General features: G+C 36.7%; 1 pseudogene; it reads right to left on the bottom strand.

Moving 5' to 3' along the window:
* Nucleotides 1-42,201: 42,201 nt before the first annotated feature.
* LOC129024195 (keratin, type I cytoskeletal 18-like) lies at nucleotides 42,202-63,748 on the bottom strand (annotated as a pseudogene).
* Nucleotides 63,749-72,089: the final 8,341 nt, after the last annotated feature.

Genomic DNA, 72,089 nt, shown 5'->3' with positions numbered 1-72,089 from the left:
TATGTTATTATGCAGATAGAGAAATTGAAGCCCAAATTAGAGAAATTCTATTAAGCTAGGTAAATATCTATTGAATCCCTACTCTGTGCTGGGCACTATTAAAGACACTTGATGTACATTAGTGAATAAAACAGATTAAAAAATGTTATACTAATTATACTAACAATTATACTGACATTATACTAATGTTAGCAATTGATAGTGCCACAGAAAAAGACAAACAAAAGGATAGTGGATTAAAGGAAAGTAAGGAGTGTGGAATAAGTAGAGGAGTTGAATTTAAATAGGCTGATAAGAGTAGGTTTCACTGAGAAGTCAAGCTTTGAGAAAAGACTTGAAGAAAGTGAGGGTGAACCTTGGAGACAACTGGGGGTAGACCTTTCTAGGCAGAAGAAAATGTTTATGTGAAGGCCTGAGGCAGATACATTCCAAGAACAGCAAGAAGGCCAGTTTGTTTGGAGTAAAGTGAGTGACAAGAAGGGCAGTAGTAGATGAAGGAAGAAAGGTAATGGGGGTACCAGATATAATAGGACTTCTAAAGCCATTGGGAAGGCTATGAATGAAATGGGGAGCCACTGTAGATTTTGAGCAGAGGAGTGACATGATCTGAGAGATTTTTTAAAGGATATTTATAGCTCTACTTTTTTTTTTTTTTTTTTTTTTTTTTTTTTTTTTTTTTTTTTTGAGACAGAGTCTCTCTCTGTCGCCCAGGCTGGAGTGCAGTGGTGAGATCTAGGCTCACTGCAAGCTCCGCCACCTGGGTTCATGCCATTCTCCTGCCTCAGCCTCCTGAGTAGCTGGGACTACAGGCGCCCACCACCACGCCCAGGTAATTTCTTTGTATTTTTATTAGAGACGGAGTTTCACCGTGTTAGCCAGGATGGTCTTGATCTCCTGACCTCGTGATCCACCTGCCTCGGCCTCCCAAAGTGCTGGGATTACAGGTGTGAGCCACCTCATCTGGCCAGCTCTACTATTAAAAATAGACTGTTAGGGGGATGAGGGTGAAAGCAGGGGACCAGTTAGGAAGCTATGCTAGTAATCTAGCCTAACAATGATGTTGACTTTGACCATCTTGGTAGCAGTGGAAGAGGTGAGAAGTGATCAAATTCCAGATTTACTTTGAAGGTACAACTAACAGGATTTGTTGAAGACTTGGATATTGGGTATAAGAGAAAATGGGGAATCCAGGCTTTTAGCCTGAGTAACTGAAAAGATGGAGTTGTCAAAGTCATACAGGAAGTTGGTGGAAGAGCAAGGTCTTGAAACCAGGCTCCCCTAATTCCCAATCTAGTGTTCTTTCCACTAATATGACTGGGCTTCCTGGGGATGCTGATATGACTCTTAGACAATGGAAGCTGGCCTAAAGCATGTGCAGCAGTAGCAGTATACAAATGATAAACGCCATCTCAGAGCTATGGCTTTTACAGAGTATCACTATTTTCAGGTTTATTTCCAGGTTTATCTCTCTGAGTGCAGGGAAGGAAAAATTTCCTTAATATTTAGCTGGAGCTCATTAAAAAGTCTCCCCTTGACCAGCTTTGATAAAGAGAAGAAAACAAACATAATGGCCCTGCTTGAATCTCATAAGATAATAAATATTCCTAGTGAACATAATTGTTTTTAACCTTTATGCCAGGTACAATAAATGTCAAAGGGAAAGATAACCCAGCACTCTCCTGAAATGGCTTAAATAATAGGCCCCAGTTTGCTTTAATGGGAATTTACCCAGTAGACACACTCATATAACAAATGAGAAATCCCTAATGAGAGTTGTATTATTTCTGTTGGCTTTTATGCCATCCTTAATTGATTGCCATCATGCACAGCTAATTAAGAGCCTGATAATCTGAATGAGGTATTTTCAGCCAGTGCAGTGGTGCCTGCTTTAAAACAATGACTTCTGGAAGCCCATGTCAAGGTGGCTGGCAGGTTACTCTATAGCTGGGGACTACCCCATTAGAAAGCACTAGTGTGCACTGACTCATCTAGTCTGGCACCATCCTGGGGAATGATTGCTCTAACTGTGGATGGGAGCATTGAGAGCATCCCTCAATGATGCCAAAACCCCCCCTCCAAGGAATGGCCTTCTTGGCCTGAGCACTCCCACCTAACTTCCTGCACCTAAGGGCCCATTCCTATATCTCTGTGCCTCCATATCAGGGATTCTTATCCTGAATTTCTTTCACAGACCTCTTTTCAGAGTGTTGGGGAGGTGCACTGAAAAGAGGACAAATTTGCATTATTATTCTCAGCTCAAGGACAAACTGGCTATATGACCTAGAATATATCACTTCTGCTCTGTAATCTTCTAGTTTCTCCACTAGAAAGTGAAGGATTGAGAGAGGTGAATTTCAAGGTTGCTTTTAGTTTTGCCTTTTGGTTATTTTGTGACCCCAGCATTGTCAAAAGTCAATGGTGTTATTGAGGAAGGTTTGCTAAATGCAGACTTTCCATGGTCTCTTCTGTGTTTGGGATAAGAAAATTTGTCTAGCCACCTTCAAGCACTCCTTTTTGCAAGAATCTAAATGAATGTAAAAATATCTTAAAATTTTTGAGTGCAGAACTATGGTCAGTGTCATTTTTCTGTAATAAATTTCATCAAGCCCTTGTTCAGCAAACACAGAATTTATTCCTTCCCACTTGTGGGTGTTTGTGAAGAATGCCCCAAGGAGTTTCTCAGGGACCTTAAAGTTTTGTGCCTCTGAGATTATACATGTTTTATTGAGGTGCTAAGTTAGCTTCTTTGGAAATGAATTTGCAACATGGAAATGCAAATTAAGACCACAAGGAGATATCATTTTGCAAAAATCAAATGGGGAAGAAAGTAAAAATCTGTTAATACCAAGTGTTAGTGAGGATATAGTGTAATGGGAATACTTATCTACTGCTGTTGGGAGTGTGGATTGGTATACTCTCTATACCAAGTAAAGACAAACATGTGCATGTACTTGAATGTTCATGGCAGGATTGTTTTTAAGGGGAAAAACTACAAATAACATGAATTTATACATATAAAATATGTATAAGTATATTGGGGAATATCGTGCAATGAATGAAAATGAAGAAACCATAACTATACACATCAACATAGGTAAATTTAAAAATAAAAACATGACATTTACCCAAAAATATCATGTCATAGATAAATACAAATAATATGATTTCAGTTTTACAAAGTTTTAAAAAAGTAGATAAAACCAAACAATACATTGTTTAGTGATATGGGTATAGGTGGAACAGCTACTTTCAAAAAGCTAGAGACAGTGGCTCATGCCTGTAATCCCAGCACTTTGGGAAGCTGAGGTGAGAGGATCACCTGAGGTCAAGAGTTTGAGACCAGCCTGGCTAACATGGCAGAACCACGTCTCTACTTAAAAAAAAAAATACAAAAATTAGCCAGACATGGTGGTGGGCACCTGTAATCCCAGCTACTTGGGAGGCTGAGGCAGGAGAATCCTTGAACCTGGGAGGTAGAGGTTGCAATGAGCTAAAATCATGCCACTGCACTCCAGCCTAGGCGACAGAGTGAAACTCCATCTCAATAATAATAATAATAATAATAAATAAAATAATAAAAGCTAGAGAATGGTTAATAAAATTTTAAGGATAGTGAATATCTTTGATGAAAGAATAGGGAGGCGATTCAGAAGGTAGGGACATAAAGGGTGCTTCAGATATTGTCAGTGTGCTCTTTCGTTTTGGAAATTTAAAAACTCACATTAAAGAAATATATGCCTATCAAAAACACTTAAATAATATATAATAATATAAGATTAAAATGTCAACTTTCCCTTTTCCTCTGGTCTACAATTTTACTTGAGAAGAAAAGAACACTGTCACAATAACTTGGGGTAAATCCTTCTATAACAGTTGTTCTAAAAGTCTGTTCCTTGGGCCGGTACCATGGACATCACCTGGGAACTTGTTAGAAAAGCAAATTATCTAGCCCTACCCCAGACCTACTGATTTAGAAACTCTGGAGATGAGGCTGTGCAATCTGTGTTTTAACAAGCCCTCTGGGTGGTTATCAACCCTAGTCAAATAACAATGGAATCACCAGTGGAACTCTGAAAAAATACGAGAGCACAGGTCCTACCTCCAGAGATAAAGCTCCTCCAGCAATTATAATATGTAGCCAAGCTGAGTGAGAGACACTGGTCTAGGCTTTCTAATATATATACACATAATATTATATACATGTAATATATATTATTAGTGAAAAGTACAAGATGTAGAAGATATAGACTTTTGTCTCAGATATATATGAAAGAATCTTCTGTATCTTGCAAATTTCACTTATAATATGTTGACAAACATACGTCTATTTTATTTTTAGAGCAGTGGTTCTCAATCAGGGGTAATTTTGCCCCACAGGAGACATTTGGCAATATTTGAAGCCTTTTTGGTTGTCATAACTGGGAAAGATGCTACTAGCAATTATTGGATAGAGGTCAGGGATGCTGTTACATATCCTACAATGTATAGGACAGTTTCTTTAACAATGAATTATCTGGCCCCAAATGACAATAGCACTGAGGTTAAGAAACCCTAATGAAGGACACAGAGTGTTACATTCTAAGACAGTATTACATCTTATCAAATCTATTCAATGTGCTTTGATAATTTCAGTTAATATCCATGAGTTACGAAAGGCTTGAAAACACATGGTTTATATGGGTATGTCTTATTTCTCTACATTTTTTTCTAAAACTCAGTTAAGTAAGAGGTATGATTTTTGCTTCTTTTGTGTTCCTACTGTAATCAACACATTCGACAAGCCTGTCGAACTGAATCATCCCCAATCCCTACAATATAGTGGGATTCTATTGTATTTGTCTCTGGTTTCTGGTAAACCCTAGAAATGAGGACTGGTTGAAATTATTTCTGTCAATAACAAATGGAATTAACCGTAGAGTCTCGGGTGTATTGCAGAGTGAATGATTAAAAACCATTGGCAAATAGTAAGCTGTCAGCTGTGACCTTTCAGCACTTGGTATTTTGACTGACGGTCCCCTCTTTACAGTTTAGTGAAGATGTAAACAGAAAGATATGAAACCCATTGATGGGCCAGGCAGTCAAATACCAAATATGAAAAGGTCAGCACCAAACTCTGCTTGCTGATATGACTCAGGCTGACTTAGACTGGGTGGGCCTGTGACATTGTGGTTTTGAGCTGTTGACTTAAATGGAAGATGACAAATGGTTTCTTAGCAAATAGAATGGGAAAATCTTTAGTCAGAATCCTATTGGAGTACTGAAACCCAGCTTTGGCTAAAACTTGTGTCTGGCTAAGGCTATCAATATTTCAAGTGGATAATGCCTTGGGGCTGGCTGCTTTGAAGGTTTTGTCTAGGTTGTTTTTCCTCTTTTCTTCTATCTTCTTCCAAGAAGATTTTTAGTATTTTGCTGCTACTTAACCTCTCTCTCTTTTTCTCTCTCTTTCTCTCTCCCTTCTCTCTCTCTCTCACTCTCCCCTCATCCCTTCCTTCCTTCCTTCCTTCTCTCTCTCTCTCTCTCTCTCAATAGGGATCTCCATACCATGCTATTATATGTAGACCCACTCTGACAGGTATGTAATGATATCTCATTGTGGTTTTAATTTGCATTTCCTTAGTGGCTAAGAACACTGAATATATTTTCATTTTCTTATTGGCCTCCTGTATCTCCTCTTCAGTGAAATGTCTCCTCATGGCTTTTGCCCATTTTCTAATTTGATTTTTTTTTTGGTTTTTACTGTTCAGTTTTGGGATTTCTTCACATGTCTGTATATATTTTCTCTTTATTTGATATGTGGTTTGCAAATATCTTTTCCCAATCTGTAGCTTAACCTTTCATCCTGTTAACAGAGTCTTACACATAGCAAAAGTTTTGGTTCTTGATACACACCTATCAGAATGACTAGAATAAAAACAACCAAGTGTTAGTGAGGATGTGGAGAAATAAGATCATTCGTACATTGCAGTGGGAATGTAAAATGACACATCCACTCAAAAACAGTTTGGCATTTTCTTATAAAACTAAAAATGAAACGGACATATTCCTCAGCAGTTGCATTCTTGGCATTTATCTCAGAGAAATTAAAGTTATGCTCATGCAAAATCCTGTACACAAATGTTCATAGCACATTTACTTGTAATAGCCAAAAACTAGAAACAACCTAGATATCCTTCAGTGGGTGAATTCTTAAACAAATTGTTCTATATCCACACCATGTAATATTACTTAGAAATTAAAAAACAACAACAAACTATTGATATATCCAATAACTAAACTAATATATCAGTCTTTGGGGAGGTATGCTAAGTGAAGAAAGCCAATACCAAAAGAATACATACTGCATGATTCTATTCATATCACTTTCCTTTCTTGCTTGTCCTTCCTTCCTTCCCTCCTTCCTTCCTTCCTTCCTTCCTCCCTTCCTTTTTTGGTAAAGGGATTTGTATTTATTACCCCAGATAGTGAATTTCTGTCAGTACAAAGAGTGTCTTTTCATATCAGTGTAGGAGGAAATTCATTGCCCATTAATTTCTTTTTTAAAAAATTTTACTTTAAGTTCTGGGATACATGTGTAGAACGTGCAGGTTTGTTACACAGGTATACATGTGCCATGGTGGTTTGCTGCACCTATCAACTCATCATCTAGGTTTTAAGCCCTGCATGCATTAAGTATTTGTCCTAATGCTCTCCCTCCGCTTGCCCCCAACCCACTGACAGGCCCTGGTATGTGTTGTTCCCCTCCCCGTGTCCATGTGTTCTCATTGTTCAACTCCCACTTATGACTGAGAGCATGCGGTGTTTGGTTTTCTGTTCTGGTGTTAGTTTGCTGAGAATGATGGTTTCCAGCTTCATCCACATCACTGCAAAGGACATGAACTCATTCTTTTTTATGGCTGCATAGTATTCCATGGTGTATATGTGCCACATTTTCTTTATTCAGTCTACCATTGATGGGCATTTGGGTTGGTTCCAAATCTTTGCTATTGTAAATAGTGCTGCAGTAAACATACATGTGCATGTGTCTTTATAGTAGAATGATTTATAATCCTTTGCGTATATACCCAGTAATGGGATTGCTGAGTCAAATGGTATTTCTAGTTCTAGATCCTTAAGGAATGGCCATACTGTCTTCCACAATGGTTGAACTAATTTACACTCCCACCAACAGTGTAAAAGCATTCCTGTTTCTCCACAGTCTCGCCAGCATCTGTTGTTATATACATCTGTTATGTGTGTGTGTGTGTATATATATATATATATATAAAACAGATTATATATATATAAAACAGATTATATATATAAAACAGATTATATATATAAAACAGATTATATATATATATAACAGATTAGATAGATAGATAAATAGATATTCTTTGGAGAGATAATCTTTGGAGAGAAAGGAAATCAGTATATCAAAGTCATATGTGCACTCCCATGTTTATTTCAGCAGTATTCACAATAGCCAAAATTTGTAAGCAACCTGAGTGTCCATCAGCATATGACTGGCTAAAGAAAATGTGGTTCATATACACAATGGAGTAGTATTAAGCCATAAAAAAGAATGAGATCCTGTCATTTGCAACCACATGGTTAGAACTGGAGGTCATTATTTTAAATGAAATAAGCCAGGCACAGAAAGACACACTTCCCATGTTCTCACTTATTTGTGGGAGTCAAAAATTAAAGCAATTGAACTCATGGAGATGGAGAATAGAATGATGGTTACCAGAGGCTGGGAAGGGTAGTGGGGGTGCAGCAGGGAAAGTGGGGATGATTAATGGGTACATAAAATAGAAAGAATATATAAGACCTATTTGATGGCACAAAAGGATGACGACAGTCAATAATAATTTAATTATACATTTAAAAATAACTAAAAAAGTATAATTGGATTGTTTGTAACACAAAGAAGTAATGCTTGAAGGGATGGATACCTCATTTACCCTGATGTGTTTATTACAAATTCTATGTCTGTAAAAAACAAAATAAAAGAAAATAACTAAAAGAGTATAATGGACTTGTTTGTAACACAAAGAAAAAATAAATGCCTGAGGTGATGGACATCCCATTTACCCTAATGTGATTATTATGAATTGTCTGTCTGTATTAAAATATCTCATGCAACTCATATATATATATATACACACACACTATATATATACCTTATATATATACACACACCTATATATATATACACACACACCGATATATAGGTGTGTATATATACATGCACTTACCAATATATAGAGATATATATACACAAACCATATATATACCTACTAAATACATACAAAAATTAAAAATTAAATAATAACAAATAAAATGAGATTGAAAAAAGAATATATGGTGGCTCACGCCTGTAATCCTAGCACTTTGGGAGGCCAAAGTGGGCGGATCACCTGAGGTCAGGAGTTCGAGACCAGCCTGGCCAACATGGTGAAACCCCGTCTCTACTAAAAATACAAAAATTAGCCGGGCGTGGTGGCGGGCGCCTATAGTCCCAGCTACTCAGGAGACTGAGGCAGGAGAATGGTGTGAACCCGGGAGGCAGAGGTTGCAGTGAGCCAAGTCGTGCCACTGCACTCCAGCCTGGGCGACAGAGCGAGACTCCGTCTCAAAAACAAAAAAAAAACAACAAAAAAAAGTTAGCCGGGCGTGGTGGCAAGTATCTGTAATCCCAGCTACTCGGGAGGCTGAGGCAGGAGAATTGCTTGAACCCGGGAGGCGGAGGTTGCAGTGAGCCGAGATCATGCCATTGCACTCCAGCCTGGGGGCCAAGAGCGAGACTTTGTCTCAAAAAAAAAAAAAAAGTAGCATCTCTATTATTTCTTATGATTGCTCGTGGATCTATAATTACCTCAAAATAAAAAATATAATTAAAAAATACAAATTAATAAAATTAGATCCTTCATCTTTTTCGGACCTAGCTCTCTGCTTTCTCCTTCACATATTTCTTATTTTTAATTTTTGTGTCTACTATTTCTTCTCTTCTTCCTATATCCTTAAGATGCTCTTGCTCCATAAAATACTTAAATTCTTTCCTTTCTCCAGCCTTGAGGTGTAGTAAGTCTCTCACAACAGGAGGTATTTAAGCATTTATTTTTTTGTTCATCAAACATTGAGTGCCTAATATTTGTCAGGCCCTGTGTAAGTCTGCACAGTGCAGTGTCTGGTTTCTGCTGTCTGAATATATTGAGTATAATCTAATTATATTGAGTATAACCAGAGAAATGCAACTGCTTTATTAAACACTGTTAATTCAGTGGGGTTACAAACATGAATTACTTTTACTTGTTCCTAACCATTACCTTCAAATATGTGCTATTCAATTCCCATTCTTGTTCTCTTATTACATCTTAGATATATCCCACATCTTTCTGATTATGTTCCATCTGTTAAAGTACAGTCCACTTATTAGGATGGCTAAAGGAAAAAACTTGATAATTGCAGGTGTTGGTGAGAATGTGAAATAACTGAAATGCACCTACATTGGTAGCATGAGGGTACATTAGGACAACTATTTTGGAAAACCTTTTGCAGTTTTTACCAATTTGAACATATGTATATCCTATGACCCAGCAATTCCACTCCTAGGTGTATCCACAACAGAAATGGGAACATGTTTATCAAAATATACATACTAGAATGTTCACAGCAGCACTATGGATAATAAGCAAAGGCTGGAAACTTCCCAAATATACATCAACAGTACGATGGATAAATACATTGCAGTATATTCACAAAATAAAATACTATACAATGAAAATGAAATAACTACATGAAAAAACATGGATACTTTCACAAGGTTTTGTAATATTAATTATTATAGTATATTTTAAAAATATTCTGGGAGCACAGCATGGAGAATAGATTTGAGGTAAATAAGTAATCATGGGTAATTTCCTGGAAAAAGTTACACTTGACTATTTAAAGAGGAGATAACTATAAAAATAGTTAAGTATGTAGAACACTGGAATAACTGACAGAGGGGATTGCCCGGTGGTATAAAACAGCATAAAACATTTAGGAAACATCATGAGGTAGGTGTTGGAAATATACATGTTTTAAGCTAGAGGGAGCAAGCCTCAGAGAGATTAAACATCTTTCCCTAAGTCACACATGTAGTAAATTCTGGAGATAGAATTTGGGTCCAGCTTTGCTTATCTTCAAAACTGATATTTTTAACTTCTAAGTTATACTACTTTTTTTGAAAGAATTGGTAATAGACATAAGCATGAAGTTTATATTAATGTATGTAAGGTGACAATCATTTACTTGTAGAAGAGGAAGATCAGCTGAATCAGGACAATCACTTTCAGAAAGAGGAGATTACATTTGAGTTAGTTGGGCATTCAGGTAGAGGCAATGGCCAGGCAAAAAAAAAAAGGCAAAGACATGGATATTTAAGGGCATAAATCCCCGTTTTGTGAAACCTTATTGTATCACCAATAATTTCCAAGATATATATACAATGTTTAACAACTTCTCCCAGTTTGAGCAGCCTCACAAAAGTAAACAGTTGTTGCAATTTCCACAAATTGGAAAAATCAATAATGGACCCTTCTCTTGGCTTTTTTTCACACACACTTATTGACAGTCTTAACTTTCACAAATTGAATTGTTGGCAACATTCCAACTTAAACATACATTAAGTGGCACTGTTCTCAAAGGCAGCATGCTGTTTTGTTGCCCTTTGAATATATGCAAACACGCTGCCTCATTCTTTGAATTCCCAATTGAAGTTCAGTAGCCCTTTTGACTCCTGGTGAAACCCAAGTTTAGCTTTGTTCCCAGCAGCCTTTATGGAATGCTTTTCCACTGAGCAATATTACATAGTTACCACAGTATGGGTAACTTGTCTCAGTATCATATCACTATTATTTTGATTCTTAGCTGAAATCTTAGCTTCCATTTTAAAATATGGAATGGTTAGAAAATCATGAGGATTAATTACAAAATGTATAATCTGTAATAGAAACACTTTCTTTTTCCAAAATAGGCACATAGGGCATGTTGCTTGGTTGCTATCAGTGCTTTTCTCTTCGTAGTATTATATTAAAGCTGTGAAGTAGAGTCTTGGTAGTGTTCCTTCTGTTGTTTTCTGGTTTTAACTTTCACCCCACACTGAGAGAGGTAAACAAAATAGAACTAGTATCATCTTTTTCTTTCTGTGGAGATAAATTATGCCTAATATTGTTAGTCAATATTTTAACTGTCAATGATATTTCAGTTTTTCGTGTGCTTGTTTTGTTTTACTATCAGGATAGGAATGTAAAGCATTCTTGGCATACGAGTTATTCCATAAAGGTGAATCTTCCAGGCAATTGCAATTTACCCCGAGAGATTTTGTTGACAGCAGGTGAAATTCTGGCTAATGACAATTGAGGACTAGTATCTCTATAGATACCAGCTGAGCTTATCTTTTTTCCCCAACCTAATTGCATGTTTATTGAAGCAATAAACACCATGAGGGCTCTGCTTTTTAGTCAGGGATGTTAATATATTACTAAATGACCGATAAATTGTAACTCTGCTGCTTTTGTTCCCAAGTCTAAGATTTAACACTGTTTTAGAAACAGAAAACTGTACATCATCATAATGTTCTGACTTTGTATTTCTGATGGGAGTTTAGCTGTATGTACACATTATAAAAAGTAGTCCAATGGACTGATAAAGCTAAAGTTCTTTATAAAGTACATAATATAAACATTTTTTTATTTTCATATGGGATGCAATTTCATTATGTGTAAAATCAGCTGGATTCATATCAATTACATATGCCATCTTGAAGAGTTACACCTTTTAGAAAGTTATGTTAACTAGTTTTGATTATCAGATTAACAAATATATTATCCCTAGCAAACAACACAGGAACACAAAACTAAATACTGCGTGTTTTCACTTATAAATGAGAGCTAAATGGTAAGATCTTATGAACACACAACAGGAAACAACAGACACTGGGATCTACTTGAGGAGGGAGGGTGGGAGGAGGGAGAGGAACAGAAAATATAACTATTGAGTACTGGGCTTAATACCTGGGTGATGAGATAATATGTACAACAACCCCCTATGAAATGTGTTTATGTATGTAACAAACCTTCATATGTATCCCCAAACCTAAAATAAAAGTTTTAAAAAGATTGGCAAATAATATCCTGAAGTTAGTATATTAAAGGCAATAGTCTCCATATTGGGTGTTCCTCTCCCACCCTTTTCTACTGACAATCTATTTTTCACATGGCAGCTTGAGTAATGCATTTTAAAAATACAAAACTGATCTTATACCCCTTCTTATAACATCTTAATGGTTTCCCATTGTAACTTACATAATAAACCTATGTATCTATGGCATAAATGACTGCATGATCTGACTTATAACCAGCTCTCTATTCTCCTCTAGTCCCACTCTTCCCTTTGCTCACCACATCCATTCACATTGGCCATCTTTTTTTTTTTTATTTGGTTCTCTGTAATTCTCCAAGTTTCTTCTTACCTCTGGAAGAGGTTATCTTTATTGTTGCTGTTTTTTATGGTTGCCTTTTTCTCTGCCAGGAACAACCTTTGTTCTTCCTCCAAAATTTTAAAATGGCTGGTTCTTCCTTACCATTCTGATGTCAGCCAAATGTTATCTTTTTAGAGAAGTTTTTTCTGATACCCCACCCTCAATGTAGAGTAGCCCCCAGTCACTCCCCACCAATTACAGCATTTTACCTCCTTCACAGCATAGCATTATCTGTCTCCCATTACTAGAATGTAACCTTTATGAGGGCAGGGTCTTTGTCCTATCACACTATCCCCAGAATGTAACACAATGTCTGGCACTTATATTGTGGTCATTAAATATTTGTTGAATAACATGAATTAATAAAGAGTAAGAGCTGGAAGGACTTGTGACATCAGAGGTTATCAAGTTCAACTTTCATTTAGAGGTGAAGAATCTGGAGACAGAGGTGACATGTTTTAGCCAACAGAGTACAGTAATTTAATGGTGGAAATGGGACAAGAACCAGATCTTGCTACTACTAGTTTGGGGATTTTTATGCTAAGAAGTTAGAATTTATAAGCTATTATAAGAAATCCTTTATGGAGAGAGCTATGCTTAACCCAAATTCATGTCATGTTAATAACAGAATTTTAGTCTTCTTGTACCTGCATGAAAAAGTTTCTCCAGATACCTTTAAATCATAATCCCACCTGTATCAAACAATTAAGTCAATCCTATGGCTCTACTTGTCTTTGGTGTTATATCACATTGGTTATTAACATAAACATTGGAACCAGACATATATGGCTTTGAATACTAGCTTTGTTACTTAAAACCTATGTGGTCTTACTTTAGTGTTTTGTTGATTTTGCTTTTAGTAAATTGTAGGCTCTATCCAATATACCTGTTAAACAGCTACATTGAGATATATTATAATTCACATTCCATAAATCTAGCTATTTAAAATGTAAATTCAATAGCTTTTAGTAATTCACAGAGCTGTGCAACTACACCATAACATCATAATCTAGTTTCAGAACACTTTCATCAACTATAAAAGATACTCCATACAAATTAACAGTTACTCTTCATTTTACTCCACTCTTCTCCCTAGCCTTTGGCAACCACTAATCTATTTTCTGTCGGCATACATTTGCTATTCTGAACATTTCACATAAATGGAATTATAAATTATGTGGTCCTTTGTGGTTGGCTTCTTTAACTTAGAATAATGTTCTTGAAGTGCATCCTTGTGGTAGCATGCAACAGTACTTCATTTCTTTTAATTCCTTTTAATTGCTGATTAATATTCCATTGTATATATATACCACAATTTGGCTATCCATTAATCAGCTGATAAACATTTGGGTTGTTTTCACTTTTTGGCTGTTATGAATAATGCTGCTATGAACATTCACGTACAAGGTTTTGTGTAGATATACGCTTTTAATTCTCTTCGGTGTATACCTCGGAGTGGAATTGCTGGGTCATATGGTAAATGCATGTTTAATTTCTCAGGAACTTGGATACATTTTTCAAAGCAGTTCATAATTTTTCATTCCCAATAGCAGTGTATGAAGTTTCCAATTTCTTCACACCAACACTTGTTATTATCTGTCCTTTTTAATAATGTTATGTTATTGTGATTTTGTTTTGCATTTCTCTAATTGCTAATGATGTTGAGCATCTTTTCATGTGTGTATTGGTCACTTCCATTTCTTCTTACAAGAAATGTCTATTCAGATTATCTGCCCATTTTATTTTTTTGGTCTTTTTATTGAGTTTTAAGCATTCTTTACAGATTCTAGGTACAAATCCCTTATCAGACACATGATTTGCCAATATTTTGTGCAATTCTGTGAATTATCTTTTTATGTTCTTAATGATATGCTTTGAAACACGAATGACTTTTAATTTTTATGAAGTTCATTTATTCGCCCTCTGGTCATTTGTGCTTCTGGTGTCATATCTAAGAAGACTTTTACTAATGCGAATTCAGAAAGATTTACTCCTTTATTTCTTTTCAAAGGATTTTATAGTTTTAGCTCTTATATTTAGGCCTCTGATGCATTTTGAGTTACTGTTTTCTTATGGTGTGAAATAAGATTTCAAATTCATTTTTTTTTGCATGTGTATATTCAGTTGTACCAGCACCATTTGTTGAAGAAACTATTATTTTCTTCATTGAATTATCCTGCCCCTCTTGTCAAAAACAAATTGACCATAAATGTAGGAGTTTATTTCTGGACTCTCAATACTACAACATGGAAACTCTGGGAATTAGATTTCCCCTCATCCCAAGGTTTATTATTGTTGATGATTGTTGCTTATTTAGTTACGTTTCTGAGCTGAAAGTCTGTTTTCTTTGTTCTGTGTGGCTGCTGAAGTGTCTGCTCAGTTAGCTTACTGGTCAGCTAATGATTAGACACAGATTTCCTTATATGCCTGGAACCAATAAGACTCCCAGTCTTTGCTAAGTGGCCTTGTATGCTTGCTGGGGTGCATCTTTAATATATAAACAGCCAGGCAGTTTATAACTCTGACTAGTGTCCGCTTTTTGCTTATGTAGAGCCTCATGGTCAGCAAGAGGTGATGACTTAGGACCTTCTCAGGCCTTTCCTGAGCATGTGTGCAATCTGGAGCATGTACACAGGCTTACGCATGATCATGGCCTCATAGATTTCTGGAACTATGTAGGAGCTTTTCAAAGTCTCCATGGATATCTAATTCCCTAGCTTTTACTTTTAAACTTTTTGGCTAGCCTACCATTCACCCAACTGTTAACCACTGCACCAGGAAGCTTCAGTGTTAAACAATGCTAATGAAGTTTTTAACAAATCTCCTTCATGAAAAGGCATTTACTGAGTGATCACTGAGTCGGGTCAATTAAAGATAAGAGTTGCAAGTGAGATATTCCAGGAAATCACTGAACTGGTCAAATAATGATTTTTCCCTGGGAATGGGGCTTTGAAGGAGGTCCAGCCCCATTCTGTCCTCTCTAGTGACTGTTAAGCTGCTGGTTCTCATTATGATTGCATACAATTGGGTTTCAAGGGTGCTGTGGAGCTGGGAAAAGAGGATGGAAATAAGTCAACTTAAAATGCCACAGTCATTATACGAGAAAGATGCTTGCATGCGCATATTTATAGCAGCACAATTTGCAATTGCAAAAATGTGGAACCACCCAAATGCCCATCAATCAACAAGTGGATAAAGAAACTGTGATATATATAATATATGAATATATATATGAATATATATAATATATATGAATATATTATATATTCATATATATAATATATATATATGATAGAACACCATTCAGCCATAAAAAGGAATGAATTAATGGCATTTGCAGCGACCTGGATGAGATTAGAGACTATTACTCTAGGTGAAATAACTCAGGAATGGAAAACCAAACATTGTATGTTCTCACTCATAACGGGGAGCTAAGCTATGAAGGTGCAAAGGCATAAGAATGACACAATGTACTTTGGGGACTCAGGGGGAAAGGGTGGGAAAGCATTGAGGGATAAAAGACTACAAATAAGGTGCAACGTATACTGCTTGGGTGATGGGTGCACCAAAATCTCACAAATCACCACTGAAGAACTTACTCATGTAACCAAACACCACCTGTTCCCCAAAAACCTGTGGAAATTCTAAAAAAAAGTCACAAAGCTTGCTGCTCTTACCAATATTTAACTACTTTTCTTAAGTAAATGCTCAGCAGATGGTTACTGTCATTATTAATTTACAGACTTCTGAAAGAAAGTTTATTCTTACAATTTTTGCCAATGCTCTCATTACTTTTGTGGAAGAAAGGATGTTTAAAGTTATTTATTTTGCAGTTCCTGCTGATGTCATCTGTTTGTTTTGTCATTCCACTTATCTGGTCCAGTCTATATATAGTTTCTAGTTTATGTAGCATGGTTACTGCTCAAAATATTTTTTAAAATACATGACTGAAAACATTGATTGCAAGTAAAAGTTGCTTGTGGAAGAGGGTCAGGACATAAGATATGATACGTAAATGTACAATCATGAAAGCACAAGACTCACAGAATAAATCTGCCTAAAATTTTTTTCTCAAAAATAGAAGTCAAGGACATCAAGGCAAATGAGTAAAAGATAAGGAAGAAAAAATATTGAGAAGAAAAGTAGCTACCTCCAAAACAGCTCACATCATCCAAATATATAGTTTCTCAGAACTGTAAAAAAGCCAGAGATCAGTCAAGGCAGAAGTTAGAACATTACAGGATGAAATGCAAAAGATGGTCAAAGAGGATGGTAAAATTATTGAAGTATTAAATGAATTTCTTAATGGATTTACATGGAAGTATACTAGGCAAATGCCAGCTTTCATTTGCTATTTACATATCATTATATTGGACTTCAAAGTCAGCATTTCAGGGGGGCTTAAGCAAGCCGTGGAAATTCAAAACCAACAATCTCCCCAACCAGATGGTGTTAATCTTAGGTACCTGGCTCTGACCAGAGTCACCTTTTTCAGTGACCATGGGAAATACTGGGAGGAAAAAGCCTGCCAGCCTAAGCTGCTGCTGAGACAGTTGAATTAATGTGGTACTCCTCTCTATGCCTTGTCTTGAGACTGTCTTCTGGAAAGAGCTGCCCAATTTGATGGACTTTTAAAACAATGGATACAAGTCACTCTTCATTGAAGTAGAGCCATTTGTGTGATAGATTTAGAACCTTGTCAGAGGGTGAAGCAATGATTCCCAGTATTTTTGAAATGGATGTCCTAACATAACTCATAATTTAAAAATTAAAAAATTATAACCAGATTCAATCTCCTCCTAAAGTAACTTACATGATTTTTCCCTTCTATTTGTTTCTTTCCTTTTCCATTTAAATCTCTTTTTATTGTGAAGTAGAACTCATACAGAGAAAGGCACAAAACATGAATGTACAACTCAATAAATTATCAAACACCCAGGTAACCATTACCCAAGTCAAACATAGAACATTGACAACACCCCAGAAGCCCTCCTTCATTTTTCCTTTTAAAGAGTCCATTGAAATTAATTTCTTTTAGTGATTTTGTGACAATTCTAGAAATAAAAAAAAATTGTTGAGAAAGGGGGATGTTTCTAAACAAGATTTAGAAAATAGCGTATTATAGAAGTAGGTTTCAGGGACTTAACTTGGAAACTTAAATCTGGTGGCAGAGGAAACTTTCGTATATTATTGAATGCTGAACTTTCTCCTTCTCCCTCACCCCCCAGTACAATGACAAAGGCTCAGTTGCACACTGTAAAAAGCTCAGTAGAAATGTGACAGACCAACAGAAAGTAACACTTTCTTAGCTCAGAGACATAAGCTAATTAGATTTTACTGATATATGCCGAAGTACAAGACATGTGCTTGGCCTTCACAAACTCACATCAAATATCTCTAACAATGCTATGTCTATCTGGTCCTCACATGTGATCTCAGTTTCAAACAATTCACCAATCATAATCATAATTAATGCTTATGGCATTTGCTATGTGCCAGGCACTGTTTGAAGCATTTTGCACATATTAACTATTGTATTATTTAATCATCATAACCCTTTAAGAAAAGTGGGGAAACTAAATCACAAAGTAACTCTGGTAGGAGGTGGCAAAGCTGGAAATCAAGCTCAGACGTGCTGGTAGTAGAACCCAACTACTAAGCTCTTCTGCCTCTACTTAAGGAATTTAAAATGGTTGTTCCTTGGTTGGACTTTTTTTGTCATTATCTATAGGATGTATACATGTTAATAACTTACTTATGAGGAATAATTCTGTTATCATCATTGTGACTATTAATTGTTCTTTGATGTACATGTCAATATAGAGAAGATTGTATCTGAGATTACTGTTGTGACATGAAAGATGCATGAAAATGAAACATTCTTGACAAACTCAGAAACATTTTTTATGGGCATACACAGTTTGAATGAAGATAAATGTATATTTTGAAAAGAAAAGTGTATTGATGAACTTGTATAGGTATTATTTATTATTAGCATTATAGACAACTCATACTCAATATAGTACAAATATAGTTTTGTGCCACTCCCATAATTCATGCTAAAGGGCCAGTAGTTTTGCCACTATTGGTTTTGCACAATAAGTAAAAAATGTCAGCACAGAGAAAAAGACAAGGACTGTCTTAGTATTATTATGAAGATAGTCTTGATTTTGGAGACTCCATAAAAGGATCTCAGGTACCACCAGTTGTCATGGACCACACTTTGAAAACTGCTGAAAACAAAAATTAACAATTACACTTTTCTAAAATCTCAGCTCTCACCTATGTCCCAGATCATGATTGATCTGTTGCCACCTGACTCCCTTACTTACAAATTTACAAATTTGGTTCACTAGGATACCATTTGCATTTGCCCACACCCAGATACCATTTGCATTTCCCAAAACAAAACAAAACAACAACAACAACAACAACAACAAAACAGAGTCGTCAAAGTCCCCAAGATATGCTGATATGCTCTTTCTGATTCAAGGTTAAGTTTGTCCCTTGATTTCTTACAATGTGGATTCCTTCTTATGACCTCTGATGACCTCTGTATTCCTGACTCAGCCTGGTGGGGCTTGTAGTTATCTGCTTATAAAACTATTTTCTTCACTTAAAGTTTGCCAAGCAAATTAGGTGAATGGTCAGGGATTGCTAGGAGGAAGAAATAAGAATGAAGTTTAATAAAATAGAAGATAATAAGGATACCTTCTTGATCACTTATAAGGAAGAAAATTCTCCAGTCAGGCTGCTGTCCCATTCTTGTATAAAGGGGAATGGAATCATTCCTAAATACTTGACAATCAATAGTAATCTCCTATGACTTTCAGATGCTGGGAGTATTTAGTCATTCTTAGTAGCTCATACAAATAATGGAACAAAAAAAAAAACAAATGAAAGAGAGAGGCTGGTCTTTCCTCCTTCCTCTGGCAAGCTTTGTAGTAGATAGCTTACTATGACACAAAAATTCAAAGCTGACATTTCTGTTCCATTTCTTATGGCTCCTTGCTCTGGCTATTCAAGTTCCTTAGGAGAAGTTTCCTGTTAAGTAATACTGAGGTACTAGATTTTGTAGGGAATCCAACCCAGTTAATTCTGACAGGAAAGAGAGTATGCTAGAATCTTAAGTTACAGCAAGCAAAGGGTCTAGGTGGAAAGGAAATCTGTATCTGGAAAGATAAGAGAAGATCTTTAGCCATCATCCATGTCATTCTTTCATGATCATCATAAGAATATCCTCTCTGAAGCATTTAAATTTATTTTTAAAAACATGTTGTCTTCTTCTTCCTCCTTATAAAAAATGGCACTGATTTGAAAACTGACAAAATTTGAATTTTGGATTACAGGAACTCCCAACTCCTCCAAACATGTTCAAATTACAGCAAAGGCATTTACAGTGCTTTTACCTGATTCTTATTTACTATAGTGACAAAACATTTTTATTTAAAAAAATATTAATTAAGTACTTCCTAGGTGCAAAAATCTGTTGGGAAGGTAAGAAGTTGAAGAAATAGTTAATATGTGCTGTCTTGGTTCATTTTGTGTTGCTATAACAGAATCCTACAGACTGAGTAATTTATAAACAATAGAAGTTTATTTGGCTCATGGTTTGGAGACTAGGAAGTCCAAGGTCGAGGGGCTGCAACTGGTGAGGGCCTTCATGCTCATTATCCCAAGGCAAAAGGCAGAAGGGCAAGAGAATGTGAGAGAGCCAAACTTGCTTTAATAACAAAGCCACACTTTTGATAACTAATCCACTCCTGTAATAAGGACATTAGTTGATTTATGATGGCAGAACCTTCATGACCTAGTCTCCGTTTATGAGGCCCAGCCTTCCAACACTGCTGCATTGGAAGTCAAGTTTACAACACATAAACTTTTGGGGACACATTCAAATTATAACATATGTCCTCTCTCCAAAAAAAAAAAAAATCTTTAACTGGGGCGAGTGGTAGGAAATAGAGAGACAGACATTAATTATTATTATTATTTTTTTTGAGATGGAGTCTTGCTCTTTCGCCCAGGCTGGAGTTCAGTGGCACTATCTCAGCTCACTGCAAGCTCCGCCTCCCGGGTTCACGCCATTCTCCTGCCTCAGCCTCCCGAGTAGCTGGGACTACAGGCACCCGCCACCACGCCTGGCTAATTTTTTGTATTTTTAGTAGAGATGGGGTTTCACCATGTTAGCCAGGATGGTCTCGATCTCCTGACCTCGTGATCCGCCCACTTCAGCCTCCCAAAATGCTGGAATTACAGGCGTGAGCCACCGTGCCTGGCCATTAATTATTTATAATATAAGTGAGTTAATTATTTATAAGTGAGTGAATGAAGGAGGTAGGATATAGACCCACCATTGTACCAGTCTACCCCAGGGTTTTAACTATAATGTTGGTGGCAGACAGGAACCTGTACCAGGTGCATAATATTATCCTAATGAGTCCTCACTAGGCATTCAGGAACAAGGGCTGGTGGTTGGTGGGGAGCCTACTTTTCAAGCACTGCCTCAGGTTGAGGGTGGCCATTGTCAATGACTATCATTTAGACTCTGGATGTAGGCATGGTCAATTTATGGAGACCATTTTTATTGTTCCTCCAGCTGCCATCCCCAGCAATGCACTGCTCTTGGAAGTCTTGAGTCCCATCTGGGATGGAGCTACTTATCTTTTCTTGGGCAACACCACTGAAACATCATTGCAAAAGGACTGGTTAACATTTGCTAGTTTTTAAGGAAAGGTCCCCAAATCTCATAGTAATCAAGCTGTGATCATTAATACCAAGCAATTTGCTCAAAAATTTATTTTTGACTTTTTTCCATTTGGGTAATTAATATCATAAAATGAGATAGGGATCAAAGAGTCTGGAGTGTCTCTTCCCTGTAGGAGATAAGAGGCAAGGTCAAAAAAATCAAACAGAAATTCATCTTCTATTCCACTCAGCTTTGATTTGGAAAGGAGGTAGTTAAGTTACAACATGAAGAAAGTGGCAGTTATAAAGCTTGCCTTCTATTGCATGCTTTTGCAGCAGCAATTACTTCAGCTACAAATCTCATTTACAGAACTCTTTGAAAGTGCTATCTGGGCGATGGCAGAATACACTGGAAATCAATGGAGGGTGATTTCATTCCCAAATTGAAGTTACCATTTAATCGTCAGGGAAAAAATACACAAGCATACCCCAGCCTCCTTCCTACTCATTAATAGATTCCTCAGTAGCAATTATGAGGCTCAACTTTCACAAATTCAATTACTACTCAAAAAATATGAATTATAAACACTCTTTACCAATTGAAATGCAATAGCATCCCAGCTTTCAGAAGGGAAATAGACAGGAACTTTTGGGAATGTTCCTAATCATGATGCTAATAAGTAACGGCCCAGTACGCATAGGCTGCAAAACAGCTTACCACCTGCCTTTCTGCAACTACCATTATGTGATATTTAATTTCTTGATTTACATATAGCATCCTAGCAACCACCAAGCATGTTAGTGCTAATGGATCTAAAAATGATTGCACTGGGAAATCTGTTCCGAAAGGCCTCATGCTCCAGGGAGGGATACTTTCTCCTTGGAGGAGAAATTTGTCAATAGCCAAATAGATATGTGGGGATTGGAGTTACTTTCTTTTCCCTGAGATTTTATTGCCCTTCCTGATCCTGTATATTCAGAGGGCCTGTAATCCAGGTTTAATCTAAACAGATGGCAGTGCTGCCAACAGATCCTAATTCCACATTAATATTCAATAGCACAACAGAGGAGCCTGGGGATGTTGCCTACTGGAGATGACCTTCAACCTAGCAAAACTGGACACTGACAATAGCCCTAAATTTCATGTTATTTACTATTCATTGATTTAAGACAGAAAGGGCACTGTCAAAATGTTCATGCAACCCAGGATTAGTGAGGCTTTAAGCCGTTCTCTGCCACTCTCATTTTACTGTTAATTAGATTAGTTATCAGCCCAGTTAGGCCTTGTAATAAAGGTTGGTTCCTTTTTCATGTAGAAAAAGACAGATTTAGAACCAAGCATAGGGCCCAAGAGCTGGAGAAAAGCCAGATTAAAAAAAAAAAAAAAAAAAAAAAAAAAAAAAAAAAAAAAGCTAGAGAGACCCTCTCTTCTTAATTCTAGCCTGGGTTCTCCAAAATCAGCTATCAAATGCTATCAGGGACTTTTCCAGATAGGCCCTGTATGATGCAGTAGATTAGGAGAAGGTATAGGAAATCCATTGTAACGCTGAATGGCCCATTAGTTTCATAATGTTGTCAGGTAAGACTTTAGCAAAGGAAGACAATGCTAAGTAATTAAAGATTATTTCCATTTTGTTCCTGAATTCATTTCCCAAACTCCATATTCCCTTCATCTCAACCATAATGTACCTTGATCCATGATACTAAATTCTGATCCTCCTCTTTAACCATTGTCTCCCTACCCCTTACCTTCCACTGAATGTTCTCTTTTTGGTCCCATCATCACCTCCAAACTCTTAATTAGTCCCAATTTTCTAGCCCACTACCTCCCACTGTGGTTTGCCTCCATACTCTCTGGGCTCTATGGGCAGCCATTTTGATTATATGCTCACTAATACCCTGGGATTCTTTAGCCCCTTGAAAACTCTGTCAAAATTTTTGCCTTGCCAATGCAAGCCCTGCGTAACTTCTTCTAACAAATCCGTTTGCTTATCAGGTGCTAAGTGTTTCTAAGGAAAACTATAAAACTATGATGATTTGATTCCTTATAGCCATGATAGCTAATTTCAGCTGGGCCTTTTAGGATGTTCATTTACATGTCTTTTCATCACTTGTTGGCTTTCTTTGCCATTCATTCATTCTTTTGACAAAATTTTATTTGCCAATTATTACAATTATTATACAATGAGTACAATTATTATACAACGAGTACAATTATTATACATCCCAACTATGGCCAAAGCACTGAGCATAAAGTGGTGATGAAGATTGACAAGGTCTCTTCCCTCATGGACTGTATCACTTAGCGAAGGAAGGTGGAAAACAAACATGTTTTTAAAAAGGCAGTTTCATACTGAGATAAGTTCCATGCCAAAGAGTGAATGCAAATGTTCTGAGATAAGAATAATCTCAAGGGTTTCAAGGGATAGAATGAAGGTCAGTTTAGGTGAGCCAGAAAGGGAGAGAAAGACTGATAAGATGTAAGGTCACAGAGATAGGCAAACGATCATGAAAAAGCTGTAGGATATTATTCCACTACTCATGGAAAGCATTTTGAAAGTTTTAAGCAGGGTACTCACAATATCTAATTTATGCTTTGAAATGATCACTGTAGCTGCTGTGCAATGGATATAAGAGACAAAAATGGAAACAAAGAAACCAGTCAGTAAACTGATGAAAGATCCAGATGAGGGATGATCTGGCTTGGACTAGGTTTGTAGCAGTAGAGATGGTGAAAAGTGCTTGAGTTCCAGTGAGAAAGCTGAAGGCTAAATAATGAAGTGCTGTGCCCAAGGTCTAATGAAATGGCAACGGTTACCTTTAGAAGTCATATTTGAATTGTTATTTTGCTTCATCTGAAGGAGAGAAAGTATGTTTTATCTTCTGCCCACCCCTCTACCCCACTTCGACTTTAGCTCTGGTGCAATTGTTTAATAAAAAAGCCATCAGTATCTCTTTTCTCCTTAAGTACCCTCTGCCTGTCCCTTTCTTGGGCTTGTTCTTACTAAAGCCTTGCATACGTTTTTCTTCTTCTTCCTATCATTCAAACTCCCTATGTCTTGCCTCCTCTGTCCAGAGAGGTGACTCCAAGGTGAGAATGTCAGTGACCTTGCAAAATTGTAAAGGCAGGCTGTAGAGCAGGGTTAGGGGCTAAGAGTATCTCTGGAATCCCTCACAATAACCATGTGGGAGCCACTTTGCTACTAAACATAGGAATAATCTCAGTGGCTACTACTGAGCTAGGTTTCTGAGAATGTCTGTTTTAACTATCCTTTTATGGTCAGACATATAAATGCCAGACTTCTTGAAAAAGGTTTTCAAAGTAACTAGCAGACTCCATCATGTTACTTCATATTTGCAGAGCACTGGAAATGTTTGGAAGGAAATAGAAAATTGATCCTGATATGTGCATTTACTCTGGACTTATGCCATCTCTTATTTAACAAGCTGAAAGCAGTGCCACTGTTAATGTTTTATTACCTTATTAATCTCAACATCACAGCTGTGAGGCCAAATCAGTAGTCAGATTTGTCATTTTCTAGATCAAGCAATCATCATAGATGTTTTCCAAAGCATGTACTACTTTGAGCAGCCACCTCCTAAGTTTTGGCCTAAATGTAATTCATGATTCCTGTATCAGGGACACAAACTGAATGTAGAAGAAACAATTCAGACAAGAGCAGCAATTAATCACATGACAACCTGGATAATATATACTCTAATTTTAGCATGAATTCTAAGATGGAAGCATTAATTTTTATATAATGTTGACCTGTAGACTTTTAGACCTGGGAAGGAACTTAGAGTCTTATCTACTCATTTCATAAATATCTAATATCTGATACCCATAGAGATAAAGTAAACTGGCCACAGTCACAGAACAGTCAGTGGTAGAGTCAGGACAGGGACCCAGGTTGTCTCTGACTTTTATCCCAGTGTTGTTTATGTTATAAAAAACTTCCCCATCAGTCACATTCTCAGTGTGCTTCTGTGTTGCTGCATTTTATTGACCATTTGACTATGATGCTATTAATGCAAGAGGAACATCTGCAGTTTCTTTAGCCATTTAAGCACCTCAGGAATGTTTTATTACGGATATTCTAAATGTAGGGGCCAACGTTGTGTGAAACAGTTCTGTGAGATAAATATTCAGCTGCTCTTAGCATCTATTAGTAATCTCCAGGCTCTGCTCTATGCTCACGTAATTAATCAATAAGGAATTGACAGTCAGCAACATTTGTGGGTAAGACTTGGAGCTGGGTTGGAGAAAACTTTGTCTTGGTTTGCCAGGAAAGCTCTGTCTAATGGGGAAGATATACATGTTACTCATGACATGAGTCTTACTATAATAGCAATATAATACTTGATCTCAAAAAGTTTCTAGCTTGATTTAAGAAAAAGGAAAACCAGAAAACATAAGCATATATTAAAAAAACACACACAGAGACACATATATCACAGTTACATACACATATATGAAATTGTCACATATATACAGCAAAGAACTGCAATGAGTAAATCCATGAATTGGGGTTTTATATTGCTATTTTTAAAAGTATTTCATGAACACATAAACCCTGGTTAAATGAGGAAGCTAGATGCACTTGAGTTTCTCTTACATAATGCAGTCTGTACTGGACTTCATATATTATTATTATCTGATGTGAACTTTGATAATTTTGATGACGACAGATTACGTCACTTACAACAAATGTTCAGTTCACAGTAGTGGTGCAAATTGAATCTTATTCTTGAATTTCCTCCGTATGGTATTATTATTTATTGTTTAACATTGGCACAAGGAGAAGACTAGGGGCAAGAGGTAAAGAAACTGGTCTTTATTGAGTCCCTACTGTATACCATACACTTTGTAGAAATTATCCTTTAAACAATCTTGTGAGATGTGTATTATGTCAATATTAACAATGAGATAACTGAGGCTGATACAGGATTGGAAATGAGATTTGACTCAGAATCCCATGCTTCTAACATATCACAGTATGCAGCAACATTGAAATATTTAGGTTCTGACCATTGAGAGTGGGGTGTGACCACTGGAGCTTTCGAAACACATTGGGCAAAAAAAAAATGGCTCAATTATTTTAAAAACTATTTTGATATATGACAAGTATTACAAACAATGAGTAAAGTTTGAGGAGAGCAATGTATTTAAGCTAAGTGAGGATTTGCTTTGAATGAACTTCTCCTACCTAGGTCTTTGGTTATTTCTGATTAAAGAGTTAAATTTTTGCAGTGAAATTTTTGCTTGATTAGTATTCATCAGAGAGCGGGTTTTTGTTGTTGTTGTTGTTTGTTTGTTTGTTTTTGCTGGATTTAAACCTCATTGGTTGAGTACATGTAATTACTGGACCTTTACTCAAACCAAAAGTTTGGATTAAGGTAAGAGTAAAGGAGGGGGGCACAAAAAGTATATATGAACTGTGAACTAAGACTTAGAGAATTTCTGATTAGTTTCAAGAAATTAGAGTTCCAGACAGAGAGTTAAAATTTAGGTGTGTGAGGAGGGGGTACATTTTAGCTTTTATGAAAAGCAGCTATAGAATGTTGACATATTCATCACAAATTCTCTTTTGGTAATGCAGTCTCTAGTAATGTGAGAGACATCAAATCTCCATGAACATTTGCATTATAGCATTTTAAATCTTTTCCTAATAGATGTATTTTCAGTAAATCCTCACTTATCTGCCTTATTCTAGTAAAATAAAGTACAAAATTACCCTTTCAGAAAGTTCTGATGTTAAGGGAGTGATGAGACTAATCAAAGAGCAATGTTACTCTACTCCCCTCCTTACAAGTGTCTAATGGGGACATTGGCTTCTGATAGGACTTCTTTTTAACCATATTTTTCTTAGTAAGTAAATAATATTACCAGTTGAAATTCAAATATGTTACATTAATAGTAACTTAACTAAGCTATATTCTAGTAAAGTCCCAATTACATTAATTAACTTGGACTCTTAGTTATACTGAATTACGGCTTGTTGTTATTGCTTGTCTCTTCCTGAAGAAAAAATAAGTAAAAATGATGTCATATCAGGTATTTAGTAAAACAAAAATATCTCCATAGGACCCCCTCAATTCAGTTGCAACTATATCTCTTGGAATTATCTTCATAAGGTCCTGGGCAGTAAATAATTAAGAACGGTGTTCCTTTAAGAGCCTGAGGCAACAAGAAATTATTCAGTTTTATCATTTAGATTCTAGTTTCTAAAGCAGAGATGTATACTGAAATATTATGTAAAGATTTTTTAACTAAAATAAAAGATGAAATTATAAAGGATTTTCACTTGTATGACAGAATCTTAGAAGGCTAGAACAATGGACTGAAACTAACAAGATAATATAATAAGTACAATAATAAGTATAAAAATAATATAATATGCATAATAAGGACTAATGAAAAGTTCTGTACTCAACTCCTCCCTGCCCCCACATCAAAAGGCCCAGGTGAGGAAGCCAAGGTTTAAATTATTGCTTCTGAAAAACCCCAAGGGTTTTAGTTGACTATAATGGCAAAACTAGTCAACACTATGTTGCAATCAAAAAAGTAATGTAATCTCAGAGTAAATTGTATATTTTCTAGAAGGTTATAGTCCCACTATTCTCTGTGCTGAACAGTCACTTACATAACATGGTGGGGTTTTTTTTGAGGGGGAGGGAGCATTGGAGAATATTGACAAATGGCTGTGTTAAGTAAAGATGACCAGAAGTTTTTAGTTTCTATAAGCGATGTTTAAAGGAACTGAAGGTATGAAAGCTCAGTTGAGGGTAGAGGGTTTAACAGCTGTTATATAACTTACAATGTGTTGACATGTAGAAGACAACAGATTTATTTTGTGTAGCTTCGGAGGCTCTCACTATAATTGATAGACTTTAAAAGATAGAAACATGTATGTGTTCTATGAGCTGATTCCTGCACTTTGTAGGGAGTTGTATTAAATGACCTTGATCCCTTTAAGTTACAACAATCAACCTTCTGAAATGTATCCAGCTGATTGTTAATCCTTTCATCATCTTCAGGCTCACTATACAAAATTCATTTGGCTGGAAGAGAACAAAAATCACACCAAGTTAGCTTGATCTGTATTCCTTCACACAAAATATAGACATTTCTGCATTTTTCAGGTAACTGTGTTGCTTTGTCTTCATCTGTTTGATTTTTCTCTATATTTTCGTCTGCCGCTCTTTCCTTCTCCCATGATTTTTAAATCATTTTTTGAAGATGCTATTATTCAAACTCAGCGAGTCTTAAATTACAGTACGGTTATTTAGTATTAAGACCATCTCTAGTGTTGTGGGCTATGAAAATATGTTTTTTTGAACTGTGGATTTTAAAATGTCTACTCCCCTTTCTTCTTGACTGAAAACTAAAGTTTAAAGTCTTGGAAGGAGGAATGGTAACTTTTAGGTAGATTTTTAAGAAATTTAAAAATAGAACAATTCTGAGTCCTGAGAAAGGAATGGCTTATGAAAAAAGACCATTATTTGGCAGTTTTTAAAGGCACTTGTAGCAGCAACAGTAGCAGCAAATAGAGTTCTTCCCTGGGGTAAACATAGTAACCATGGCAAGAGGTTGCTTGACAGAAGGGCATTAGGCCATCCCATAATTCCTGTTAGCTCTGCCCTGCCCATTCCAAAAGCACTTCAGGCTAATAGTGTCTCAGCTTAATTGGTGGAAGAAATGTGTAGTCTACCACTATAAAAATAGATCAACCTTACTAAGCACATGAAAAAGATGTTCACTGTCACTAGTCATCAGTTAAATGCAAATAAAAACCATAGTGAGATACCACTACACACCCACCAGAATGGCTAAAATTAAATAAACCGACAAGACCAAGTATTTTTGAGTATGTCAAGCAAGTGAGATTCTTGTACATTGTTGGCAAAAATATAAAATATTGCAACTGCTTTGGAAAACTGTTAGGTGTTTCCTTCTGATTAAACATACACCTACCCTGTGGCCCAGCATTTGACTCCCAGTAAATCTTCCCAGGAGAAATGAAAACATATGTGCACAAAAAATACTTGTACAAGAATGTTTAAAGCCACTTTATTTATAATACCCACAAGATGGAAACAACTCAAATATCCCTCAACAGGAGAATGAAAAAGGTATGCTATGTTCTCAGCAAAAAGAATGAATTTCTGATACATGCTACAGCAAACATCAATTTTATACATACATTGTTGAGTAAAAGAAATCAGACACAAAATAGTGCATACTGTATAACTTCATTTAAATACATCTGAAGAATAGACAAAACAATCAAAATGGTGGTTGTCTGGGCCAAGGGTTGTGATGAGAGGTTGACTAAGGAGGAATACCAGGGGGACTTTCTTCTGAGATGACAGAAATATATCTCAATTTGAGTGTTGGTTACAGGGATGTGCACATTTGTCAAAAGTCATTACATTGTACCCTTAATCATGTGCATTTCTCTATGGATAAATTTTATCTTGATAGAAACAAAATTTTAAAAAATAGACCAATCATTAACAAATAAAACCTTTAATGTATAATCAAAGCAACAACCATGTGCTCAGCTTTATATGGAGATGCAGCTTCAAGATAGTTTTCCTAGGTAAGTTCTCAACCGGATCACCTAACCTCCTTCACCACACGGAAACACTGGAGTTTCCACTGGCTTGATTCCAATGGAAATTAGCAGGAGAACATGCTCTTCAGAGGCCAAGAGATCCCTGCATAGTCTGGATACTTGGCTATTGAAATATGCACCTATCTAAAAGAGATTCTAAGGAATAGAAGAAAGTCTCAAATGAAAATTTAATGGGTAGGGAGAGATCAAAGCCTTCCATGTGGATTTTCATGGAAGCCATTAGTTAGTAAGAAAAGATTATGGCTTTGGAACCAGACAGGTCCTCATTATAATTCATGCCTCTTCAGGTACTTAGTCCTTCATCTGTGAAATGGAGCTCATACAAGCTCCAATAAGGAATTGAAGTGAGGATTATTGATAATAGAAATAAATCATTCAGTTCTGTGGGAAACAACCAGTTCAGTGACTTGTATGTGAGTAAACTGGAGCTAATACTAACATTCCATCACACTCGGCTATTGCCAGCAGAACAGCCCCTACACTTACATATTTCTGTCCCTGCTCATACTATCAATCCTCATGCAGTGAAAACTCTCCTTTTCCGTTCAGTATTCCAATATATACATATCCTTCAGGCTTTGATTCCTTTGAACTTAACAGAGAATTACTCTTCCCTGTTAAGCCTAGCAGATTCCCTGCAAAGACCTCTCCCTCTCTCTGCTTAGGGCTAAAGATATCTGCCTTGTCTTATAGATAGAAAGTAGTGCAAATTAGATATACTTTGAAATTGAACAGACGTTGATTCAAATCCAGGTTCTTCCACTTAATAACTATGATTTTTGGAAGGTAATAGGCTCACTGAGATTCAGTTTTCTCATCTATAAAGTGAAGAGAATAATAGTACCTACCTCACAAGAATAAATTATATAACATATATATATAAAAGGCTTAGTATGGTGTCTGGCTCATAGTAGATATCCACTAGGTGGCACTTGGTATTATTAGGATGAAAGATATTAATCTGGTCTACCTGTAGGTGGACCCATTTATTTGCCTTGTTCTCCTTTTAAAGGGATTATCCATCTTCCTATTTTACTTTATTTTTTGTTGCCTTGTGCCCAATTTGAACTAATCACTCCATATACACCTCACACTATGCTACGCCTGAGCCCTTGACTTGTCCCAGCTTAGATATCATAGCTGATCTGTTCCTTCTTGTTTAAATTCACAGCTGGTAGAATGATATATGCTTTTTTCTCTTGGTCAACCTATAGTCTCTTGACCTTGCCTCCTGGCCCTCAGGCTGTAACCTTGTATCTATGTGCCATAAACCTAACATGAACCATCTGAAACTTGGCTCAGTGCCCTGATTTCTCTTGGCTTGCCTTGTCCTAGTTTCACCCTCAATTCAACACCAACATTTAAATATTATTTACTTCCCTTATGTCTTATATTTCTGATTATGTCCTATTAGGAAGTAAAGGTCATGCTCTTATGTATTTGTTGTTCTTCTTAGTGGCAAGTAGATAGATGTTCACTCAACATCCATTTTCTGATCATACAGAAAAGACACTGCCAATATACTGCACTGTACAATATAATAGTCACTGCCATATCTGGCTACTAAAATTAAAATTAATTAAAATTAAATAATGTTATAGATTTGGTTGCTCAGTTACCCTACCCATATTTTAAGAGCTCAGTAGCCACATGTGGCTTAGTGGCTGCTACATAGGATAGCTCAAATATGGGGTCTAGACTAGGACATTATAAGATCTCTTTAATTATAGCAACTGAAGTTTGCTGAGGAGAGAATGTGGAATGGCAGATAAATTTTATCTTTGGCCTTATAGTCCAAAGGGTACACGTACAAAAAGTGGTTAAGGACATGAACTTGAAAGCCAGGTAACCTGGGTTAAAATCACACCTCTGACATTTACTAGCTACATGACTTAGGGTAAGTTGCTTTTTTGTGTGTGCCTGTTTCTCTATAAGTAAAGTTTGGGTGATAGGAGTGCTTGACTTATAGGTAAATCTCATTAGAGGATTAGATGAGATTGCATATATAATTTAAGACAGTGCCTGGTACATAGTAAGTCCTATATATCTGTTTGTTGTCGTTGTTATGAAATAGGGAGATAGTATTTTAGAAACTGGATTTTAGGGCAATTGTCCACCGGCAATGCAGTTTTTATAAATTATGAGTAGCAGAAACAGTGGTTTAAGAGACACTGATTTGATGATAATTCGAATACCTGTGATATGTTAGAGAAAAGAACCAAAAATCAGATTGCATGTCTTACACTTGGGACTGTGTCTAGTTTTCCTGCAGAGAGGGAAAAAAATGGTATGTTTTATTTCCATGCTGAGTTTCAAATCCTGGGGAGATGTCCTAAGTGAGTGTGGAGCAAAACAAGAGAGTCAGGAATGGTCAGAGGGGAGTATTAGGCTGGAAAATTAGATTGAAAAGTAATCTCTGTGAAGACAACAGTTGCAGCAGGTGGGGAAGACTCATTGAAGGATATATTGAAGAAACAAGCTGAGTTGTAGTAAACGGGATGAACTTGAGATAGTGTTAGGTAATGAGGAGCTTAAAGAAACACATGAAAAGTACCTACAAAGAGGCATTTGAATCCCTTCCTTTTCTCCCTCTTAGATTCATTGGTAGAACACTACTCATAAAGACAAGGGGCCCACCTCATGTTGTAATGAAGGTCAAAAATTTTGAGCCTCAAAATCTTTCTCTTGCTGACATAACTATGGATTTGGATTCTTCACCATAGAATAATTTATTTGGATTAAAGTATTCAGTAAGTGTACTACAAAAATATTTAAGTATCTCAAGCCCAATTTAGACTAGTGTTTTTTTTTTTAAATTTTTAAATTTTTTAATTTTTTTTTAGCTGGGCTGGACGACCTCCTGGGCAGACATGTTGCCCTTGGTTCCCTTCCTCACCTCAACCCTATCTATTCTTCCATTCCCTACCCCAACAAAAACGCATCTGACTAATTTAGTCATTTTCTAGTAGCTCTAAGTGGTGATGGGCCAGACTGATAAAAATACAGATGAACTGTGCTCAGAAAGAAAATCAAATAATATATCTGGATACCCTGGTGTGGCCACAAGTAGTATAGAGTCACTTACTGTAAAATTAATTTCATCGAATATTTGAAAATACTCAGTTACAGCAAACAGTCTCTGTAAAGATATGGAGAAAAGCAAGAGAGCAGTATGTATTTAGTGAAATGTAATTAAATTGTTATGATTCAGGCTTAGAAAGTGGCAAGAAGGTTAGATATTGTCAAAAGTGATAAAATGACACTACAGGGGAAGCCAAGGGCTGAAACGTGAAAAGCAAAGCATGTTGTACCATATTTAGAACAGAGTTGGAAACACAATAAATGTTGGGTAAATAAATGAGAATTGGGTGGTTGTGATAAGGATTTTGGATTTCATATTGTTGGTAGCAAATGATTAGTGGTGAGTCGGAGAGAAAGATAACATTTTAAGAGATAACTAGGAGGGAATGTTGATAAGATTTGCTTGTGTTGAAGGGATGAGAAAAAAGGAGGAATTAAGAATGACTCCCACATTTCTGACATAAACAATTGTATAGACAGTGGTGCCATTCACTGGGAGCACTGGAGGAGGAGTATATTTGAAGTGATGGTAGATGATAAGTCTAGTTTTGGAAATGTTAACTATGAGTTACCTGTGCGTCATCTAAGTGGAAATTTTCAGTAGAAAGCCAGATAATGAATCTAGAGCTCAGGAAACATAGTGGGGCAAAAGATATCAACTTGGAAAATGACTAGCAAAAGGCAGAAGAGTAGATGATATTTTCCAGGATGATTTTAAGAAAAAGCACCAAAGAATAAACCTAGAATATATGAATATTTAAGTGATGGATGAGATAAAATGAGCCAGTGAAGGACAATGAAGAGAAACAATATTACAAATGTGATGAGAGCCAAGAAAAAAATGATGTTACAAACATTACTAGAAGAATTACAAACACTTTGTAGTCAGTGGAAATATAGTCAATGGCACACAGAAATCAAAGATTTTGCATTTAGAGGTAATTGCTGAGTTTAGTGAGATAATTTCAATAGCAAGAATATTTCAGTAGCTAGATTATACTGAGTTAAGATAGGAAAAGTAGAGCCAGTGAATGTAGATTACTCATTGAAGATGCTAATCTATAAAGAGGTGAAGAAAGAGGATAATAGCTAGAGGGAGATAGAAAATTGAGAGTGTGGTACCTTTTTTTTTTTTTTGACTTAAAAAATGTATATGTATAAGACTTGAACATGTTTGGCCGAGGGAAGGACTCTGTTGCTTGGGAGAAGTTTAGAAAATGAGGTTGTGACATCCCTTTCCTTATAGAAAGGACATAGAAATGAAATTTTGACTGAGGTCACAAAAGCTACAGCACTATTGGAGTGAGCCGTACCTGAAAATCTCATCTGGTGCATGAGTGATCATTAATTACCTCATGTATTGAGCATTAATGAGAAGGCGGTGGTGATCATTAATTAGGAGATGTTTGCAAGATGAGAAAAAAGTGTTCACTCTTGAAAAATTCAATGGATGACATTAAAGGACAGTGACTCCTAACAGAATTAAAGAGGGGGGATTAATGACATGAAAACTTGCATTAAAAGATGTCACGAAATGGCAGCCAGGCAGGTAGAAGAGATCAGAAAACTCCCATTTTGAAGTGGCCACTAAATCTGTGTCTAAACAAGCAAAGGGGAATGGAGAGTTGACGTAATTGTTTTAACATCTCAAGGTCTCCAACCCCATTATGGATAAAGATAAACGTGTAAGAACAGTTACGACTTCCCAAAGGTATACGAGGCTCAAGGTTCATTTCTGGAGTTTGTGAAGCCTAGGAAGAATCACAGCACTATCTATCTCTCATATATTACTGATCTCCCTCTCCCAATTTATACAAAAGGAACCAGATTGTAAACAGCATTAAATAAAACTTAAAAGGAAAACAAAATGAAATCTTTATAAAAGGCCATTCCTGTGGGTGTAGCTCCAGGGAGTTGGAGCAGTCCCTTCACTTTACTTGGATGATGAGTTTTTGTTGTTGTTGTTGTTGTTGTTGTTGTTGTTGAGACGGAGTCTCAGAGTCTCGCTCTGTCATCCGGGCTGGAGTGCAGTGATGCGATCTTGGCTCATTGCAACCTCCGCCTCCCAGGTTCAAGCGATTCTTCTACCTTAGCCTCCTGAATAGCTGGGACCACAGGCGCCCGCCACAAAGCCCCGCTAATTTTTTGTATTTTTTTAGTAGAGATGGGGTTTCACCATTTTAGCCAGGATGGTCTTGATCTCCTGACCTCGTGATCTGCCCGCCTTGGCCTCCCAAAGTGCTGGGATTACAGACATGAGCCACCGTGCCCAGCCGGATGATGAGCTTTAAAAGCCTATTTTATGTCTGTGAGCTTCTGACTTGGTTTTCTTTATTTTAGCATAAGGTGGAATCTATCTTCTCCCCTAAGCTATATCATTAAGATATATCTCCCCTAAGGTGTACCCTTTTTTCCTTGGAGCGTGCCTTGCCTGATATTTTGAATATTGAGGGAACATAATTAAAGATCATATACTGCCCATTTAGAATCAGACAGGTGAGTCTTCAAGGCTTGCCTTTTCAGCAGTTCCTTCTAGAACTGGAGGAGGTCAATTCATATTTTTAGTTTATTCATTTGTTCAGTAAATATTTATTAAGAAGTAGCTATGTTCCAGTTCCAGGCACTATGTTAGGCATAAGGGATACAGTAGTGAACCAGACTGGCAAAAACTTTTAGGAGGCCATATACTGTTGGAAATTTTGGCTTCAGAAGTTTCTTATGTCTTCACCCCTTAGCCCAGCATCTGATGTTGCCACACCCTATGTTGGACAAAGAACCTGACCACTTTGCCCTGCCCTGTGACTTTCCTTCATACTGACCCACTCAGCCTGTTTGGTCACTGGCTTGCCTCATCCTGGCATTTAAGCCTCCTGGGTCCCAGACATGGGCCTTGAGACATGGGCCACTTTGCTACTGCTGCTTTGCAGACCTGCAGGAGGCACTAGTACAAGAAAGTTATTTTGCATCAATCTTGGTTGTGCAGACTGCATTGCCAAATTTGGGAAAGAAAACAAAGAATTAGGAAATTCAAGAAAATACAGGTCGACGTGCTAGCTGTTGGCTCCATTGCCCTTGGTAAAATTTGAGACACTGGACAAGTGAATGCAGTCTATCCCTTGCAACTTCATTTGCACAATAAAGGAGTTGAACTAGAGAAGTGGTTCTCATTATATTCAATTATGAAGAACCCTTATTATTATCAAAGAGTTTTACAGCTATGATAATGTATGCTTAATGTATCTGTGAGTTGAATACCTACTTAAAAATAGTAAGACTATAAAATTAATATATTTAATAATTACATCATCTGCATGGTTTGAAAAGCATAATACTTTGTTCACTCATTCAGTTATTTATTTACCCATTATTTACTAGCATCTAAGATGTGGCAGGAGCCTTGCTAAGTGGTAGAGATATAAAGATGAATGAGCCAGGCCGGGTGCGGTGGTTCACGCCTGTAATCCCAGCACTTTGGGAGGCCAAGGCGGGCAGATCATCTGAGGTCGAGAGTTCAAGACCAGCCTGACCAACATGGAGAAACCCCGTCTCCACTAAAAATACAAAATTAGCCGGGTGTGGTGGCACATGCCTGTAATCCCACCTGCTCAGGAGGCTGAAGCAGGAGAATCGCTCAAACCCGGGAGGCAGAGATTGCAGTGAGCCGAGATTGCGCCATTGCACTCCAGCATGGGCAACAAGAGCAAAACTCTGTCTCAAAAAAAAAAAAAAAAAGAGATGAATGAGCCAATGTCTCTGTTTAAGACTCATGGTCTGTAGAGGAGACACGAAAGTTATCAGATCATTGTAGGGTGCTAGGTATTATGGCAGGGGAAGTGCAAGGTGCTCTGGCAGCTAAGAGGAGAAACACTTAATGCAGCCTGGGGTTATCGGAGAGGGCTTTCCGTTGGAGGTCATTTCTTAGCTAAGGCCCAAAGCATTAGGAAGGGTTAGCCAGAAAAGAGTGGGATAAAGGCATTTCAGGCTGAAGAGGCAGCAAGTTATGTTATTTATCGTGACTACAAATGACCCTGGTGCATACAGATTCCTGTGACAGCACCCTACCTCAGGGTTTTTAACACATAATATGGGAAATGCTAGACTAAATATGTATTAAGATTCCCCCTAATTCTTATAATTGATGATTAATCTATGGCCATTTAGAAAATGTAAAAAAAAAATTCCAAACAAACCAAGGGAACACAACCAATAATTCCACACAATGACATTTTCTTTGCTTGATTAAATTATGGGGACTTTGAGACCTCCATCTGCCTAGGTCCTCTCAAAAGTGTCCCCACTTATGTTGTTGTGGGTGTGGTGAAAAGTGAATGCTTATATACTGCTGGTGGGAATGTAAATTAGTATGGAAATTTGTTAAAAAACTGAAAATAGAGGCCGGGTGCTGTAGCTCACACCTGTAATCCCAGCATTCTGGGAGGCCGAGGCGGGTGGATCACCTGAGGTCAGGAGTTCAAGACCAGCCTGGCCAAAATGGCAAAACCCTGTCTCTACTAAAAATACAAAAATTAGCTGGGCGTGGTGGTGAGCACCTGTAATCCTGGCTACTTGGGAGGCTGACGCAGGAGAATCGCTTGAACCCAGGAGGTGGAGGTTGCAGTGAGTTGAGATCATGCCACTGCACTCCAGCCTGGGTGACAGAGTGAGACTCTGTCTCAAAAACAAAAAAAGAGCACTAAAAATAGATCCACCATTTGATCTAGCAATCCCACTACTGGTTATCTACCCAAAGGAAAAGAAGTCATTATATCTAAAAGACTCCTGCACGTGCATGTTTACTGCAGCACAATTGCAAAAATATGGAATCAACATAAATGCCTATCAACTAACGAGTGGATAAAGAAAATGTGGCATATATATACCATGGACTACTACTCAGCCATAAAAAGAACAAAATAATGTTTTTTGCAGCAACTTGGATATAGTTAGAGGCCATTATTCTAAGTGAAGTAACTCAGGAATGAAAAATTAAATACCGTATGTTCTCACTTATATGTATTAGCTAAGCTATGGGTACACAAAGGTACACAGAGTGGTATAATGGACTATGGAGACTCAGAAGGAGGATGGTAGGAGGGGGAACAAGGGATAAAAACCTAAATATTGGGTGCAATGTACACTACTCTAGTGACAGGTGCACCAAAATCTCAGACTTTACCACTGTATAATTCATCCATGTAACCAAAAACCTCTTGTACCCCAAAAGCTATTGAAATAACAAAATTAAAACAGAACAAAAAATGCGTCCCCACTTCATGAGAATTTTCAAAGTTGCTCTAAAGTTGTCATTGTAGTATTTTTCCACTCATATCCACCTTTGCTACCACTACTCCAACCATGGAGTGAAGACTCTGAGAGATGACTCTGTGCTTTACGGCTGATAAAAGGCTGAAACCTTTGAGCAGGACTGGCTATATACTTTGTGGGACACATCGCAAAAAGAAAATATGAGCCCATTTTTAAAAACTTATTATGAATTTCAAGGTGGAGATCACAGAACATTAAAGCATTTATTGTTCCTTGTAAATTCTGGATATTAGACCTTTGTCAGATGGGTAGATTGCAAACATTTTCTCCCATTCTGTAGATTGCCTGTTCATTTTGATGATAGTTTCTTTTGCTGTGCAGGAGCTCTTTAGTTTAATTGTATCCAATTTGTCAACTTTGGCTTTTGTTGCAATTGTTTTTGGCATTTTTGTCATGAAGTCTTTGCCCATGCCTATGTCCTGAATGGTATTGCCTTGATTTTCTTCCAGGGTTTTTATGTAAATGTAAATTAGTTCAACCATTGTAGAAGACTTTATGGTGATTCCTCAAGGATCTAGAACCAGAAATACCGTTTAACCCAGCAATCCCATTACTGGGTATATAACCAAAGGAATATAAATCATTCTACTATAAAGACACATGCACACGTATGTTTACCGCAGCACTATTTACAATAGCAAAGACATAAAACAAACCCAAATGCCCATCAATGATAGACTGGATAAAGAAACTGCGGTACATATACACCATGGAATACTATGCAGCCATAAGAAGGAATGAGATCATGTCCTTTGCAGGGGCGTGGATGAAGCTGGAAGCCATCATCCTCAGCAAACTAACACAGGAACAGAAAACCAAACACCGCACATTCTCACTCATAAGTGGGAGCTGAACAATGAGAACACATGGACACAGAGAAGGGAACATCACACACCAGGGCCTGTTGAGGGGTGGAGGGGTGAGGGGAGGGAACTTAGAGGATGGGTCAATAGGTGCGGCAAACCACCATGGCACTCATATACCTATGTAACAAACCTGCACGTTCTGCACATGTATTTTATTTTATTTTTTAGAATAAATTTTAAAAAGAGAGAAAAAAACCATTCCTAGGGACCCTATTAAGGGTGGATCCCTGTGCAGCTGCACATGTTGCACACCCATGAAGCCAATCCTTCCTTTCAGAACACTTTACTGACAGTTTGGGGATCATGGAAAGGAAATACAACATTGAGGACACTTTATCATCACCACTAGTAGTATATGTGGCTACTCTTAGAGCCCATAGGGACAAATCCATAATGAGGATTTCATAAAATGCATTTCTCTGCCTACCTCTTGGCTTGCTTCTGTGTGGCCTGGAGCTAGCTAACTGCTACTCTCTGCCCCACCCAACAAATTTTGTGAGTATATTTACACAATAGGTTCCAGATCAAGCTCTGGCTCCTTTCATGCCCTGAGAGAGGAAAAGTTTTTCCTTGCTCCTGTAAATTAAAAATAAACTCCTAAGCCTTCCTTCAGAATAAAAGAACCCCCTCTTGGCCAAGAGGATTACATAAAAACCTAAAAATCAAATTCCCAACCACGATGGCGTGGGAAGTTGGACATAACCCCTTCCTTTTGTGGTTTAGATACAACTGACCAGCATTAATGTTAACATAGAGACCATAAGACTGACAGAACAGACTCTTTGTGGCAATAAGATAATAAATTATAAACAGGACTTAGAGTCATGCCAGGCAAAGGTTAAGTTACACACCCCTATAATTAAAGAATAAATTATGTCCTAACTGCCACAAGGTTTTTCTTTTTCTCTAGCAGCTAAACAAGCAATGGCCTCAAGATAAGCAATGTTAAACCAATTACAACTCATCCAGCTCACAGACACTGACTAACTGAACTTTTGTTCCACCAGCCATAACCACACACACAGCTTTAATTGGATTAATTGGACAACAGATTGATTTCAGTGACTTTATCTTGATAAGAAGACCACTGACCATGGACTGGTTCTGGCTGGTTTACAGAAGCTGTGCACTTGAGTGCCTTTGTATCCTGAAAAGACTTTTTGATGTGTAGGGCCTAATTAGAATACATTTAAATGTTAAGTCTCTGCTCCAAGGTGACTGTAGGTCATATGTTACATGCATGTTTGTTCAATATGCATGCATCAGGACTACCTTCATGATTTTTTTGTTAGCTACTCCAGTAATCTGTTGAATACATATACTTAGCCAACCTCTTCAGCATAAAGCTCCTACTTTAACCCCTCTTCCTTTGAAATGTCTGTCTTTGGTCTTTGCCAGAGGCACACTTCCCAGCCTGTGGGATGGCCACCTTGCAGGCTGTAATCCTTTACAAGAAATAAAATCTTCTTTTCTAAATTTATAAATTGCATTTTTTTTAAGTTAACACTCCCAAATGAGGACCAATTCCCATGTTCTTATTTTTAAACCCAGGCCCTGTCATTTTTAAGGATTATTGCTAATGAGAATGTCAACCCTTCTGAGACAACTTCCACACCCTCTACATTGTAGCCTTATTGAATTGTACTCTTTAGCCCTAAAGACAGTAACATCGGAAGGTGATTTATTCAGCAGTAGTGTATTTTTCAAAGTTTGAGTCATTTGGTTTCAAATTAAAAAGTACAATGTAAAGAACACTACCATGCTAGTCAAATTTAAACCATGTAAACCTATTATGGTTTGCGTTTGTAAGAAAGTTATACAGCAGATATAGATCATACCTTTGTATCTTTCTGTAGTTCTCTAGGTCTCAGCTAAAACTATCCGGTGAGAAATTGCTAAAACCTCCCACAACTCCAAGTGAATAAGCGACAGTCCCAGCACAGTGTAGTCTAAATTCATAGAAAGCCATCACTCCACCACTCCAAAGCAATAAAGTCTGCAGATAGAGCCCTGACTCAATCATATACAGCAATTTATATTACCAAAGAGAACAGTTATTTTTGAGACTAAAACATCTACATTCAGAGTACTATATAGTTTCCTCCAAGAATAATAGATTTTTTAAAATTTATGTAACAAGAGCCATTCAAGGCACTTTCTCCAAAACTGAAGAACAGGTTGCCCCAAAGGTGATTCAAGTTCTTACCACTTGAAAGAAAGAAAATGGCTTGCAGTATTTACATGACAGTTTTTCCCTCTTGTGTCCATCAAGGTTTCTAAAATCATAAAGCCAATTTACAGTCAGGATAAGGGGTATCCTATTTCAAGAAGAAAAAGAAATAAATGTTACTCATAATTCTGACATCACTAAAAACTTTTGGAGTGTGTTTATCTAACCTTGTGTCTTTTAAAAATATATATTTTTAATTGCATATGAAAATCACAAATACATTATAGCCATGAATCTTTAATAAAGAATAGAAAAATAAAAGTCCCTTTTGACCCCACCTGTCTCACTTCCACTCCTTTATCCTAGAGATAGAGATGGCCATTGGAAAGAGGATAGTTTGTATCCTCCTCACTGATCTTATTTTATACATTTACCTGTATAGGTGAATATATGCACACATGTAACTAGGAAAACACCTAGAATACGAATCCTAGGTCAGAGAATATATATGTGTGTGTGTGCATATATACATATATATATATATATATATATATATATATATCTCCAATGATCTCTGAAATTTTTATTATTTTTTTATTTTACTTTAAGTTTTGGGATACCTGTGCTAAACGTGCAGGTTTGTTACATAGGTATACATCTGCCATGGTGGTTTGCTGTACCCATCAACCCATCATCTAGGTTTTAAGCCCCTCATGCATTAGGTATTTGTCCTAATGCTCTCCCTCCCCTTTCCCCCCACCCCCCCGGCAGGCCCCAGTGTGTGATGTTCCCCTCCCTGTGTCCATGTGTTCTCATTGCTCAACTCCCACTTAGGAGTGAGAACATGCGGTATTTGGTATTCTGATCCTGTGTTAGGTTGCTGATGGTGTCCTGCTCCCCAAAGGATACCGTGCTTCTGCTGGCTCAATGTCTCAGAACTTTGGTTTCGTTGGTCTCAGGCACCACTTTGTGGTCCACTATCCCGCGGGTGGTGGTCTTTTGGATGGTTTGCATGAAGTTGCTGCTGTACAGGGCATCACCAAGATTGAAGTCCTTCCTTCTTCCCCCAGGTAGTGGTAGGTGGTGATCTCAGCCTCCAGCTTGACCTTGATGTTCAGCAGGGCCTCGTACTCCTGGGCCTGCTGCTGCCCCTCTGCCCGTGTCTGTGCTAGCTCAGACTCCAGGTGCAGCAGGACCCCACTGAGTTGCTTCATCTGCATGGTGTAGTGGGCCTCCGCTTCCCTCAGGCTGTTCTCCAAGCTAGACTTCGGATTTCTCATAGAGTCCAGGTCAATCTCCAAGGACTGGACTGTATGTCTCAGCTATGTGAGTATCATCTGAGCAACTCTAATCTCAGCAGCCTGCTTGGTGACCACTGTGGTGCTCTCCTCAATCTGCTGGGACCAGTACATGTCCAGCTCCTTTGGGTTCTTCTGAGCCAGCTCGTCGTATTGGGCCCAGGTGTCTGTCTGATCTTGTAGAGGTCCTGAGATTTGGGGGCATTTAACTCCATGGTCAACCCAGAACTGGTAATCTGGGCTTTTAGGCCTTTTACTTCCTCTTCATGGTGCTTCATGAAGAGCAGCTCCTCCTTGAGAGCCTCGATCTCTGTCTCCAGCTGCAGCCAAGTGACACTGGTATCATCAGTGAGCTTGCGGAGCCCATGGATGTCGCTCTCCACAGACTGGTGCATGGCCAGCTCTATGTCATACTTGACTCTAAAGTCATCAACAGCAAGATGGGCATTGTCAATCTGCAGAATGATGTGGGTACTGTCCACAGAATTTGCAAAGATCTGGGCTCTCCAGTCCTCCAGGGTCTTGAAGTAATGTCCCCAGTCTGTGACCTAGGATCCCTTCTCCAGGCGATCCCGGATTTTGCTCTCCTGCTTCTGATTCTCTGACTCCAGGCCCCTCACTCTGTCCAGGTAGGAGGCCAGGCAGTTAACTGTTCAGGTCTTGCATGGTCTCCTTCTCATTGTGGATGCCCCCCATTCCTACCAGACCCCTAGCCATCCCCGCGGCCAGGCAACTAGACTGCAGGCCGCCCTGGAAGCTGGTGGAGTGGGACACGGAGATCTGGGAACCCGAGGCCCCAGCACCTGCATAGACACTGGCTGTGCTGCTGACCGGCAGGACGCCGCAGCTGGGAAGCTGGACTGAGCCCAGGGACTGGTAAATGATGGAGTAGGTGGTGGAGTGAGTGGTGAAGCTCACCCTGTCCAGGGAGGAGAGTGAGAGGAGAGGACTCAGGTTTTGCTGACCCAGAGGATATATTTTTAATGGTTATAAACACTGCCAAATTTTCTTCAAAAACACCATGACCAATTTGTACTATGTTGTTTAGAAGTGCCCATTGCTCTGCATCATTACCAATATTGGACATTATTATTTCACATTTTCCAATCTATTTTCTACTCTCCTCGTTAATACCATAATAGGTTTTATATAACATAACTAGTTTTGATGTCTGGTAGAGCATGTCCTCCTTTTGTATGCTTTCTCACTTGTAGGATGAGACTAATAGCGGTATCTTCTTCATAGGGCTGTTATAAAATTTAGAAAGGTAAACAGGAGTCAGATCATGTGCTGTCTGACAGGGTTTGGTAAGGAGTTTGGATTTTATTCTGAGTGAGACATGAATTCAAGGAAGGGTTTTAAACATGAGAATGGTGTGATTTGCTATATGATTTAAAAGATGGTTCTGATTAAGAATTTTGGTGCTGATAAAGTTCAAAAGAGGCCCCACATACTGGTTTGACACCCCTTCTCTCAGAGTCTTTATACAGTGAAATCTCTGCTGGGGTTATCACAAAGAAAAATGGCAGGGAGTAAAGTTGGGCGATTTAACAAATAAAAATACAGGATGCCCAGTTAAATTTGAATTTCATATAAATAGTGATTTTTTAAGTATAAATTCTCCCAAATAATACATGTGGTGCACTTTAACTAAAAAACAATTGTTCACCAGAAATTCAAATTTGACTGGGCACTCTGTGTTTTACCTGGCAAGTGGTTATTACATAAACTATCATGGTTCCTTTTTTCTTCTTCATTTTAAACACAGATTCCATCATCTCTTTCTATTCTGAATTATTATGGGCTTTTCTCTCTCTCTCAGTGTACTCCTTGAAGGCAAGGCTCATATCTAATTCATTCACTGCTTTGCTGAACACAATGCCTGCATGTAGTAGTTACTCAGTAAATATTTGTTGAGTAAAAATTAAGATCTTTAGAAATAAGAGGCAAGGATGACTTTAATAGCCAGTGTTTCAGTTTCCCTTCTGTATTTCAGTGTCAGAGTAATCTGCAAAGAATCTACTGAGAGATGATTTTAATTAGGGCATTTGGCAATCTATAGAACTTGGGATATTAAGAGGAACTGGTCCCCATTGATTAAACTTCCAGCAGGAGGATGACACCTATTAGCTTAAGAGCTCTATTAGTGAGGCTTCTCAGGCTGTGTGGGCTATTCCCTTCTCTGCAGCAGCACCATTTACTCCCTGGTTGCCTCATTCTACTCTGCTTTTGTTTCCAGAAGGAGACAAAATCAAGTCTTTTGAGCATTGGACATCCAGCCTCTCAATTCTTCACAGTTATTTGTCCAAACAGTTTCACCCAGAAGAGTAAAAGGAAACTTGCTGGAATCCGATTTTGTGGGGGTGTGTGTGTGAGGTGTTAAAGTATTTGCCAGTAGATTTTTTTCTTTTTTTTATTTTTATTTTATTATTATTCTACTTTAAGTTTTAGGGTACATGTGCACAATGTGCATGTTAGTTACATATGTATACATCTCTGGGTCTTTACCCTGTTTTTTAAAAAAAATCTTTTACTTTTACTTGACATGTAATAATTGTACATATTTATGGGATACAGAGTAATGTTTCCACATGTGCACACAATGTATCATTCATGGCAACATAGATTACCTTGAAGGACATTATGTAAAGTTTGAAATAACCCAAGTACAGAAAGATAAACAGCACATGTTCTTGCTCATCTGTGGGAGCGAAGAAACAATTTCGAGCTCATGGAAGTAGAAAGTAGAATTGTGAATATTAGAGAATGGGAATGGTAGAGAGGAGATGAGGATGGGGAGAGGTTGCTTATCAATGGTTTTATTGTTTAAGTGGAGTAAAAAAAGTCGATTCTAATAACAGTGGCTGAACTATATTGGGAGGGAGCAAAATGAAAGTGATTTTTTTTTCCCCAGGAAAAGCAGCTAATGCTAAATTTCTTGCCTTTAAACATCATGTCAGGGAGGAATGTGGCTGGAATATGGGGTTTTTATCTGCCATTCTCATGCATCATAACATGTATGACACATGACGCCTGAGGGGGGTAATGTTGATGGGGAAAGAAAGTCAAAGGTTCAGGTCAAGCAAGAAGGGGTAAGGATATATGGGTCAATTGTGTGTGTGTGTGTGTGTGTGTGTGTGTGTACCAGCATCAGCACTAGCCAGAGTTTCATCTTCATATCCTTAGTTCCTCCATGAATTTTGGAACGTGCCCTTTAAAATTGGCTGTCTCTCTTTGGGATGAGCAGCTTGTACTTAATTTGAGACTGCCAGTAGCTAAATGTATCATCAAAACTGGGGTGCCTGATGTTTGAGCTGATGTCTTGACACGCACGTGCATAAGGCATTCTATCTTTATTTTATGGAAATCACCAATCACTCTGGTTATTTTGGTCCTTATGTATTTTTAGATTTCTACATTGGTATCACCTTGGTCTTCCTGGTTTAGTTTTCCTCTATTTTTATCTCTTGGATTGTTGGTAGCATCTTAAAAGAGAGGAAGATCCTTATTTGAAGTAGTACTGACTAAATACTGTGGAGTTTACTTTCAGTTTGGGTCCTGAATTTTCACAGCTAGTGATGCAGATAGAGAGTTCTCTTTATGGTTTGTGGGTAACTGCTAAAAGACCCTGAATTGCCCACTTAGACCATGCCCGCTCTCTAATATGAGCTTTGACATTTCACCTGTATGAACAAATTTCGAATAACACTGTAACTAGGCAAGGTGCTATCCCAAGTGTGAATCTCAGGTGTGATTGTTCTGGATTCCATGGATTAGGTGTCCCCTTCTGGATTGCCTGTAAAAAGGGAGCAAACAGAAAAGAATTACTTTATTCTTCTTTCAGGAATAAATCTTTCAGGAATACTAGGAGAAATTTACCGCTGCACCATCACAGCAAGAAAATCTTATATACCTCCCCAAGTAAACAATAAATCAATCAGATAAAACTCAGTAAGGATACAGAAGATTTGAATCACAAAATTAACAAGCTTAATTTAGTGGACATATATAATTTGAATACTGTTCCCAACTAACAGAGAATAGAGATTCTTTTCAAGCATACAGCAAATGGATCATGTCTTATTCCATAAAACAAATTTTAACAAATATCTAAGAGTCAGTATCATACAGATTATATTCTCTAACCAAAATACATTTAGATAAGAAATAAGTAACAAAAATGTAAATTCCCTTATATTTTGAAATTTAAAGCACATTGCTATTTAACTCATGAGTCAAAGAAGAAATTATACAAATTAAAATGCATCTAGTACTTAATGAAAAATTAATGCATGTCTCTGTATAGTGGGGGATTATAGATAAAATGATAAAATAAGTATATAGTAAAAATGCTTATAATACAAATTCTTAAGAGGCTGAAAACTAATAAGTTCAATATCCAAATTAATAATTTTTAAAAAACATTATAACAAAAGCAAATATAGGATATGTAGAGAACAAATAAATGTACGAGTGAAAATTTAAAAGTTCAGGAGTTATATAAAGCAGTAGTTTTCAATACTTATTCAATGTTATGATTACCTGGATATTTTTTAAAAATACAAATATTTAGGCCTCATCCCAGGCCATTACATCAGAACTTCTATGTATATGCCTTAACACATGGCTTTTTTAAAATTATACTTTAAGCTCTAGGTTACATGTGTACAACGTGCAGGTTTGTTACATATGTATACATGTGCCATGTTGGTGTGCTGCACCCATTAACTCGTCATTTACATTAGATATATCTCTTAATGCTATCCCTCCCCCCTCCCCCCACCCCATGACAGGCCCCGGTGTGCAATGTTCCCTATCCTGTGTCCAAGTGTTCTCATTGTTCAATTCCCACCTATGAGTGAGAACATGCAGTGTTTGGTTTTCTGTCCTTGTGATAGTTTGCTGAGAATGATGGTTTCCAGCTTCATCCATGTCCCTACAAAGGACATGAACTCATCCTTTTTTATGGCTGCATAGTATTCCATGGTGTATATGTGCCACATTTTCTTGACATTTGGGTTGGTTCCAAGTCTTTGCTATTGTGAATAGTGCCACAATAAATATACGTGTGCATGTGTTTTTATAGCAGCATGATTTATAATCCTTTGGGTATATACCCAGTAATTTAAAAAGCTTCCTAAGTTGATTCTAGTGTATAGGAAGGGTTGAGAACAACTGAATAAAGAGAATAAACTGAGACTATGGTATTTTTAAAAGGACTAACATGGTAATTTTAAAAGGACTAAAAATATTGTCAGATTTTTGCCAATATTGATTAAAATCAAAGACAGAAGGTACAGAATGCAGTAAAAATACAGAAAAACTAGAGAAAACCACAGATTCAGTATATATTGAAATGAAATTGAATAATATTGTGAATGACCTCATGACAATGATTTTGAAATGTGGATGAAAAGCAGAATTTTCTAAAAAAATAAAACTTATCAAAAAGGCTCAGGTAGTAATAGAAAGTCTGAATTATTAAAGTCTTCCTCAAAAGAAAACACACATACCCACATAACTTAAAATTGTAAACTATGAAATATTTAAGCACGATATAATTGCAATCTCTCACAGAAAATAGAAAAATAAGGAGTACCCCAAACTCATTTATAAGGCTATTCATAACCTCATCAGGAAAAGAGATAAGGATAATATAAGGAAGAGGCACTACAGATTGTATCACTCATTAACATAGATATAAAAATAAAAAACAAAACATCAGTAAACTAAATTAAGCAATGTATAAAAAGAATAATACATCATAAGTACCTTAAGTTTTTCTCTAGGAATTCAATGATAGTTTTTTTAATGCAATTTACCACTATCAGTTTTAAGAATTAAAGCCACATTATCAAAGAATTAGACTAAATTTAATTTCCATTTATAATAAAAGCTCAATATAAATAACTCTTAGCAAACTACGAATATAAAAATACTTTCTCCACCTGATAATGAGTATCTGCAAAATACCTTTAGCAAAACTTGTAATTAATCATGAACCATTAGAAGCATTTTTTTTCTTTTTTTTTGAGACAGAGTCTCGCTCTGTCACCCAGGCTGGAGTGCATTGGCGCTGTCTCGGCTCACTGCAAGCTCTGCCTCCCGGGTTCACGCCATTCTCCTGCCTCAGCCTCCCGAGTAGCTGGGACTACAGGCGCCAGCCACCACGCCTGGCTATTTTTTTGTATTTTTAATAGAGACGAGGTTTCACCGTGTTAGCCAGGATGGTCTCGATCTCCTGACCTCGTGATCCGCCTGCCTCGGTCTCCCAAAGTCCTGGGATTACAGGCATGAGCCACCGCGCCCAGCCTAGAAGCATTCTTTTAAAATCAGAATAAAAGATAAATGATGTCCATGATCACCACTTTTAATCAATTATACAGGTGATCCTACCCAGTGCAATAAAGCATATAAATAAAGTTATATGGATTAGAAAGATTAAAAGAAAAATGTCATTATTGGCAGGTAAAATGATTATCTATTTAATTCTTTGAAAAAGAAGACTATATTTATCAGAATTAACAAGAAGTTAGCCAGGTTGTTGAACACAAGATCAATGTACAAAAATCGAGACACCTGCACTTCCAGACACCAACAACAAACAATTAGGAAATGTGACTAATTAAAATAAATCTACAATTTAAAATGGTGACTTTTAGTTAAAATTTTGTATTGAATCTAATTAAAAATGTGTAATATATTTACAACAAATTTAGGATTTGTTTTAGTCATTAAATTGAGCGATTTATCTTCTTGTTGATGGAAAGGAAATCTCAGTTTTGTACACATTTCACTTCTTTCCAAATTGATCAATCCCAATAAAAACCCAGGAAAAAAATTCAGAAGATATTTTTATGGAGCCTAAAATGCTGAGTATAAATTTATATGGAATAATATATTATGGGAAATGATATGGAAAAAGTTATATGAATATTCAAGACACATTTGAACAAGAAGGAAAAGAAAGTGGAGATTATACTCCTACTCAGGCATCAAGACTTGCATTATAAAAAGTGTATTAATTAGACCTTTTGGTAGCAGTACAGGGTAATCACATAGACCAATAGAACAGAACTGAGGATCCAAAAATATACCCGGATTCATATGATCTTGATCTATGGCAAAGCTGCGTTATACTCATATTGGTGAGTAAAAGTGGGAGGGTACTCACATAATGGTGCTAGAACATTTGAATCTTTACATGGAAAAAAATAAATTATATCCTTTACATAATTCACACACAAAAAAACCTAGTTAAAGACTTAAATGGGTAAAGAAAACTTTAAAACTCCCAGAAGAATATATAGATTTTGTCCACTTTGGCATAGGGAAGGATTTTTTTAAACATGACACAAAAAACACAAATCATAAAGAAGATTGATACATTTGGTGACATTAAAATAAGAACTTTGGATCACTGGATTAATGTTAGTTAGCTGAATAGGGGTTTCCAGTGCTAATTTCTTCATAATAACATCAATTAGAACAACCAACCACATAGGAAAATCTTCACAAGCACTAAAGAATCCAGATGAAATATTATAAGCACCTGGATAAAGCACAGAAATAAGAAAAAATGCATTAAAAATAATTGGGAGAACATTTTCACATTAACCACATCATCCCCTTCCCAAGCCTGGGCAACGCAGAGAGAGATACCCTTCTTGTGGGTGAAACAGAGCACAGTGAGTACCGAACTTCTCCAAAGATCCCAGCACCAGGCCCATTTCAGTGAACCCCACTGCCAGGCCCCCCCGCTGCAGACCCAGGCTCCGGGGCTACCTCAGCACCAGGCTGGACTTGGAAAAGGAAGAAAGAAACAAATGTACTACAAAATAGAAAACAATTAGCAAAATAACAGTAATAAGTCCTTTTCTATTAATAATTAAATGTAAACAGATTAAATTCTTCAATCACAAAACATAAAGTGTTTGAATAGTTAAATAAACATGATGCAAGTATATATAACCTAAGAGAGACTCACTTTAAAGACATAGGCTGAAAGAAAAAGGTATTCCATGCAAATGGTAACCAAGTAAGAAATACACTTTAAGTTAAAATCTGTCATAAGAGTAAAAGAAGGTCATTATATAATGATAAAGGGTTCAATTCATCAACAAGATATAACATTTGTAAATATATATGCACCCAATATTAGAGCACCTAAATATATAAAGCAAATATTAACACATGTAAGGGAGAAATAGACATCAATACAATAATGGTAGGAAACTTCAATACTACACTTTCAAAAATGGATAGAACATCAAGACAGAAAATCAATACGGAAACAGTGTACTTGAACAGCATTATAGACCAAATAGACCTAACACACATATATAGAGCATTCAATTTAACACAGCAAAATACACATTCTTTTCAAGCACATACAGGACATTATCCAGGATAGATCATGTGTCAGGCCACAAAACAAGTCTTTACAAATTTATGAAGATCGAAATCATACCAAGTATCTTTTCAGACCACAATGGTCTGAAATTAGAAATCAATAGCAGAAGGAAATTGGAAAATTCATAAATAAGTGAAAAGTAAACAACACACTCTTGAACAACCTATGGGTCAAAGAAGAAATCAAAAGAGAAATTCAAAAATACCTTGAGAGAAACAAAACAGAAACACAGCATACCATAATTTATGGGATGCAGCAAAAGCAGTTCTAAGAGATAAGTCCATAGTGATAAATGGGTCTATTAAGAGAAAAAAGAGAAGGGTTTCAAATAAACAATCTAATTTTACACATTAAGGAACCATACAAAAGCAAATTAAGCCCAAAGTAAGCAGAAGAAAGGGATAAAGATCAGAGCAGAAATAAATGAAAGAGAAAAATAAACAATAGAAAAATATCAATAAGATTGAGTTGGCTTTTTTGAGAACACAAGCAAAATGGCCAAACCTTTAGCTAGACAAACTAAGAAAAAAAGACTCAAATAAATAAAATCATAAAAGAAAGAGAAGACATTACAATTGATACTGCAGAACAATACACATACACACACACACACACAATGGAGTATTTTTCAGTCTTACAAAATAAAAATAAAATTCTGTGTTTTAAAACAGCATGGATGAACCTGGAGGATGTTATGCTAAGTGAAATAAGCCAGACACAAAAAGACAAATACTGCATGATCTCACTTCTATGTGAAATCTTAAAAAGTTCAACTAATAGAAGCAGAGAGTAGAATGGTGGTGACTAAAGATTAGCGGGTGGGAGAAATGGGGAGGTGTTAGTCAAAGAGTACAAAGTTTCAGTTTTGCAGGATGAATAAGTACTGAGGACTTAATAAATATTGATGTAACTGTAGTTAACAATATTGTATTGTATATTTGAAATCTGTTAAGAGAGTAGATCTTTTTTTTTATTGACACGTAATGAGTACACATTTATGGGGTACATGTGATATTTTGGTACATACATATAATGTGTAATGATCTAATTAGAGTATTTAAAATAGCCATTGCCTTGAACATTTATAATTTTTTTGTGTTGGGAATATTTCAAATCTTCTCTTCTAGCTATTTTGGAATATACAATAAATTGTTAACTATAGTCAGCCTACTGTTCTATCAAAACAGTATGGAGGTTTCTCAAAAAAACGAAACATAGAACTACCATATGATCCAGCAATCACACTACTGGGCATTTATCTAAAGGAAAGGAAATTGTTATATCAAAGGGAAACCTGCACCCCTATGTTTATTGCAGCGCTATTCACAATAGCCAAGATAGGGAATCAACCCAAGTGCCCATCAACGGATGAATGGACAAAGAAAATGTGGTATATATACACAATGGAATACCATTTAGTCATACAAAATAATGAAATCCTGTCATTTTCAGCAACATGGATGGAACTGGAAGTCATTATATTAAATAAAATAAGCCAGGCATAGAAAGATGAATACAACATGTTCTCGTGTTCTCACTTATGTGTAGGAGTTATAAAATTTGATCTCATGGAGGTAGACAGTAGAATGGTAGTTAGCTGAGGCTGGGGAGGGTTGGGGGAATGAAGAGAGATGGTTAATGGGTACAAACATACAGTTAGATAGAAGAAATAAGTTCTAGTGTCCTCAAGTGCTTTTAGATAGTTATTTTATTTTTTCCCCAGAGTTTATAATTGCTAGCTATGGGAGGTTTGGTTCAATGTGACTTACTTTGCCATTACTGGAAGTAACAGCTATGGGAGGTTTGGTTCAATGTGACTTACTTTGCCATTACTGGAAGTAAAACATGTACTATGTCTTTAATTATGAAAAGAATGAGCCACTGACTTTCTTGCCTGAAGAAGTTGAATGCAATTTAATTGTGAAAGTGAGGGCTGTCTACTTCAGTCAACATAGATAATACAAATAGGGATGAATTCTTTAGTTACCATAGGCAAAACATGTTTCATATGTAAATCTATACATTTAGAAAAGTGAGACATTAATTTAAATAACTCATGTTCTTACCAGAATGCCTTGATTCAAAATATGTGAGCTCTTATAACAAATTATTGGAATTGACTTTCCTCCACAGCATACAGTGTCTTAAACCATAGCATGTTCCCTTCAGCTACACTCTCAGCTGAAATAACTTTGCATATGTGTGTATACACACATATGTATGTGTGAGGTATGCACATATAATATATAGGGATACATTTTCAAAGGAAAAGGTAATCTTATAAACATCTCTTTGCAACATGCCTTTTTCATATAACAGCATATTTTCCAAGTAAGAGAACACATTTCTAACATGTAATTTTTTTTATTATACTTTAAGTTCTGGGATACACGTGCAGAATGTGCAGGTTTGTTACATAGTTATACACGTGCCATGGTGGTTTGCTGCACCCATCAACCTGTCATGTACATTAGGTATTTCTCCTAATGCTATCCCTCCCCTAGCCCCTCACCCCCCGACAGGCCCCATTGTGTGATATTCCCCTCCCTGTGTCCATGTGTTCTCATTGTTCGACTCCCACTTACGAGTGAGAACACGTGGTGTTTGGTTTTCTGTTCCTGTGTTAGTTTGCTGAGAATGATGATTTCCAGCTTCATCCTTGACCGCGCAAAGGACATGAACTCATTCTTTTTTATGGCTGCATAGTATTCCATGGTGTATATGTGCCACATTTTCTTTATCCAGTCTATCATTGATGGGCGCTTGGGTTGGTTCCAAGTCTTTGCTATTGTGAATAGGGCTGCAATAAACATACGTGTGCAGGTGTCTTTATAGCAGAATGATTTATAATCCTGTGGGTATATACCCAGTAATGGGATTGCTGGGTCAAATGGTATTTCTTCTTCTAGATCCTTGAGGAATCGCTACACTGTCTTCCACAATGGCTAAACTAATTTACACTCCCACCAAGAGTGTAAATGTATTCCTATTTCTTCACACATTCTCCAGCATCTGTTCTTTCCTGACTTTTTAATGATCGCCATTCTAACTGGCGTGAGATGGTATCTCATTGTGGTTTTGATTTGAGTTTCTCTAATGACCAGTGATGATTAGCTATTTTTCAAATATTTGTTGGCCACATAAATGTCTTCTTTTGAGAAGTTCATATCCTTTGCCCACTTTTTGATGGGGATGTTTGATTTTTTCTTGTAAATTTGTTTAAGTTCCTTGTAGATTCTTGATATTAGCCCTTTGTCAGATGGATAGATTGCAGAGTAGATCTTAAATGTTCTCACCACTTGCAAAAAAAATGTTACTTTGTGAGGTGATAGATATGTTAATTAGCTTGTTTGTGGTAATTATTTCACAATGTATATGCATATTAAAACATTTTATGAAGTATGTTGTATACTTTAAACATATACAGTTTTTGTTTGTCAATTATACGTCAATAAAACTGGGGGAAAAATCACTGTTGATCATCAAAAGACATCTTCATGAAAATAAAATGATAAGCCATAAACTGGAGAATATATTTGCAACACACCACACTGACAAAATATGAGAAGCCAGAAATATAAATAATTGTCCCGAATTAAAAAAAAGGACAAACATTTCAATAGAAAAATGGGCTAAAGACTTAGGGAGACACATCACAGGATAGGAAAAACAAGTGTCAAATAAAGGTATGAAGAGACCACAATAAGACCCTAGTTCACAATGAGATACAACCCTCTGAAATGGCTAAAATGAAAAAGTCTGACACCATAAAATGTTGGCAAGACTTTGGAACTACTATAACTCATACATTGCTGGTAAGAGTGTGAAGTATAAAATGACTTTAGAAACTTTTTTGGCAGATTTTACTCCCTCACTCAGCAGTTACACTACTAGGTACTTAAGCAAGAGAAATAAAAACATTTGTCCACACCAAGCTCTGTATAAGAATGGTCCTAGCAGTTGTCTTAGCCCTTTTGGACTGCTATAAAAAATTACCACAGACTGGTTGGCTTAAACATAAAATATTAATTTCTCATAATTCTGGAGTCTGGAAATCAGAGATCACAGTGCCAGCATGATCAGATTCTGATGAGGACTCTTCTCTGTTGCACACTTCTGACTTCTTACTGTACCCTCACATAACCAAAAGAAAGCTAAACAGCATCCTTGGGCATGTTTTTATGAGGACATTAATGCCAATCATGAAGGCTCCACCCTCATGACCCAATTACCTCCTCCAAATCTCACCTCCTAATATTACCACATGGAGGGTTACAATTCTAACATATGAATTTTGAGGGGACACAAATATTCAGTCCATAACAGCAGATTAATTAATAAAAACATCAAACTAGAAATAGTCCAGATATCTGTTACTAGGAGAATAGACAAACTGTCTTCATACAATGGAATACTACTCGTCACTAAAAAGTAAAGTATCAATGATATATACAAGACATGGATAAATCTCAAAAATATAGTGAGTAAAAAATGGCAGACATGAGAGCATATATACTGTACGATTTTATTCATACTAAGTTCTACAACTTCTGGCCCCGGGTGCAGGGACTGGGGAGAGGATTCAAAAGGGACAAAAGGAAACTTTTGGAGGCAATAGACTGTTTTATATCTGGATAGGGATCTGGGTCACACAGCTGTAAGCATTTGTCAAAAATGAAAGTACTTTACACTTAAGGGTCTGTGCATTTTACTGCATGTAAATTATTCCCCAATTTTAAAGTCTTATAAATGCTGAAAGTGATTATGTTGCAGAAATAAAAAAAAATCAGAAAGTTACTTGAGGCTTAGGATAAAAATTTCAGTGAAAGCATCATGCACAGATTTTTAAAAAACTGGATCTTAAACAACTTAGAAGAAAATATAATGTGACTCAAAAAATGGCTCGGTTTTGGTAAAAAAAAATATGCCAATGACGTGAAGAGTTGAAATAAAATTATTTCATGAAAAAATGAATAAAAGCTTAGTCTCATTAGTCATCAGGAAAATAAAAACTATGTCCTCAATTAGACATCATTTTAAATCTACAGATTGGCAAACATATTTAAGCCTGATAATGTCACTGTTGGTGAAGTTGTATAGCTATGAGTATCTTTTATATACTCATAAATATAAAAGTGTATATTGATATGGTTTTATTTGATAATAATTTGGTATTCATTAGTGATTTTGAAGATATGTATACCCTGTGATCCAATAATTCTACCATATATATTCTAGAAATACTACCACATATATTCTAGAAATACATGTTTAGTAGTTTTTCACCTCTCCCAGAATAAAAGCCCAAATTCTAACAATTACCTAAAAGGTTCTACAGAATCTATTCTGCCCACCTTCTCATTACCTGTCTGACTTCATGTCCTTTGACTCTCTTCTTTGCTTACTCAGCTCCAACCTCAGAACCTTCTCTGCTGTTTTCTTAACACTCTAGAAATGCTTCTATCTTAGGACTTGTGCATTTGTTGCTAATCTCTGAAACACTCTTCACCAAGAGGAGAGTGACTTGCTCCCTCATCTACTTCAGGATTTTACTCAAATATCACTTTCTCAGTAAGCCTTACCCTGACCACTCTCTTTTAAAATTATACCCTGCCTATACTCCCTAACCCCTTTTCCTGCTCTAAATTTATCCATAGCACTTAGCACCATCTAATATGCTGTTTTCCCCCACTGCAATATAAACTCCTTGAAGCCAGACATTTTTGTCTGCTGCTTTACTACTGAAATCCATGGGCCCAGACTAGTTTCTGGTCCATTGTAAAAGCTCAATGACTCTCTACTGAATGAATGCTTGTATAATGGTATTGCTTTTTTAATAGTCTTTATTTTTAGAGCAGTTTTAGGTTCACAGAAAAACTGAACAGAAAGTACAGAGTTCCCATACACTCCGTCTCCACACATGCATAGCCTCTTCCACCGCTAACATCCCTCACCAGAGTGGTACACTTGTTACCATCGACAAGCCTGCATTGACACATCATTATCACCCAAAGTCCATAGTTTACATTAGGATTTGCCCTTGATGTTGTACATTCTACGGGTTTCGATACTGTATAATGACATGTATCTTTCATTGTAGTATTATACATAATTGTTTCACTGCCTTATAATTCCTCAATGCTGTATTTATCCTTCCCTCCTCCAACAACATTGTTTTATTAGCAAACATCTGGAAACAACCCAAATATCCATTGACAGGAGAATAGTAAATAAAACATGGTGTTTACTGTGTGAATACACAGTAAAATACTATACAGTTGTAAAAAAAAAAGGATCAACTATGACAATACATATCAGCATGAATGAATCTTACAAATATAATGTAAGTAAAAAAAAGTCACATAAGAATGCATATGTGATTACATTTACATAAATTAAAACCTGTAAAACTTGAAATGTATTTTTAGGGCTGCATATGAATTTAGTAAAATTTTAAAGGAATGAAATGATGATCGACAAATTTTAGGATACTGGCTACCTCAGTGTGGGGGTGGGGGGTCAGAGAGGTCAAAAACCTTCTGTTATTGTGATCCCTGGAACTAACTGAGTTCCTGTTCCTTTAGGTTCTGGCTTTTTAACTGTTCCTTTCATTCCATAATACACTATTTCAATAAATTCTATTTCTTGCTTTAAATTAATCCTTATATTTGACATATATATTCTGCTTTTACATTTGCTACACAACTGGTATGGTGCAGTATTATCTGCTTCTGCATGTAAGATCTCAGAAAGAAAGGAAATACTAACTAGGGCATAAATCCTTTAATTTGTCTTTTAGTGGCCATTATGAATGGTAAAATTATTTGAAGTGAGATGGTTTTATCATATTTTCCTTTTATTTTTGGTCGTTGAAACCATCCTACACCACTGCTTGAGTCCCCGGGGCAGTGCTAATAATTCAGGATAGTCTTTCAGTTAATTTAGTCTAGTTTTGCAGGTGCTGTTAGAAAAAAACCAGCGGGCTTGGATAAAATTGCCCTGTAGATGCTAGCTAGCCATGATGTTATCAGCTTTTTGAGGGTATTCAGAATAACAGATGAGATAATAGTAGGTTTTTAAAATCCCAGTTTAGATCTCATTTTGCTGTATTTGACTCCAGTGATTTTGCAGAAGCTGTTATGACTCAGCTCTGTCTCTTAAAAACTCCCCTCCCTTCTTCTCTTCCTCCATTTTCTCAGCAAATGAAATCTCTTTCCCTCCTTCTTTCTCTCCCCTTTTTTCTCTCTCACACACAAGAAGAGAAAAGCCAAAACATCATCATATATATAGGGAACATATCTGAAGCCATCTTTGGTGCAAGAGAAAAGCTCAACTTCCAGCCAATTGATGGCAGATTGTAGAAACACATGCCGGGCCTTTGTATTAACCCAGGGGACATTATGCTAAGTGAAATAAGCCAGACACAGAAAGATGAATGGTATGTGACTCACTTATATGTGGAATGTAAAAAAGGTAAATTTATGAAAGCATAGAGTAGAATGGTGGTTACTAGGGGTAAAGGGGGCCAGGGTGGAGGTAGGGAATAGGAAGATGTTGGTCAAAGGATACAAGTTTCAGTTGGTAGAATGAATAACTTCTAGAAATCTAAAGTATGACATGAGGTATATAGTTAATAATACTGTATTTTATAGTTGAAATTGCTAAGAGACCAAATCTTAAGTGTTCTCGCCACAAAAAGAAAGATAGCTATGTAAAGGGATAGATATGTTAATCATCTTGTTTATCATAATCAACTCTAACTAGCTCATTTCACAGATAAGAAAACTAAGATATAAACAGATTTATAGTTTACCCAAGATCATATAGCTAGATAATAGCTATAATCTCACGATCTTGGATCTGCACATGCTGTTCCTATTTTCCAAAAATACTCTTTTTCGGTATCTTTTCTTGGCTCCCTCAGATGTATTCTTCTGGAGCAGAGGTGGTCAAACTATGGCCCATGAACCCAATTCAGATAGCAGGCTGTTTTTGTAAATAAAGTTTTATTGGAACATAGCCATGGCCATTCATTTCTTATTGTCTATGGCTGTTTTTGCACCACGGTAGCAAAGTTGAGTAATTGTGACAGAGACCATATGGTCTGCAAAGCATAAACTATTTACTACTTGGCTGTTTACAGAAAAAGTTTGCCAACCACTGACCTGGAGCCTACAGTCTGTTCTAACTTAGCCAAACAGAGACAGTCTATGCCTTCTCTTACCTCTAACAACTAACTGCATGAAATCAGAAGAAACAAAAAAGTGAGGAAAGTGAGGGTGATGACATGTTTTGTGACTTCCTGCCAGCACAGTGAATCCTTGAAATGGCCCTTTTCCAATTAGCCCTTTCCTTGCTTGCCAGCTTCCAAGTCACTCCAGGCTGCTAACACCTCCCCCTACCCACCATTTGCCAGGCCATCTGCATATAATCAGTCTCCTTAGTAATAATTCTAGCAAGATTTCTGTTCACTCTTAGCCTAGCTTCTGATTTTTTAAAGGCTCCTCGTCCTTTTTTTTTTTTTTTATCACAAGACATTTGAAAAACACAGATATTCAAAATGTCACAATATTTATTTTAATGGAGAAGAGAAGGTGCTTTTTCACAGAAAGCCAGCCTCCAGATAATGAACTGCCTCATTTGCCTTGTGTCCTGTGGGATATTTTGCACTAAATGCAGAGGTAGTCCTGATGACACTGATCAGTGTCCCAAAGCCTCTGAAAGCTCAAGGGAATATTCCTGTACGTTTTGCAAGCAGTTGTTTAGTCCTGGTCCCTGACTAGGGAAGGACTTTGGGAGAGGAGTGGGTGAGGATTTACAGGGCTACATTTAAGTGATAAATGTGTTTTATTCAGGGCCTGTGGCATTCTTTTAGGGATATATAATAAACCTTAACAATACTTTTCAATATTGTTAGCTAATATTAATTGAGCACTTACTGTCTGACAAATTATTTGCTACATATTTACCATGGAGAATAGGGATTATTTTCCTCCACATTTTGTAGGTGATAAAATTGAGACTCAGAAAAATCAGGTGACTTCCCCAAGGTCACACAAGTAATAAGTGATGGAGTCAGAATTTATACCTAGATTTGTCTGATTCCAATGTCTTTTAACTACTTCAGTAGCTGCCTTTTTAATGGGAAATATTTCAAAACTTTTAATACTAACATGCAGAAGCAAAAAACAATCTTTCTCTGAGGCCAGATGAGTAGCTCCAGGAGGAGTAGTGTGTGTGTGTAAAGTCTATGCCAAAATCTTTAACTGGCTGGTCTTCTACACATAAGACATTCAGATTATAGGCAAAGGTGGGTTGCATTTACAATAGCTGTGATAAATCAATTCAATCACCATATTCGGACCATCTATTATGCACCAGGAACTGTGTCCTAGTCATCTAGAGATGTTAAAAATACAGTTGTTTTTCTCAAGGAGTTTACAGATTGTCTTAGAAGAACAGCTATTGATAATTAACAAATATTTGTTGAATAAAAGAATGAAGCATTGTGAATATTACACTGTCTGAGAAAGACATTTACCTAGCCTCCTAAATCTCCTAGTCCAGTTGGTGAGGAAACCTAGAATGTGCAAATTCACAAAGATCTGAGATAGCCTGATGTGTTAAGGGATTTATAGGCAGTTCCATACTTCGAGGGTGAAAGAGGTGACAAAGAATGTACCTGGACACATTGAGAAAACAGAGAGTGATTTTTTTCATATAACCAGAATTTATTGAGTATAATTTCTGCAGGGCCCTGAAGTGTGATATGTGGGAGGCATGAGAAATAGAAGAAATTGCTGTGGAACCCTACTCTCAAGGTAATAGTCCGCTTCTGGAGAGAAAAACAACTAAGGCATATAAATAAGAATATGCATGTGTGGCCCAAACTGAAAGTTTGAGTCCTGAAGATGTATGAGTAAGGGTGTGATCAGTAGAAAAGGTAATTTTGCAATTGCACATTGAAAGGAAAAGGCTGTTCCAATTAGAAAATGCCCACTGGTTTCCAACGTGTAAGCCATAGACATCTTGGGAAGAGGAAAAGCATTGCATTATTGCAAGGGACCAAGGATGTATTTGAGGACCAAGCACTGTCTGTGGACTGAATAAGTAACATATATGGTTACTTTATGTGCTACCATTGATTAAATAAATGCATGTCGCTTCCGTGATTAATAAAGTACAAGTTGATGGGAAAGTATTATTCAGTTCAATCACTATTTACTAGCATAGATTTTCTCAATTAAATGGTATTTGGCAGAGAATAGTTTCACAAACATGTTGTTAAAGGTCTTTAGATTTCTAAAACATTGGAAACCACAGGTTTTAAGGAAGCAGAAGAGTAATGTTTTCTCTGTGTTACTGCTCTGTGTGGCTCTGGCTGGGTACTGGCCTGATAATGAGATATGGCAAAGAGATAATTGTTGGAATTATTATAGCAGCATAGATGACATGTCACAGTAAATATCTCAGAGGAAAGAGCTTTCATGACCAAGTTAATCATAAGCAAACATGAAAGGGAGAATAGCATGATATTTTTTTCTTATAAAAGGTAATATTTTCTCTTCAAGTTGAAGAAAGTGATTCAGAACTCTTTCAAGAACTAAAGAGAAGGTGAAACTCCATGCAGAGAAGAATGAGATGGTAATTTGGAGAGGCAATGATAGGCTGATACCAAGGCTTAGATGTTTTCAAGGGTAAGTTATTTTTTTTCCAAGATTTCCTCCAATTCCCACTCCCAAAGGGAAATCCTCAGAGGGAAAAATAATGGAGAACCCTCAGCTCCCTTCTTCTCCAAATTGCAAATTGGGTGATAAAGGGAATTAGGATAAGCCATGCTTTCTCAGGACTTTGGACTTCTAAATTACACTTTGGATGAGGAGAAAAGTTCATTTGTAAAAGGGGCTTTCCTTACTTGAATAGAAATTTACCCATGCCTTACTCTTTCCCCTCTTTTCCTAGTCTCCTACTTACCTCATTTTATGTCATAACACTTATTTTTTTTGTTGTTTTTATTCCTGTCTTTTCTCCTCTTCTACTTTTGTTTCCTCCTTCATCTTCCTCTTCCTTTTCTCCGCTTTTTTTCTAGGAGTGTTAAGAAAGTCTCTCTTTTTCTCTGTCTCTTCTTTTGTCTCTGTCTCTCTGTGTAAGGGCTAACGACTTGGAAGAAGACTTAGGAAGAAGAGAGGGATCTTTTCAGTTATTTTTCATTTCAACCTCAGACAGAAAGATGTCGCAGTCCCCTCGTGTGCCAAATAGAAGCATTTTGGACCTAAGTCTTAAGTTGCAGTTTTTGAAATTTAGATAATATTATATCCGAAGCCTAGCCCATATTCTGTTGGAAGTTCATTGCCCTCCCATTTCATTTCCTGGAAATTAAAAGGGACTCACATTTTATTATTAGTTCCAGTTCTGATGTTTTGCTTCTAATGAGTTTTCATTCATACTGGCCTCTTTCTCCTTCCATTGTTTTTTTCTTTCCTTTCCTTTGTTCCACACCAGCCCAGAATTGGGGGCTTAGCCACATTTCTTTGATTTTCACAACACATACTCACCCATATGAGCTTTTTGTGTTTGGGGAATTGAAGGAGGCTTATTTCACAGCATCACAAATGTCCTTTTACCTCTCTCCCTTACCACAAACTCTTATTAAATTTTTATGCAGGAAAGTTAAACTTGCTCTATTTTAAGCTTTTTCTTTCTAATGCAGGTTCTCCTGATCTCACCTTTTATGCCCAATCGACTATCAAGTTATTTTGTAACAAATATTATTGCTTCTTCTCTGAGGAATTCTGTCCAGTTATTAAAATAACATTTTCTTCCTGATATAATAATAGTTAAAAGGATATCTTTTACCTAGGAGTTCTGCAAAGCCCCCCCGAGGAGCCACTAAGGGACTGGGGAGGAGAGGGAGGCTCAGGCAGCAGGGCTCCACACATCCACAGCCCTGCTTCAACCGGACTAGCTTCACTTTGATCTGTCTTACATATTTGATTTCTTGACCATTTGGGGTAAAAAGAAAAGCTTCCATTCCTAAAATAAAATGTGAAAACCACTGCTTTAATAGATGAAACTTGTTAGCCCTAAAAGATAGCATGAACTGGATATATATAAATATGTTTCAAAAGAAGAAAAAGAACATCAAGGGTATCATATCTACAATATTCACTGGAAAAGGATTCAAAGAAAATTAGAATGCTTAGGAGTTATGGCAATTCCACAAGGTTGACAAAAAGGAAGATAATCAGATCCTATGATGGCTAAATTCTTGTTAATTTGGACTCCAGGGCATGATGGCATTTCTGGGAAGAGAAGCCCTTTCTGTTTGTGGCTGACTTTGGAGTACTGGTGTATAGTGTTTGTATGGGACAGGAAGCCTTGCCAAGCGGGCAATTAAAGATAGAGCTATACTTCAGAAGCTCAGCTCTTAGTTTCCTATATTTATTTTCCCGTGGATGTGAATGATGAAGAGTTTGGCTTTTGAGTATAGGATGATTTTAGTATTTGATGCCATGCTACATATACTCCCCTGATCTTGACAGTGCCTGACAATGTGAGAAAGGACTCCAGCTGTCTCTCAGATGGATTGGTTTGATATGTACTGCTGTCATTTAAGAAAAATAAAATTTTATGAATTATGCATTTCTTCTTCTGATTAACTGTTGTGATTAATTTTAAAACAACTGGTGAATTTCATAGGACTTACCAGAAATCTGTGGCATTTTGACTTGTTCTTCACATTGAGGTCATTTGTGCACATCTTATATCATTTATGAACTGTTTTTCCCTTTAAAGTAGGAGTTCTAATGGTATATTACTAAGGGTGTGATCAATAAGGAAGGTAATTTTGCAACTCCATATTGAAAGGAAAAGGCTGTTCCGGTTAACACAAAGGTCGTGTTTGATTCATGTTTGTGTCCTCCCCAGTACTGGCAGGTACTAAATGTGCAGAAATAATGTATTTAATTTAATTGGCGGCAAATTGGACCTTAGCCCATTATGGCATTTCATATTTTAAGAAAGGTGTCTTGTTGAAAATAAGTTCAGACTGGTAGGAAATAAAGAGGAAGGGAATTGACAATTTTATAAATTAACAATGTGCTACACATGGTCCTCAGAATCTTGTCCAAATCTTCTCATTTATTGTGCTTATATACTAATGTCTCAGGTTTCATGATAGGCATTTGTGTCTTAGGTATTTGGCAAAGAAGACATAGTGTTGGATTCTTGTTCATTCTAACATGTAGACTCTATGATTCAAAAAGTTTCATTTTGTCTTTGCTGCTATGATGTTATCAGGGTTTCTTTATGGGCTGTGGCCAGAGGGATACAACTTCAACTCTGTCCTCAGTAGTGAGTTTATATACCATATTTTCTGACTATTTTCACTGGATTTGAGATCTAATTTGCTATAGGTTTGTTGTTATTATAGTTCATAGTGTGTTAAAGAGACAAGAAACATACAAATAACCTTGGTTCTATAGGTGTGAAATAGACTTGAAAGATAGCCTCTTTCAGACTCACATCTTCCCCTTCGTGCATCTCTAACAAGTCTTCACTTCCTAGTTCCTCTGTGATCATATCCCAGATCAGATTAGAGATTTCCCTAAGTTTACCTTGCCATCGAAGGGACTGGTGACTCTATCCTGCAGGTAATTCCTTCTCCAGCTTGTGAAAAACAATATCGGAAGCTTGGGGCTCTTGAGCTTCATAGCTCTATCTCTTTACGGTTCTCAGCATTATAGACATCTTCTTTTGGTGGTAGCCTCCTCCTTTTTATTTTGTTTTCCCTCTATACAGAGGCCCGAGCCCCTTTTATCTTTTGTTTTGCTAGCTACTGGCAGCCCTTCAATCCAATCAGTCTAGTTAAACATGCAACACTACTTGTTTACTTCTCTAAATTGCTCCATGTAAATCACAGAATTGTGAGAAGGCCACATATTGAACAGAAGGCTAGCAAAGAGGACCTAGACAATGGGTAGAACATTTCTCCCCAGCAGGTGAATTCAGATATGAAAATCTGGATTTATGCAACAATAAATCAAGGGAATTGTTTTCACTTTACAGAAGGATTCACCATGGGGTTCCTTTAAATAGCTGGTTCACTTAGTGTATGTTACAATGGTATTGTATTATTAAAAAAATCAAATCTAAGTGAAAGTTTTTAGAAAATAGGCGATTATTATGATGCCTGGTAAATGTTATAGATTTTTCTTTTCCTTGAAAATAAATTTTAAAAATAGGTCCAGAGTTAATATATATGGCATGGCAATATAATAATCCTGAGGGGAGTTAGGATGTTCAGTTTGATCAGTATTCCTCCCCATAAGCCACTTGCAGCAGAAACACCTGTGATGCTTTTAAAATGTAGACTCTTGATGAGAAAGGCCTACGAATTTGTATTTTAACAAAGTCTTCCAGGTAATTTTAATTTACATTAAAGTTTTCAAGAACTACTGGACTAGATATTTTTCTGTTTGAATCTTTCTTGCCTGTCTTTCCTGGGCTTTAAGGTCATGTATTATAGCTTGTGACCCAAACTGTTTTAATTGTTTTATCAGTGAGGAAATAGAGATACTAACATTGAGATACTAAAGAAGGGAATATTAGGAGCAGGGATGGTGATGGTGATAAACTTATGTTAGTGTGTATTTATGTGTGTAGGCAAATGTCTAAAAACATATAAGGAAAAAGCTGGAGAATAATCTTATGTACATGGTTTTTACTTCTGTTGTATCTGATTATATGTGGTAGGTGAATAGACATGCAATGGGAATGGCTATTCCAAGTTTTGGCTTCTTATGCTTTTTGACAATGTGGTTCCTAAATAGTGTGGTATTGAAGGATACCCCGTTTTTCATATCCCTACTTTTTTCCTTATTATCTCTCTCTGCCCGCCCCCAGACACACCTAGTTCTTTTTCATGTCAATAAAATGTTAGTCACCCTTTGAATGTTAAGCTTTGTGCAAGTGAGCTTACAACAGAGATATGGGCATGGTAGTGAGGGGGCTGAGTCAACCAAGAAGCCATTATTAGTTCCAATGTAATATGAAGTGGCATTCATGACCCAGACTTAAACATGACAGTGAATGACCACAAAGTGACACACCTGTTATAATTATTACGCAAGTCAATAAAGAACATTACAAGGCCGGGCACAGTGGCTCACGCCTGTAATCCCAGCACTTTGGGAGGCTGAGGCGGGTGGATCACCTGAGGTCAGGAGTTCGAGACCAGCCTGGCCAACATGGTGAAACCCCATCTCTACTGAAAATACAAAAATTAGCCGGGCGTGGTGGCAGGCACCTGTAGTCTCATCTACTCGGGAGGCTGAAGCAGGAGAATCCCTTGAACCCAGGGGGCGGAGGTTGCAGTGAGCCGAGATCGTGCCACATCACTCCAGCCTGGATGATAGTGTGAGACTCCGTCTCAAAATAAATAAATAAATAAATAAATGAATAAAGAAAGAAAGAAAGAAAGAACATTACAAGTCCCCCAAGCCCCACTTTACTTCCTAGATTCACTATCCCCATCGGCTTCCCCAGAGGTAACCACTATCTTGATATCTAACCACATAGATTAGACTTGCATATTTTGAATTTTATAAAATTTGTGTCATCTAGTCTGTACACTCTTTTATATGGATTATTTCATTCAACGTAATGTTGATGATATTCTTAATTTGTATATGTACCCTTTGTCAGTTATATATAGCAAAAGCCATTTTGTGCCTTGTATTTTCACTTTCTTTGTAGTATCTCTTTTTAAGTTATTTAAATTTGGTAAATTCCCATTCATCATATTTTTTTTCAGGTTAGAATTATTCAAGATCTCGAAAATATTATTCTATATTATTAATACAGCTTTGCAGTTTTATCTTTCACATATTGATCTATAATCCATCCTGAAATTATTTTTGTACATGGTGTAAGTATCATGTTTCACTATTTCCCAATATATATACAAGTAATCTAGAACTTCATTTTCCACTGCATTCCAGACCTATTTGTCGTTAATCAAGTATCCACATATGTATTGTTCTGTATCTGGACTTCATATTATGTTTTATTGATCTCTTTATCTATATCTGTCCCAATAACACACTGTCTTAAGTAATGCGGCTTCATAATAAGTAGTGATTATCTGGTAGTATAAGTGCTCCAGTACTGTTCTCTGTTTTCAAGATTGCCTTGACCATTCTTGATGTTTTATGTTTCCGTGTTTCCAATTAAATGTTAGATTTATGTTACTAACATCCACCAAAATATTATAATTTTAACTGGAATTAAGATAAATCTGTAGCCAAATCAATTTGGGAAAATCAACATTTTAAAAATATTGACTCTCCTAATCCCTGACTTTATTTCTCCATTTCAGTCTTATTTAATTTCTATCAATAATGCTTTAGAGTTTTTTTAAATAGAACACCTTTCATTAGGTTTATTCCTAGGTATTTAGTCTTTTTCTTTTCTTTTCTCTTTCTTTGTGTTTTTAAAAATATTACCTTTAAAAAAATCTGTATTTTTATTATTTGTGGATAGTATATAGAAATACAATCAATCTGTGTATATTGACATATGTAATCACCTTGCTAAATTCATTATCATAGTTTAATTTTAATTATTTTATATTTACTAAATATATAATTATTTCATGTGAAGATATTGAGAGGTTTTTTTCTTCCTTTTGGTCCTTCAACTTTTGTTGTTTTTTTCCTTGATCTCTTGCTCCAGTGAGTTTCTTGAGTATAATGCTGAATCTGAGCAGTGATGAGGGGCATTCTTGTCTTGTTCCTGATCTCAGGAAGAGAGCTTTCATCATTTCACCTTAAAAGTATACATATGTAACAAACCTGCACGTTGTGCACATGTACCCTAGAACTTAAAGTATAATAAAAAATAAAAAATAAAGTATTATGTTTGCTATAAACTCTATGTAGATGTGTTCTGTTAAAATAACAATGTTCCTTTTTTTATTAGTTGGCAAAGTGTTTTTAAAATTATAAATGGATGCTAAATTTTATAAAATGCTCTATCTGCCTCATTTGAGATTTTTTTTCTTGATTCTGTTTATATATTGAAATACAATGATTTGGTTTTGTTTTTTATGGATTGTTCATTTGACATATGACTAGATTCAGTTGGGTAAGATTTTGTTGAAGAATTTTGGAATTTTTTGTCCATATTCATGGGTGATTGGATTATGGATTTCTTTTCCTGTAATGTAATTATCAACTTTTGTTATCAAGGTCATGCTTGCCACCAAAAAAAAAAGAAAAAACTATTGGAAATTATATCTTCTCTTATTCTCTGGAAGAATTTGTGTGAGATTGGAATTATTGCTCTCTTAAATGTTTGTGTAATTAATCAGCAAAGCCATCTGGACCTGGAAGGCTTTAAATTAAAGATGCTATGTTTTTAATGGGTAGAGAAGAATTCAGATATTATTTTACTTCTTGGGTCAGTTTTTATAATTTTTTTAAGGAATTTTTCATTTCATCTAAATTTTCTAACTTAATGGCAAAAAGTTGTTCATGATATTTTATTTCTTTGCAAATGTCTGAAATATTTGTGATCACATTCTCTTTTCCACTCCTGGTAGTGTCTCTTTTTTTCTGGTTCTGTTTTGTAATGAGGCTTATCAATTTTATTAGTCTTAAAAAAACAACTGTTGGCCTTGGTAAGGATGTTTTCTGTTTTTGCTTTTATCTTTGCTATTTTGTCCTTCAGGTTTCTTCTGGTTTTCATGTTTCTTTTAATGTATTGTGATATATGCCAAAATAACAGATTTTTGGGCCTCTCTTCTAATATGTGCACTGAAAAGTACTTGTCTTTCTAAGCATGGCTTTAGTTGCATTCCATTTTTGCCTCTACATGCTTTGCACAGGTCTGTATATTACCTACCTTAATGTCTTCTGTGTTGTCTAATTTGCTTTTAAACTCAGGGATTTATTCCTTAATTTGATAAATTATATTTTTTACTTCTAGAATTTTAATTTTATTTTAGGATTTCCAGCTATTTATCATAATTCTCCATCTTTTTGTTTAAACCATAAACCTATTAGTCATAATTACTTTGATTCTCAGCCTGGTATCTTCAATATCTGGATCCCCTATAAATCTCTTTCAATTTTCTTTTCTTAGCTTTTGGGTAGTTCTTATCCCTTAGAGTTAACGGTTATGTTTCGATTAAATATCACACTTCATGTATGAATAATTATAAAGATAGTCAAAATTCTGAATAATGTTATTCTTCCTCTAGAGATAATTTGTTTTTTGTTTCTGGCATGCAGTTAGGCTAGGGGCAGATTACTTTAAAGGGATTCAAAGCTAGGCTTCAGCCATTTGAGGTTTCAGCTGTTTCTGCTTCACCCTCACTGTTAGGGTATAGCCATTTGAAGATACCAATTGAAAATCTGCGACATTTAACAGAAACCCTTGGCAGAATCTAAATTTCAATTTGTATTCCTTCCAGCCCTGTGAGATTCCAGTGCATTTTTCTTAGCTTCTGAGAGACAAACTGCTGCATTTTCTTTCACAATTAACGATTGTCTTGAGGGAAAGAGGAACCCCAAATGCTAGGCTCACCTCTTCTGCCTTCTGCCTTCTTTCCAATCTTGGCCCTGAATATTCTCCCTTGGTATTGCTTCAGTGTCTTTACATAGCTTTTGCTTTGTTTGGTTTTGTCCCCTTTTTCTAATTGCTCTCAATGAACAACATAGTGAAATAACATAATCAACCATTAATGAAAGTGAGTCAAATTCTTGGACCACACCCCATGATGATCCAATTCAGTAGGTTTGACACTGAGCCTAACAATCTACATTAAAAAAAAAAAAAAAAAAAAAGAGATACAAAGTGTGTATGACCTAGGTGTCCACAGAATGTTCAGGCAGAGAACCTTAGAGAAACCTGTCTTAGACATGCACATAGCATGGACTGTCAAGGAAAATACACTATGGCCCTTAAGATTTATTCTAGCCCAGAGTCTCTGGGAATTCAGTAAGCAAGCCTCGTAAGTCTGTGATTCCACTGTCATAAAATAAATCTGAGTAAGGTCAGACTTCAGGTCAGCAATTTTCCTCCAGCCCCATGGCAGCTGTTCTATCAGTGTATTTAACAGTCCCCTGAACCCCAGTATTAACATCTTGCCATACCCTGCTCCATACTCATCGCAATAGGAAAGGTCACATTTGTCTGGATAAGAGGAAGCAGGAGAGGGAGGTTTTTGTAAAGAAGATTACATTTGAGGTGAGCCTTGAACCACATGCGGAATTTCTAAACAGGTTTGGAGAAATAGTATCCCAGAAAGAGGCAAAAGTAGGAGCAAAAACATGAAAAATATAGGACAGTGGTTCTCAAACTTTACTGTGAATCAGAATCACTTGGATAACTTTTGAAAGATGCAAGTAACAAGATTCTACCCTCAGAGATTTTCACTTAGTAGGTCTGGGTTGAGGTCTAAGAATATGCTGCTTTTATAGGCTCGTACAGTGATTATGGACCACACTGGGTGAAAGACTGGTTAAGATGAAAAAGAAAAAAAAATGAACGAACAATGATTCTCTATGAAATAATAAGAAACGAGTTCAAATGCTAAGTTATTTGGTTCATTGATACATAAATTTCAAGGACATAACATATGAAAAAAATGGTTTGCAGGGAGGAAGTCATTTATGATATTCGGAGAGTAAATAAAGTAGAAACAAAATGAGAAAAAAATTGATTTTAAGGAAACAAGGTGTTCTTTGCCCACAAAAAGATTAAGCTATCAAAGCTATGATATACACATTTCAGAAGCTTTCCTCTACTTTTTGAAGAAAGTAAGAATTGTGGACCAATGTGATATGATTCACCTTACTCTAGAAGCCTCTATATGACCTACTCCCTGCCTATGTCTCCTATCATATTATTTCTGCTTTATTATTCTAAAAATGTAAGTCAGATTATGTCACCCTTTTGTTGACTGAGGGTTTTGAAAACCCTCCAAAGGATTCCCATTAGAATTAAGTCCAAATGCTCTATTATATTATCTGGCCCCAGTCTCTGCTCTAATCTCATCTCCTATCACTCCCCTCCCAGTTTCCTATAATTCAGCCACATGACTTTTCTTTCTGTTCATTTAAAATACCAAATTAATTCCCCTTACATGGTCTTTGACCTTGCTGCCTTCCTTGTCTGGAATGGTTTCCATCATAATTCAGACTTCTGTCTGGCAGATTCCATTCTCATCATTCAAATCTTAAGTCGAATGTCATGACCTCAAATAAATCATCTCTTACCATACTATATAAATATTCAATCACTCTCATGCCTGTTACCCGTTATCCCATCACTCTGCTAAATAAATTCCCTTCATATTGCTCACATAATCTAAAATGATATTTTCTTGGTTATTTTTTTCCTATAGGATGTAAACTCCCTAAGTGCAGGAACCTTATCTTATTTTTATTGCTAAAGTTCCAAGGTCTAAGAAAGAATTAACACATAGTGTCAATATATATTTGCTGAAAAACAACCAAATAAACTTAATTGGCATTACCAAAGGCCTCTTTTAGTCTAATCTCTTCATATCTCTCTGTCTATCAAAATTCTCTGAATTTTTTTTTCTCTCAGAGAAACATTTTCCTAGGTTTAAAGCATTACCATGTTCTTAGAGGTTTTAAAAATGGAATATATCCCTGGGAAGTGCAATGCCTTGAGCTTTGACCAGCCTTGTATATCCCAGGTCAGATATTGAGGAAGTAGAATTTTGTTTTGGGAGAAAGATAGGAGGGAGCTGTGTGGGTGGGGCTGGGGGGTGGTGTGGGGTGGCATTTTGGGGAAAAGATCATTTCTAGAGAAGATGGGCCTAGCTGGGGTGCCACAACAGCCAATCCCTACGTTGGGTACACTGAGAGAGTAGACGGAACCCTCTAAATATAAATTGTGTGGACCTCCAACTTGGCCAAGTGGCAAATCCGGAATGAAGAAACTCTCTCTGTCTTTCAATTTGTGAACAGTTTTCATTTCACTTCCAGGCTTACCACCTGCCCTCTCTTCAGAAAACTGTCTTTTGAAATTCGTGGGACTTATTTATCATTTTCTTACATGCCACAACC

The sequence above is a fragment of the Pongo pygmaeus genome, chromosome X (assembly GCF_028885625.2).
Source record: "Pongo pygmaeus isolate AG05252 chromosome X, NHGRI_mPonPyg2-v2.0_pri, whole genome shotgun sequence".
In the NCBI taxonomy this organism is placed as follows: Eukaryota; Metazoa; Chordata; class Mammalia; order Primates; family Hominidae; genus Pongo; species Pongo pygmaeus.
This window is presented reverse-complemented; position numbering and strand designations above follow the sequence as displayed.